Source organism: Uloborus diversus, chromosome 6 (assembly GCF_026930045.1).
Source record: "Uloborus diversus isolate 005 chromosome 6, Udiv.v.3.1, whole genome shotgun sequence".
Taxonomy (NCBI): Eukaryota; Metazoa; Arthropoda; class Arachnida; order Araneae; family Uloboridae; genus Uloborus; species Uloborus diversus.
The window spans coordinates 120,905,207-120,968,207 of NC_072736.1; the positions used below are offsets into that span (position 1 = coordinate 120,905,207).

At 35.0% G+C, this 63,001-nt stretch overlaps 1 protein-coding gene across 1 annotated transcript; it reads left to right on the forward strand.

Annotated features, from left to right (window-relative positions):
- Positions 1–20,640: 20,640 nt before the first annotated feature.
- On the forward strand, positions 20,641–56,309 carry LOC129224947 (uncharacterized). The gene is made up of 6 exons (XM_054859495.1): positions 20,641–20,874; positions 23,973–24,157; positions 35,038–35,221; positions 43,375–43,868; positions 49,744–49,844; positions 56,178–56,309. The coding sequence occupies exons 2-6, from the start codon at positions 23,987–23,989 to the stop codon at positions 56,179–56,181; spliced, it is 954 nt and encodes a 317-aa protein (XP_054715470.1). The 5' UTR covers positions 20,641–20,874; positions 23,973–23,986; the 3' UTR covers positions 56,182–56,309.
- Positions 56,310–63,001: the final 6,692 nt, after the last annotated feature.

Below are 63,001 nucleotides of genomic sequence, written 5' to 3' on the forward strand. Positions count from 1 at the left end.
GGTCCGGGGTCTCTCCCCCGATAATTTTTCTAGATTGTTATTTGAAAAACGCAGTTTTAGACGATCTATGGTGATGTTAAGGGAGGAAGAGACTTAGAGGTTATCCCCCGATATTTTTCCAAAATTCCAAACTCCAAACATACAATTGTGAATTCCTACTGATTTTGACAGGTAAAGGGGGGTCCGGGGGCTCTCCCCCGGGAAAAATTTGAAAATCATAGTTCGAAAAATGCAGTTTTAGACGAACTATGGTGATATTAAGGGAAAGTAAGATGCGGTAGCCATCCCCCCGAAGTTTTTTTAAATTGAAGCCATAAAAACGCGGTTGTAGGCTTTTTTTTTTTGTTAAAATGTGCACCACCAGTTTCTTGAAATTAAAACTCCGAAAACGTAATTTAAGACAACCTTCGTTGAAAGGGGGGAGGGGGTGAGTTTTGAAGGGGCTCGCGCACAGAAGCGTTTCGTAATTGAAACACTAAAAGAAGGGATTTAAGATGTTAATCGATGGTGTTGGCTAGAGAGAGAGGGAGAGAGAGGAGCATTCTCTCCAAAAATTTTCGATCTGTAGAAAACGCAGTTTTAGAAGAGTTTTGCTAATGTTAATGGGTGGAGAGATTCGGAGTCCTCCCCTAGCAAATTTTAAAAATTGAAATTCAGTTAACGAAATCGTGGGCAATTTTCAATATTGTTAGAGGAGTAGAAGGTTTAAGAGATCTCCCCCGAAACATTTTCTGAATTAAAGTCTTAACAATGAAATTTTTGGGGAACTTCGGTAATATTAGGAGGAGGACAGGCTCGGGAGACTTCAGGAAGTTTTTTTTTTTTAATTAGTCAAAAACACGAACTTTATTCCATCTTGAATGATGAATGAGTATTTGAGAGGGCTTTTATCGGGGGTTACGTTGGGAGCACTTTCAATGTTTTTTGATATTGCAGTCCTAAATACTCATGTGTAGTAGGTCATCTTTAATGACGTTAGGCAGGGGTGATGTTTGAGAACGCTCTCGCGGAATTTTTTAAAAACCTAAGTTTAAAAAAACTCACATCCCTTGGACTTTGGGTTTTTTTTTTTTTTTTTTTTTTTTTTTTTTGGCTTTGGGGACGCAAAAAGAAGGGTTTGGAGTTCCCCGCTCTTCCCTCAGTTTGGCTATATCTCTATCTTCACTTTAAATTTTAATTATTGATTTTCCATAGTAAAATTTTCAACTTCCAGCCTAATATTTTTGTTTCCTTGAAATACATGAGTCTGCGACCCCAGAAAAAGAACTTTTAACATTTTGAACGGATGTGGTAATTTTTTGCGATACTTAGGTCTTTATTCCACTTTATTTTATTTTAAATACGTCTCTTGCATCTCTTGATCAAGCTTTGATTTGCTTACGATTTTTACATTCAAGCATTTAGAACTTTTAGTGTTAGTATTGATTGCAATACTTTAAATCTCTCTCTGCATTAACTGTTTTTTTTTTTTTTTTCCTATTTGAAATATATTTCGGCGACCCATGCATTTTTCTCTACTTAACAACGATTTGCAGGACATACTTTTCATCAAAAAAATTACATATTGCAATATTTCGGCGGCCCCAATGAAGCTATCCTATTTATTTATCTTTTTTTCAATGAAAATTGAAAAACCTTGGTTTTATATAACCAGGGCCGCCGAGAGACAAAGCGTGAACCACGTTAGTTTTGTCGCCGGTCCTCCATCTCATTATGCTAATTTTACTCTATGCACTATACTTTAATTTGAGCCGGGCCCATAGTTTCCGATTAGCCAGACATACTCACTCCGCGGCCTAGTGAATAGTGCACTGAATACTTTTTTTTTGACTTAAAAAATGTTCGAAGCGTTCATTTCCGCGGCCCTTACTTAGATAACCTTTTAATAGAAGAGTTTCATGGATATCCCTAAATTGTATTTTAAAATGATATTTTCTATTCAAATTTTCAGAAAAAATGCTGTTTGTCACTATTATTTTAATTGTACAGTTATAATTATTATTATATTTTTTAAACAACAAAGAGTTTCCCTTTTTCTTTGCTTTTTGCATCGCTAAAATGAAATTGGCGGCCCCACTTCTAAAAAACTGGGAGGGTGTAGCACCCCCCCCCCCCTTTGGCGTCGGCCCTGGCGGCAGCCCGATATACCTGAAACCCATATTCCAAAACGGGACGAATGAGCGCAGTATAAGTATTTCGAAGTGTCTGAGCATCCGCTCCCCAGGTCCTGCCAGAGATATATTTTAAAATTTTCAGTCTCTGTTTGCCTCTTAGGACCAAGTTATTTATATGTGCATGACTGAGAATTTCCTGATCAAGGATATAACCCAAATATTTCGGGTGCTTTTCGCATTTCAGCCGTTTTCCCAGCAGAAAAACTTCAGGCTCGTAATTGTAAAAATGTCTATTTGTGGTAAATATACTTGCAACAGACTTAGAAGGATTGAATATAATTTTGTGCTCTATAGCAAACTTCTCGAGTTCAACGAGAGAAGAGTTGATGTCCTCTTGAGCAGTAGTTAGACTTCCGTTGGTGCTCCAGATAATTATATCATCAGCATACAGTCCTGTACATTTCTTAGTATTATCCCCAATCTCGATTCCGGTTATAAATAAGGAGAACAGGGTGGGGCTGAGTACAGATCCTTGTGGTATACCTTGACTTAGTCTGAATTTGCTTGAAATGATGTCTCTAAATTTCACGCGTATATATCTAGTTCTTAGGAAATCAGCCAGCCAAGGCAGCATCTTCCCACTTATATTGAAAATAGTATGAAGTTTGCAAATAAGCTTGTTCTTCCAGACCCTATCAAAGGCCTTGGATAGATCCAGAAAGGCAGCAATTGTATGATTGGTGGAACTCAAGTTACGAGCATCCCTGATATTCTGGCCAAAAAATAAGACCTGATCCATTGTGCAATGACCTTTACGAAACCCGTACTGCTCAGAGGGAATAAAATTACCATGAGCAAGATAATTGGCAAGTCTATGTAAGACAATCCTCTCCATGAGTTTGCAAGAGATACTAGTAAGTGCGACTGGTCTATAACTATTAGGATCATTGGCTGGTTTATATAGTTTTCTTATAGGAATGATGAGAGCATCTTTCCAATCCCGAGGGAGTCGTCCAGAGTTCCAGGAGGTGTTAAAAATATCAAGTAGTAAGTCTTTACCTAGCTGACTTAGGTTGGCCACCATTTGTCCATGGATTCCGTCCATGCCAGGTGATTTGCTAAAATCCATTTCTTGGAAAGAAATTTCAAACTCTTTCATTGTAAAATCCTTGATAGAAACAGTATTACCACTGGGATTACAGCGGCATCTGTGAATAAAAGCTCTAGCAGATTTTGCAATCAATTTGTCTTCTGTGTTAAAAGAGAGTCTACTCTCGCTCTGATAATGTTCTCCTAATAAATTTGCCGCCTCCTTATCGATGCACAAACAACCATCAGGATGCTTGAAAGTAAGTGGGCTAATGTACGAAAGACAAATAAAAGTGGGGGTCCAGGGTTCCCCCCCCCCGGAAAGTTTTCAAATTTATAGTGTTAAAAATGTAACTTAGGTCCATATTTTTAAAAAATTTGCAATTCCACTTTGGATGTCACCCCCCAGATGGGTCACACCCGGGGCGGCCCCCCGTAATGACGCCACTGTACATATATACATGTATGTATCTATAGCAGTGGCGGATCCAGGCGCATAAGGTCTGAACTTACACTAAATAAAATCGAAATTTCAGAGATTTTTAATACTTTTGCGAATTTAAATATGCGTAAAATTTAAATAAATAGTATACACTACTGGCGTATTAAAGGTGGGGGGAGGGCTAGGAGACTGTAGCCCCTTCTTCCATTTGGCTAAAACTTAAAAACAGATTGAATTGTGGTCTGCAATGGAATGGAAAAGCTTAGTGGAAATAATTTCGTTCTGCAATCGGGTTTCTGCTTCTGCAATCAAATGGAAACCGTTAACTTAAATAATGCAAGCTGTAAGGTAATTTATTTTCACGATACAACAAAGTATCATTTGCTACTTAGTCATTAACACTGTAGATCTATATATAGGACAGAATTAAGTACCGGTTTTAGGTGTAAGTTCCGCATAGATGGCCATGATTTTTTTTTTTTTTTTTTTCAAACGCCAGTTTGACAGCTTTTTCACAAGAACAACCTGGAACTAGCCATAAATTTCCTTTTCTTTCATTCCATAAAAACAAAAATAGACTCCATTTACAAAGACATACCAAATTTCATACTAGATTAAAAAAAATTAAAATATGTAAGACTTGGCCATCTCACCCGAATATCAGGGTTAGATGGCGAGACATATAAGGGATAGATGGGCATCAGAGAAAAACTTCAAAATCGAAGATAATATTATTTTTAAAAAAATTTCAACGCTTCAAACATCTTTCATTGAATCTCTTGATGTAAAAATAACTAATAAAGATATTAGTTGTAATTTAATTTTAACATACATGAACAAAATCTCATTTGGAAAAATCATTTTACAATTGAAGGACTCGGGCAGAAATGTGACAAGCAACAAGGAGTAACTTTTCGATCAAAATTTTTGTTTCTCATAATTAAAATTGAAATAAACATGAAAATGGATAATGTCATTTGGAGAAAAACATATCTGGTTTTAGTATTGCAGAACACAGAATGTATAATAATTTTTTTAAATTCTACAAATATTTTTATAAGATGGAAATTGGCCTACTGAAAAATTCACTTCATGTGGCATACCACATTCTTACCCCGAGCCCTTCAATTCTCAAATTTTTTCAGCATTATCAATTCCCAGGAACATACAAGTTTTCAATAGCAAATTATGATCACCACGTCAGTTTAATTTAGAACCAAGCTTAGTTCATAAAAAAGAATGTTTAATTTATAAGTTCGGATTTACCTTCTAAAACTTGCACTACCTCCCTGATGACACACACATCAACATTCAGACTGCGTTCGTAAACAATCCACTGGTTACACCACGCGGTTAGTCAGGTTGCGGTTCTATTTCTATTTCTATTCAAGAGTCACAATTGACTACAACTGTATTTATGTCGAGGTCTGCATACTAGTGCCTTGCCTCCATTATTTTATATACCGATAGATGGCAGCACCATCACCGGATCGAACAGTTAATGAGAATTTAGAACTAGTCCAAGAGCTAATAGCTACCTGGTACTAGCACCCCCAGAGGTATCGTTTCACTTGGAGGACATTGAGACCACGAGCATATTTAACGTCGCCCAGTCCCCTTTAATGACGACGGTGGGTCTTCGACCAGCGGGGATCGAACCCGAGCCCCTCCGGCCCCGAGTCCAATGCCCTACCGATCAGGCTACCACGGCCCCAGGTTGCGGTTATGACGAATTTTTCTGGTGAGTCCGGTAGCACAGCTCTGTTTCCGAGCGCTCATGGTTACTCGTGGTAGTTGGGGCAAACCTAACCTGCAGTATTGTAAAGGCTATGTAGATTCTATAACCACAGTACTACGAAGCTGACAGGCAAGGGCGGATCCAGAAAATTTTCAAGGAAAGGGCGATTTTTATTAATTACCCATTTCTTCGTTTCCTTAGATTCTTCCCCTAACGTCATGGAACAGCTTGCCTGAGCACCTAAAACCGATATACCTTGCAAACGGTAGGTGCGGGGGGAGGGGGGGGGGCTCAGATGAAAAATAACGTTATGGAAGATTGTCTAAAATTACTTTTTTTTAGGTTAATTTCTGAAAATTTCCTAAGGAGTGCTCTAAACCCTCTCCCATACTTCAATATGATCAAAAGTTTAAAAGTTAGACTTCGCTTTCGAAAATATTTTAGAGAGCACCCGAAACTTCTCTAATATCATCTCTAAGATGGCTTGAAATTGAGCTTTTGGAACTTCAGTTTCGTAAAAATCCCTGTAGAAAGCTAAAATCCTTATTCCTAAAGAAATAAGAAATGGGCTAAAATTGCGTTTTCAAGACTGCAATTGCGAAACAATGCCTGGGAGAGCTTTTTCTCCTAACATCATATAAGATCGTCTAAAACTGTTTTTCGAACTTCAATCGAAAATTAGCCGCGGGAGAGTTCCTGTATCTCGGCTCAAGGAGGGACGATCGCCCCCCCCCCCTCTCTTCCCCTTGTATTCGTCTTTGCTGAAAGGTTAGGTTGGCCCCAACTGTAAAACAGCAGCAAGCGACGCTCCAATCAAAGCGTAACTTTCGTGATGGGAGAGTCAAATGGCATACGATCAAAGAGTATAAAACGTGAAACGTGACCGGATTGGCCGAAAAATACCATGTGATCTCGCTCTACATCGAGACGGCGGTGCGAACGGTTGCAACCGGAACGATCGCGGCGTCTTCTCAGCAATTTGGTCGCAGGGGGCCAAACGGCCCAACTAAAGGTTCGTGCGAACCTTGGAATGGCTCAAGCAAAAATACGTAAAGTTAGAGGCACGCCGCGCCGAACATTAATCTACTGTCCATCATGGGCGCCCATATGCAAAATTGTAAGGGGGGGGGGCTCCAACACAGACACACATACACACACGCACACATACACACACGCACACATACACACACGCACACATACACACACGCACACATACACACACGCACACATACACACACGCACACACACACACACACAGACACACGCACGCACACACAGACACACGCACGCACGCGCACACACACGCACGCACGCACGCGCACAAACACTTACATGTACGTACCTACACCTGCACACACACACATGGAAAATTTGCTTGCACCTGTGTACATTGTGCAGTTCCTTGAATTTATTCACAGTATTCCTTTTCTTTGTCTTTGAATTTGCTATCTGTTTTTCATCTTTGTCTGTCGCTGTTAGGACACCTGATTAACGTGTTATTCTCTTTGCATCTTTAGCTGAATGTAATTGATTGTGGATGCATGTGGTATGACTTGTGTCATAGAGCATGCACACACACACACACACACATACTCACACACTCATGCCTGCACACAGACACAAACATACACGTGACTGCGAAAAACATAATTTGAATTCCAGATGTCAAAATTCAAATTACTTTTTAAACTTTTTTATATTTATTTATTTATTTATTTATTTATTTATTATTATTATTATTATTATTTCGAATTACGAATTTTTTTAGTTTTTCAAAAATGCTGACATGTTGAAAAAAAAAAAAAAAAAAAGAGAAAGTAAATTCCAGACAACCTAAGAAACACAACATAGATAGTGTCTTTAAACAGTTTTACTTTCGAAACAAAAATGTATATTTGGAGGATGAGCTATTTAGAATTTTTACATTTTACTTTTTTCACTGCATAGCTTTTTTTTTTTCGAGTAAAAGAAATCTGAGAGTTAATACTGCAATTTTGTAACATTTCCGAGGGAGGTCCCTAGATCCCCCCACTTAACGTTTCCAATTTGCATTACAACTTCAATTTCGAAAACTTTCCGGGAGATGCCCCCCTCTCACCCCATTCTGATGTCACTACGGAAAACTTCAAATTTCGTTTTTAGAAATTTCCACGGGTGAGTTCATCAAAACAATGCATTTTATCAAAAAAAAAAAAAAAAAAACGCTCGTAGGTCTTTTGTTTAGATAAAAATAAAGCACCTAGGATTTTATTTTTCCCCCGTTGCCAAAAATAAATAAATAAATAAATAAAATCTACTTAAGAAATTAAATAAAGGAATGATAAAATGTTCTTTAAATAAATAGTTTGTACTAAAAATAAAACCGTATGCGCAGCTCTTTCTTTCTGTTACAAAATAAAGCACCCCGAATTTTCTTTTACTTCCCGTTGCCAAAAATGAAATTAATTAATTAAAACTTTAAGATGAAAATTAAAACGAATTATCTCAACAATCATTATTTCATAGTAAAAACCGCGGCTTTGGAGTCAGAGTCGTGGACTGATTTTGGGGTAAAGGTTAAAGGAGGAGTCGGAGGGGAGTCGAAGTCTTTAAATGCAAAGAGTCTGAGACGATCATTTTTCCTTCGAGTTTCTGGCATGGCTTCACAGTCAGAGTCGTGGAGCTGGAGTCGGACTGATTTTAGGGTAAAGGAGTCGGAGTCGAAGACCCTTACATTCTAGGAATCAGAGTCGGAGTTAATCATTTTCCCTCCAACTCCGCAACCCTGGTAAAAACATTTGCGCTTTGATATTTTATTTTGGCTCAGTTCTAGTTATCTCTGACTTGCGTCAATTTCAAGTCTACGAGATATGGTATTTCGGTGTTTTTTCATAACTTTTCCCCCACTTTTTGAAATCAAAAATTAAAGGTTTGAAAATCTTCCGTAAGCGTTAATGTCTTTTTTTTTTTTTTTTTTTGAATTGCTCAAAAACTACTCTTAAAATAGCTAAATCAAAAAACTATTTTCTATACATGCTCTTTATCAAGAGCTTTTTTTAGAAAGTTTGTTTTCCGCGTTAAAGCTCAGGATCTATAATTTACCTTCAAATTTCTCCTTGAGCGATAACGTTGAGTTTCTTTGAAATGTTCCCACAAACACGATTAAAAATTACTACCATTCACGAAGCGTAGATGCAAGTTATAAGTTACGGCATTTGTTTGTTTTACCTTTTTCATCCGCCATTAGACAGTGGCTGCAGCGCCCCTATAGTTTATTGGAGTAGCAAATTCGGTATCCTGTACAAATAATAATAATAATAAAATAAAATAATAATAATAATAATACCCTCTTTCCCAACTTTTTACTTTTGTGATACGGTACAAATATCCAGAGTTCGCTCAAGCCAAAGTGATTCCGAGGTCCTGGTAAAGTTTGGTGCTCCCCTGCCCCCCTAGTGCGAAAATCTACACAGTTTCAAAATAATTTTCCCCCTGAAAAAGATTGGGAGGTTCTCCCCTAAAAAAATTGGGAGTAATTTGTCCTGTTTTGGTGCCCAGGTCCACAAACCAGCAGGACGGGTGTTAATCAGGCTCTGCAAATTTTCATGACAAATTGGGTCTGAGTAAGAGAGACAGAACAACTCAAAAACTCAAACGAATACTCTCGCCATTTTGATTTTTACTTTGTTTTCGCATAAAGTCTTCAACAACGATTAATATCAAGAGGGCGTTTCACTTCGCTTCTTCTTCGGCAAACAACTTAAAAAATGATGTAGCTGTAACTTCCGTTCGTATCTCCATTGGCGATGGAATTGGCGAAGCTTTTTAATCGTCGAACTGTTTTCACGGCAACCCTACGGCGAAGCAAAGCATGTGAATAGATGAGTGAAAACTTTCCTTCCGTTGCAAGAATTTGGGGAAACTTTTTTTCTTTGTGGTCTGCTAACAGGGAACGACTCATTTGTAAGTGAGCATCATTTCTCGGAAAGATATGTCGAGTCATGCCTGATGCTTTGTTAGGGGTGGTGACGTTTCGGTTTCTACAAAGCCATCGATTATGTTGTGCAATGGATAACGAAACTATGAGTCAATCGAAATCATTCTTTTTCTTGAGATTTGAATACAGTTTCGTTTTTCATCTAGTTCTCTTTCTCTTCCGCAGTCGAATGCTAGAATGCGATTTCCAATTGCTGAAAATAAATAAAATACATAAACATATGCTTGCTTAGTTTGGCTTTGAAATTAATTGGTGAAATTTATTAATACAGAAAACCCCTCCTAACGGACACCCCTCTTATTCGGACAATTTTTAATTCCCCGATTCTAATGCAACTTGCCAACTAACATTATTAAACCCCTGTCCTGCGGACACCCCTCTATTGCGGACAAAAAATTTTGTCATGTTAGTGTCCGCATTAGAAAGGTTTTACTGTAATTAATTTATGCATTGTTTTTGGCAATAATTAAAAACCGAAAGCAAAACCCTGGGATTATGACGGAGAAAATAAACTGATAAATAGTCTTCAATGTACAAATGCATAAAAAATATATAATTAATAGAAATTCAAAGTATTTTTTATTATTATTATTATTATTCAACTTGAACTGGTTTTGGTTTGTCTTAACATTAACATGCCAAGAAACATATTTTCTATTCAGGATCGGATTTAGGGAAGGGCAGGCGGGGCTACTGCCCCGGGGCCTCCACAACAAAGGGGCCCCACAAGAAAATTTTTACAAAATATCCTAACTTTCACGCGTCGAAAATATCGGATATATACATACATATCAAAATATTCGGATATACATCAAAGAATCGGATATTTTCGAAATTATGATCTTTTCGAACCTTGATTAGGGGCCTCCACCAGGGCCGCGCCGTCCTTATGTGCAAGGTCGTGCGACGCACGACGGCGCCAGAGTCAAAAAGGCGCCAAGCTCTACGAATGAAAAATGTTCCAAATGGGAGGAAAAAGTTTCCAAACCAAAAACTAAATAAATAAATAAAATTGAACTTTTCATTATATCTATAAAAGTAGCGATGAAATTATACTGCTCATTAAAACAAGCAATCCTCCTTGCTGCCTAACTATAAGGGAAAATTATTGCTTTTTTCCGTCTAAATATGCTATTCAAAATAGTAATATTTTACACTGACAACACATGATGCTAATTAATTCATACATTCGCATTTTTCTTCATATGTGGAGCCATGAATGCTATTTCGGTATTTCTATATAATTTCACAAGGTTGAGCATACGAAGTAGCGCAAGAAATTTGCTATTCCCTATTTTGGTTCTTGCGGTGAATATGCTATATTATAATTCGTGGAATATGCCTTTTTGTGATTTTTAACTATTGTTCGTGGTAATTTTAACGTTATTATACATTAAAAACTACGGTAAGCACATTTACACTTTATTTACTTGTGCGTAATATGCAAATATTGTAGACAATAATTCAGATTAAGTTTTTAGTTCCGAAAAGTAACGACTTGACATTAACTACTCAATTCCTCCACCCCCTTTTTCTTCAGCTGTTTGTGTACTAGTGGTACCCGCACGGGTTTGCCCGTATTAGAAAATTAAAAGGTCATTTGGTTCGCCTGTATATTTATAAGTAATGGATGATGAATTTCTCGCCTATTTGCTATATTCATTTGCTTGCCCCTGTTACGGTTCCACGTTATGATAATTTCGTAATTTATTCGTCCACGTGGTGATAATTTTCTCGGTAAAATGTTCTTAAAATTGGAAGAGAAAAAAAAAACAAAATCGAATTTTCAAAAAATCACTTCGAGGTGCACCCTCATGCCACAAACTAATTTTGTACCAAATTTCATGAAAATCGGCCGAACGGTCTAGGCGCTATGCGCCTCACAGAGATCCTGACAGAGAGAGATCCAGACATCCTGATAAAATTGAAGAAATAGCTTTGGACAATGTGTTTGTTTTAGATGTTTATGGAAGTTCAATTTCGAAAAATTGAAGAGGAGAAAAGGAAAATTGATTTCTATTTATTAAAAAAAAAAGATCGGGTAGAATCCCCGGGTTCCATCCCTCATTCTAACGTCAATAAATATGGCCTATAATCACATTTTAAGGCTTCAACTTCTATAAGTTCCCGCGGAGCCTCTTGTACCATTTTTTCCAATAACACCATCAAAGACCGTCTAAAATTGCGTTTTTCGAACTAAAAGTTTCAAATATTTTCCGGGGAGAACCCCCGGACCCCTCTTATTAAAAGAGATTTTTTTTCCTCAAATTGTGCCCATTAAAACTATTTTCTAGTTGCGCCACTGCTACTGTCGTCATGCATTTGCTACTGTCGTCATGCATTAAAATTAAAAACACTAAATGTTTTAAAACTCTCCATTTTTGTTATACAGCATCATAAAATTTCTTATTTCAGTAAGAGTAACTTTCTTAACAATAAATCCAGCTCCCTGACGCTCCCCTTCTCCCCTTCCCCCTACCGCCATTGAACTGATAAAATTTATACTATTTTGCAGGCTCGACGAGATTCCATGTCAGCCTAGTCGGAAGCTATAGGGGCCTGGAGGGGGGGGGGGGAGACATTGACGCAAAAAAAAGGAAGAAAGAAAAAGAGAGAGGGACTCCGAATAAGCGAAAACGTAAAGATAAAATAGAATTTACTCTTTTGGTATATTCATATTCACTGTTGTAACACTTATAACAGAATTACTCACAGGTATTTTCTAGTAAGCAGTTTTATTTCTTTTTTCTCCCTTTTTCTTCATCAGTTCTTCTTTTTTTTAAAGCCCCCCCCCCCTTTTGTCGCCGGTCCCCCACACGGCGATAAAACTGACAAGGAGCCCGCCTTGACTCTCAGCGGCCCTGCTACTCTGGTTCAGAGCCGGGCCTCACAAAGGACCGGAGCCTTAGTTTCCAATAAAGCTGATAGGGCCTCTCGTCGGCCCTATTCTTGATTGCAAAAAAACACAATTTAAGTTCAAAACTTTTTACACATGGGCTTTGAAATTCTTATCGGCTAACTTTTGTGTGACCGAAAAGACGTAGGTGTTTTTTGTGACGAAAAGTCGCACATGCACTCTTCTCGCTTTCTTTCTTCCTCGTTGTCTGCGGATGCTTAAACTGCTGTTGGATATCAACAAAGCATCCATTGAAACACGTGTGTCTCGTTGTTTATACTATTTTGTTAGGTATGCCTGAAACGTCTTGGTCGGTGCCCTGACGGCTCTGACGTCCGTAGAGTTGGGCGTCGCATTGCATTGGTCTCTACGAGATGAGCCCGCTCTCTCTATTGGATGAGAGACTGACATGTGCCTTTTTCGCGTTCTGCAAAGTATGAATGCTTCTCCCTTTTCGGAAAACGTTACTCTGTCCGCTTTACGTGGCGAACGTGATGTGCGGCCGCTGTTTGAATGTTGCATCAGACCTCCGTCTTCCGTCGATTGAGCCACTTTTCACTCCAGAGTCCCCCGTACCTACCACTGTTCCTGGATTAACCAGTTGGATGGGACACTGAAGACAGCTCTGAATTTTTGAACCAGACCAGAAACCGAGCAATCCCTGGTCCAGCACCCCCAAAGGTATCTTTTTACTTGGAGGACTTTGTGACTACGAGCATATTTAACGTCCCCCACTCACCATTAATGAAGACGGTGGATCTTCGATCCAGCGGGGATCAAATCCAGAACCCTCCGGTTACAAATCCGATGCCTTACCGATCAGGCCACCACGGCCCCGATTGAGCCACTGTGATTTTCGTACACTTACTGTGCGCCAATATTAGTAAGTGTATGAAAACGATCATTTACCTTCTTAAGAACGGAGAAGGTGATGACACATGTATAATTTTATGCAAATAAATGAATGATAAACATAATCTATGCTATTCAAAAGTGATGGAAAAATAAAATTTTTCCCTGTGGGGTGCGACACACGAACTGTTTTTTTTTTTTTTTTTTTGTTTTTTTTTTTTTCATTATTTTATGCTTTTTACAAGGATGCGTAAAAAAACTTACCACAGAGTTCTAAAAGGGTTCCGTGAGTCGACAAAATGTGAAGAGCACTTGCACAGTATATATATATATATATACTGTCTGGCTCAACAACAATACCGATATCAAAAAATTTTCCCATTGACTGCAGACGGCAACCGCAAGTTCTCTAAATTAGTTATCCGAAATCCGAGCTAAAAGGAAAAAGCCTCCCATGTTGCGCTTATCGGCTTAACGTCAACAACTTCTAAACTAGATGTCAATATTGATAAATTTAACTCAAGCTGAAGCCAGTGGGAAAATTCTTGTTTGGTTTTGTGTTTAGAAGCGTTGAGTTTCGAAAAGGGATGTTGAAATATGTGGCAAGGTGATGCCTAGACAGGATTGCGATTTGTTTTCTTTTAATTATGTGTGTACGTGTGACAAGGGAAAGAGGGAGGGTTGATAATTATTTATATATATATATATATATATATATATATATATATATATATATATATATATATATAAGTTTTATTTAGTTTACAGTTTTCAGTTTACAACATTACTTTCTCATTCACAATTCAAATAAACTATAGGAAGCGCTGCAATCTCTGGCTAATGGCGGCTGAAAGAAGTAAAACCCAAGACCCAACCACTTATTATCTGACCTAGCCAATAACACATCTGCCTTGACCGCGTAAAATTGAAGTGTTTTACGTCTGTGGCTAATTTCGTGAATCTTCGCAAGATAGCGTATTCAACTCTGTTCAATAGTGTGAGGCAAACGAGTTTCTGGGATATCTCCCCCGGAAACTTTTCGAAATTCAAGCTCTTAAAACGAAATTGAAGGCGATCTTTTATGCAGTTAGTGAGAAGCAAGGGGATTTTTTTTTTTTTTTATTAAATACGTCATCCTTTTGTACACATTCAACAATGTTAAATTTCACATAATTTGTGAAATTTAACATTGTTGAATGTGTACAAAAGGATGACGTATTTAATAATAAAAAAAAAAAATTTATCTGGCGATTCGGAAAAATTATCATCATTGGGCAAAATTTGGAATTCCTCTCTGTAAAATTATCATCATTCGGCCTAATTTGTAGTTGAATTTGGAAAATTGAGAATTACCGCAATCCCAAACATTTAAGCTTGGGGCGCCACTGAATTTAAGTCCTTACGTATTTGTAGGCTGTCTTTGATTGCGATAGGAGAAGGATGAGATTTATGAGCTCTTCCCCTTAAATCTTCCAAAATCAAAGTTTTAAAATGCACTTTTATGATACTTTTGGTGGCGTAAAATGAAGGGGTATAACCAAGGGCGCCCATATGCAAAATTGTAAGGGGGGGGGGCGCTCAGATTTTTTCCCCATTGTTTAGCAGGATATTTCCCCATGGAAACTGATTCCAGTGCAGATTACAGTTATTAAAAGTTGACATTTTTAATAACTTATTCATTAACGGCTGAAGAGGAAACGTTTTTACATTTTTGCAAAGAAAAAAGTACTAAAAGCAAGGAAGTTCTAAATTCTAAGGGGGAGACTTGCCCCCCCCCTTGCCCCCCACATGGGCGCCCGTGGGTATAATTGGAGGACTTCCCTCCCTTCCTCATTCTTGGTTTTTTGGCCAAATCTCCATCTTCTTCTCTTTCATTACATTATTGACAAAATTTTTGTGTTACATGAAACCCTCCTTTTCTTTTCTAAAACCATTCTAGTTCTTTAGTTTTTCTATAGCAAAATTTTCAATTTCCTGCCTGATATTTTTATTTATTAGAAGGACAGACAAGCGTTTGGGCCCCATTAAAAAAAGTTTCAACATTTTGGACTAATGTGGTACTTTTCCACCACTGTCGCATCTGGAGGGGGGGGGGGGAGAGCAAGCCAGGGACCATACCAAAAGCAACATTTTTTTTTTTTTTTTTTTTGAAGCGGTAAGTTCAACCTACTTCTGTTTTTTTTTTTTTTTTTTTTTTTTTTTTTTTGAACTCGATATAAAAATTGAAGGAATATGGGTAAGGACAGCAGTTTCAAGTTTTTGCCCTGGCTCGAAAAAAATTGAAGATTCGCCACTGCATTTTTCAGTGACAGCTTAGGTCTTTTGCTTCCACTTGATTGAATTTTAAATATCATGCGTCCTGAATCTCTTGCGAAAGTTTTGGTTTCTTTTCGTTTTTACTTACTTGGAAAAGGGTGCTTTTTGTTCCAACTAGAACTCGTAGCATGTTTTTAATCTGATTCTTTCTGAATGACGGTTTAAATCTTTGCGAATCAAATAAGATTGCGAAGTAATCTTATTTGAACCGCAAGCTTTATGTAAAATTCAAAAAAATAAAATAAAATAAAATAAAATAATAATAATTAATTTTAATTTCGACATCTTGAATTCAAATTATGTTTTTCGCAATCACGAGTGTGTGTGTGTGTGTGTATGTAGGCGTGTGTGTGTGAGAGTGTGTGATTATGTGTGTGCGTGTGTGTTTATGTGTGTAGGCGTGCTTGTTTGTGTCTGTGTGCAGGCTTGAGTGTGGATATTTGTGTGTGTATGTGTATATGTAGGTGTGTGTATGTAGGTGTGTGTATGTAGGTGTGTGTATGTATGCGTGTGTGTGTAGGATTGGACGGAACCTGGAGACGGTGTTCGCTGGAGGAGCAGCATCGGGAGGGGCCGCTGGTGCTGCAGAGAGAGGCGGGGGGGGGGGGGGGAAATAAAATCATAAGACATCAAAATCGTCAACAATATACAATGTGATTGCTCAAAAAACAGAAGTAGGGTCATTTTACCGCCCTCCAAAAAATGTCGCCTGTGGCATGGGCCCCGGCTTGCTCTCCTCCTACCTCAAGATGCGGCACTGGAAATGTACCGCATCAGTCCAAATTATTGAAACATTTTTTAATGGGGTCCAAACGTTTGTATTTCAAACAAATAAAAATATCAAGCCGGAAATCGAACATTTTACTATGGAAAACGCAAAGAACTAGAATGATTTTAGGAAAGAAAACTGGAGGGGGGGGGGGGGGGTTACTAGGGCTCGACCGATGGCATTTTTTGGCCGATGGGCCGACGCCGATTGTTGGCCGATTGTTCAAAGATGGCCGATGGCCGATGGCCGATAGTTTTCCTCCAAATGGCCGATTGCCGATGCCTTTGGCCGATGGCAAAAAAAATAAATAAATAAATAAATAAAACAGAAATAAATTGATAAAATTATCAGGGATTTAAAGGATATTTGATTCATTTCACTTTACTTCCTTTCTACGAATAAGGAATTGTGATCACAAAAAGAAAAAAAAATCAGATTTTGACCTAAATTTCTATTTTACGATCACCCAATTTAAACTTCACAAGATTTTTCGGCACATTTGTACATGCATATGTACCTAAGAACATATAGATGATCGAAATATCCATTTTGAACGTCTCCTCAGTTAATTATCGCAAATTCTCTTGTGATCTCTTCATGCGCGTAAACTTGCGTCACTCAAAAACGTTATGAAATAGTAAGTTGAAAACTCATACGTACGTAGTATGATCTAAAAGTTCGAGCACAAGTTGTATAAAACCTTACCCTGAATAGTTCACATTACCGAAGCACATCTATCTACAAAATAGTCAGCTCGAACGACTATGCACTTCTGCCAACGTTTGTATAGCTTTTAGAAGCACTCCTGAAAGACATTTTTCGCAACCTCCTGTAAGGCCTCTTGTCCTGCTGCTTTAACTTCATCGTGGGGAAGAAGGCAACTTTCATGTTGAGGATGCACGGTTCGATTGGTCAATACTCTGATATGACAAACAAATAACATAACGTTTCGTCGGACTTAGCTCCGTGTGACTTTTACCTGTTCCCAGCAAAAAAAAAAAAAAAAAAACATTTTCATGGACGCCGCTTTCTTCCGTCAGAAGAAGATAAAGCTGCATTATAGAATGCTCATAGAAAAATGGCTTCCAGGAGTGTTTCCAAAAGTTATATGAACACTGGCAGAAGTACATAGTCCCTCAAGGTAACCCTTTGAAGGTGGATGTGCTTTGGTAATGTGAACTATTCTGGGTAAGGTTTTATGCAGCTTGTCCCCGAGCTTTTGGATCGTACTACGTACAATTTTTATAGGGTGTAGCTATGCTTCTCCTTTTTTTGACTGCTGTATGATGAAAGAGAAAGAACAACAGCCAAAAAAAAGAAAAGAAAGGAAGGAAGAAAAACAAAGAGATTATTTAATAACCAATTGATTTGTTTGCTTGTTTTTTAATTGAACATTTACTAAGATTTCAGTAATATCGTACTAATGTATGGATTTAGATACATTAAACATAGTTAAAAAACATTAAATTATGTTGATTAATCATGAAAAAAAAATAAGAATAAGACTATGAAACCGTCAACAAATTACGCAATTAAAGTGGAAAGATGGCAAGTAGACATTTTTTACTCATCAAATTAAACAAAAAATGTAACAGATAAATTACAATATTAAATCATAATGGGAATATTTTTATACTTATTTAAAATTTATGAATAGAAAAGTTTGCATTTTTCATAAAAGCTATAACAGTGACATAAATTTTGCTGAAAAAAATAGCCATGAAGAGAGCGATGTTTTTAAAACGCAGCTACAATAAACAAACTCAATATTTACACCAAGTTAATAGCTGAATACATATACTACTTAATCTGATGTTTGCACACATAATATTGAACAATTTGATTGTTTAAACTTTTACGAAGCTTTACAAATAAGTTCAAATTAAACTTTTCAATTTAACAATAATTTTCTGAAATTTAAAAAATTGCATAATAGAAAATCCTTGAAACTTTTCTATAAAAAACGAAAATAACTTATTCATTGATTTTATATAAATACAGAAAAATAGTTACTGACAACAAAAAAAAATCGATCGCTATTAATGATGAAAAGATGGCGCATTACGAAATATAGGTGAAACAAGTATGAGAAATATGCAATATGACATTTCTTGATTAAAATAAATAATTGCTAAATATTTAAGAAATACTTGAAACCTCGAGAGAGAGTTGGGGGGGGGGGGGGTCACTTTCTGATTTTGGAGTAATTCACACTTCGGCCCCAACCTCGACTTAAATTTTTTAGTAAAGTAAGTGCGCTAAAACCAACGTCTCGGAAGAGTTTCTGAATCTATTTCAGCACTTCCGAAGAAAAAATTCAAAAGTCCCTTCGATTTCCGAATTATGTCACCATTCAAAACGTCTTTAATCAATTTCTTACATTAATGCTCTAAATTCTTTCTAAACAATAGATAAAGTCTGAAAGAAAAATCTCTAATTTTATGAATGGTGTTACTTTTAAACGACTCAGAAGTACAACTAGAGATTAATTTCAGAAATTGAGGGAGTAGGAGGAGGAGCACGCAAGTGTTCTCGGAAATTCAAAAAATAGTCGTAAAAAATAGAGTTTAAAATAATCATAAACATTGAGCGGAAAAACCCTTTCAAAACTTGCACCCGAGTTTGTTTTGACGTGCAGTGGCGGATTTAAAATGTAGCAAATGTTGCAATTGCGCGAGAGGCCCCATAACCATAGGGGCACCGTAGGAGTTACAAAACTGCTTATGATAAATGTTTTACAACTTGTGTGATAGATAAATAGGCCCCCATAATGTATTTCGACGGGCCTCAAACTTATAACTCCGCCGAAGCGATACAGAAAAGACTGCATTACTCTGATTTATATTACAAATATCGAAAAATTAAAAATTACCGTCGGCTCAACGGGAATCTAAAAAAATGACACAAAAACCGGTTTCGCCATCTCATATTTGTTTCCATAGTCTCCAATTCCGCAATATACCACCAAATGATCGTCAGTCTGAGACGCTATATTAGTTTAGCCACAAAAAATGAGTAAAGAGGCTTTTCAGAATACCCGATCGAAAACAAAAAGGAAAGTGCACAACTGGAACGTACGCACAACCCACAAGCGAAAATTTATTCTTCTACAGCTTAGCATTTGTGAGTTATGACTTATGAGAGATACATACGTACATCCAGCTTCAAGAAACAAAGCAATAATTAACTTGATTGGTACCTGAATGCAGTATTAAAAACTCTTTCAAACGGGACTAAAATAGAAATTCATACTGAAATTTAAGTAACCAATTTTATATGAAAAAAATAACTCCCTTTACTTCGTAATAAAAAGTAAAACATCAAAGGTCCTTTTTTTCCGAAAACATCGGCCAATTCCATCGGCTTTTCGATGTTTTTTAAGGCCGATGGCCGATGTTTCCTGCAAGTTAGCATCGGCCGCCGATGCCGATGCCGATGGCTAAATTGTTGAACCATCGGCGCCGATGCATCGGTCGAGTCCTAGGGGTTACACCACTACATTTTCGTCAATAATGTAATGAAAGAAAAGAAGGGATTGTTGAGCGGCAACGAGCTGTGGGCGCAGCCTCTCGTCTTTTAAAATTTTCCAGAATAAATCTTTTTGTTACTTTTATTCTGTTGATCAGTTATTATTATTGTAAAACTGCGAATGTTTGCTTTCTTTCTTTCTTTTTAATGTTAGCCAAGGGAGGGGGGAGGGGGGTCCGAACCCCCTCCGAAATAAAACATGCATATATATATTTCTCTTGTACAATATATAACGTACGAAATTTTTTTTGAAGGGAAAGTTGATAAAGTAAAATGAGTGGGGGATAAAAGGAGTAGGCGCAGTAAGGCATAGAGTTTTATTGCAATGATTCTAAAATTTTCCCTAGTGTGCGAAAATATATCTCTCTGCATTCTCCAAAACATTGATTTCTCTTGTATCATTGAAGTAGAAGCAAATTCTGAGAATATACCTGTTTAGAATCTAACAAAAGGCACTTCTCCTTTTTCTAGTTACCTCCAAAACTCTTGGAATTTTATCCCTGCGTGGGCTTCCTGGAGAAAAAGGGGAATCTATTTTGCATTAAATTTTGCTGCTTGTTTTAAATTCAAGTGCATTCAAATTATTACTTGTTAATAATAACAGTTTTATAAAAATTTCATTTCTAAAATATATGTTGCTTATTTATAAGAAGATCTCCATATCAAATTTCCTTACCCCTCCCCCCCCCCCCGAAATAACTTCCTAGCTACGCCACTGATTAGATCCCCTCCGAAATAAAATCCCGGCTACGCCACTGCCTACTTTGTACAAGTATTGCTTTTGTTCCTTTGTTTCAGAAATCGAAAATTTTAAATGAAGCGCCAGAAGGAAGCAGTGCTAACTCGCCAACTCTGGCAACGAATTTCGAAAAATGTTGACATTGCGGCGTAGTAGTTTCTGTTCCGTTATCGGTCTTCAATGTAGGATGTAGCTGACATGGGGCGGGAGAAAGCACATTACTGTCACGTGACGTAGCCGAAAGAACGTTGTTTGTGAAAGGGAGAGAGAGAATGGGAAACTGGAAGCTTCGAAGGTCAACGCTGGGATAAAGTACGCACTCTTATAACTTATCGCTGATATTTCTAAGTTGCTCATCTTTTCTTTAGACTTATTACCGACGACATAAAAAGCCAACTAATTTTAAACTTTTTAGGTAAGTGGAAATCTTTTCATTTTGTTGTATTTTCAGTAAATGTGTCGGATGCCGGCAAGCAGACAGACACAATGAGCTTAGTTTTCGGAATCGCGCGCTTTTTCTAGACAAAAACAACTGCGATCAATAATCAACGTTCACGCCCTTTCACCACGTGGTGTTCACATGTTCATGTTTGTGATGGGCAAAAACATGAAATAGATTTTTATAGAGCCTTATTTGTATACATTTTCTCCTATTCAAAAATGTCCGCTCCGCATGTTGCAAATTTCCCGCTAAAGTGTTGGTCCACTCACAAGAAATTGTTTGCCATTTTTAACTCGTAGAGGCGGTTTCTACGCGCCGTTTTGAAATGGCTTTTTGTAATTTCTGAAATTATTCAATTACGTAACTTACGCACAAATGAGAACTCGCTGTGGATTTCATTTTTGATTATTTTTAAAGAGATAATGTCAGAACTTTTCCCATTTGTTTGGCTTGGGAAGATAAGATTATTACAATATCTTTTAAAGTAATTCTTTCTCTTTGTTTCGAACTGTATTGCTATTCTTAGCTACTGGTAGGTTTCTTTGTGCTGTTCAATATGCTTTTCTAAGGTGGTTTTAAAACTTTCAAGCATGCTTATTTTTTAAATTCTATATTTTATTTCTTCTTTGCTAAGCCTATATCAGAAACATATTTTGGTGTTACCAGAATAATTGATTTTTTTCCATGTTTTTTTGCTGCAAAATTGCAGTTGTGTAAGATTGATTTATCAAAATTGTTGGATATGTGATAGGTTTTTTTTCGTGTTGTGTGTTTTGGGGTTAATAATATAAAGAAATGTTTACTCTTTTGCAACAAAATTTACCTCTTCTACTTAGAATTCGAAACATTTTTTAATCATTAAATGGATCTTTTAGACAACATGCATATTGTTTTTTCAAAGAAAATGTTGATTTTTCAAAAAAAAAAAAAAAAAGGTGAAAAATACGATTTTGTAACTTTTTCCATTTAAATTAATTGTGAGTATACTTTTTAAATTTGGTTCCAAAACATATTGAAAAATACTTAAAAAATGAACCTATTGGAGACCTGAAGATATCCTGTAATGGGAATCTAGAGGCTCTTATTTACAAACAGACAGAGAGGAGATTCAGCAAATTAATTCTGGCAATTTGAATAATTACTGAAAACTGGTGAAATCTCACAATGGAATCAAAGGGAACTTAATTATTATATTTCAACTAAATTTTAATGTATATTATGCATTGCATTCAAACTCTTAATAAGCCTCAGATTAGAACAAAATCTGCTAACATAACTTGATTTGAGAAACTTGATCCAAAAACATACCCACATTGCATCCATATCTGACAGTAGTACCTTAATCGAATCGTAATGTTTTACTAAACATGTATTTTACTGTAATTTTGTAGGATGTAATATAACCATCAATGTTTATAAAACTTAAAATAACCAATATATCTTGATGCATGGAATGACAATCATTTCATATAAATATTTCACCTGTTAAAATCTGCCTGCCTAGCCTCATGTTGAGAACCGTCAAAAGTCGACACAGGAATAAAAAAACTGAAAATTTTTTCGGGGAATGTGGTTCACCTGATCTAGTCTTGTCTTTGTATGGCCTTAAAGAGTACAACTGAGAAAAAGATATAGTATAGATTAAAGCCTCAATCCCAAGGTCATTCGTAGTGATTTTTCTTGAATGATCAAAATTTCCTCATTTTTGAGGTCAATATCCTGGTGGTGGAAAGTCTGCATTAGGGGACCACCATTATGGTTGCTCGAGCATCATGATCAATAAATGAGAATTGAATAATGCAAAAAGTAATTTCTTTTGACTCATTTTTCCACCTTGAATTTAAAATAAAAAAAATTAAAAAAAAAAAAAAAAGTTCTCAACCCCCCTAAAATTTCTGTTTCTTTTTTTTCTTGCCATTCTTATCTCTATATTTGACTAATAGGGCTTTTTACATTCTTCAACATTGTATGAGTTGGCATTGTGTTTTTTCTACAATTAAAGTGCTAGGAGGAAGACGTGCAAAGTCCATTCTTTGGCCTAACACTAGTTACCATGGTAACTGGTAGATTATTATGTACCGTATTTAACTGTAATATCATTCATGCACAAAAAACATTCTGAAAACTATTGCCCAACAAACTACAGTGGTACAGTCTAACCTCATTAACGTAAAACTCAGGGGACTATGATCATTATTTCATCTTAATAATTTATTGATTGTTAACTCACAGAGACAAACAAGCAGGATCATACAGGGAATTTTGGGTCCCTCTTTTTTCTGAGCAAATAAATAATGGTCAGCAAGTTTTTAATGTTTAAAAATATTTTTACAAAAAACTAAACTATGCTAAGTCATTCAACTTATGTGCTTAGGTATTTGAAATACAAGATTTGCATTTTTTGTCTCAAAGCCGTGATTATATTTTCTGTTCATTTCTTTTCATTAAATTCGACAATTCAACTTTAAAAAATGCATAAAGCAGGGATACATGAAATTGAGGGCAGGTTAAAAATCTAAGCATTTTTTAATTTCACTTTTCCAATGGACTAGTGGAAAAAATGTGTTATCTCTGAACTTTTTTTTTGTTAACATATTGGTTGATAGTATGTTCTATACTTAAGCAACTTTTTGCAATTTTGCTTGTTAATTTGCATTTGTAAATAAAAATTGCTTAAGTTTTTTTTTTTTTTTTGCTTTGACAAAGATAATAAGATGGAAGGTTAAGAATTTCAAAACAGCTCCAAACATTTGAAAAACAAGTTTAAATAAAAAAAAAACAAAAAAAGGTTTGTCCAGTATAGAGAGAATGGTTTTAGTCTGTTAATAAAATAACGTAAAAAGCGTATTTTCCGAAAAATAATGCAAAAATGAAATATTTTGACATTTGACAGCATAGCGATTTTCACAGACCAATAGAAAATGACTTTGGAAGCGGGGTAACTATGAAACGACCAAAAGGCTTCCACTGTACAAGCAAATTCTCAAAAAATTTTAAATACTAGTGTGTTTCTTTTATTTATATGTTTTATATAATATTTTCTCTGTTTGTTTTATATATTTATTTTGCAGATTTAAAAGAAGTAATGACTAGAATAGGAAGGAGGCTCATTGAAGATTTCCTTCTTCCAGCTCTAAACGAACAGAAATATGGAGATCTACTGAAATGGGTCGACAAAGATAAATGTTACTTCAGCATACGATGGAGTCATAAAAATGCTGCTAAATGGACTTTAGCAGACACTGCTGTCTTTCAGGTGCAATTTTAAACTTAAAATTTAGCAATTTGAAATTTTTTTGCCATATTTATTACTTCCCTGTGATTGGACAGTCCTAGAGTTACATTGTTAAATTGAAGAGCTCTCGTCCAGACTCTACGAATGGTTTATTATAGTATAAGCAGGGAGCGTACAAAGGGGGGGGGGGGGGATACCTGTTGGCCTGAGTTTGAAGTCTGGCCTGAGTCTTCCTAATATTTTTAAAGCTAGAGGTGAAATATAGGGGTAAACAATATGGAAGGGTCCCGGAAAAGTCATTTGTGACGGGCCCCAAAATTTCTGTGCACACCCATGAGTATAAGTTCATCTGATGTGCAGGAATAGGGATACTGCTTTACATGGGATTTGAAGCAGGGATTTTCAGGCTCTGCACCTCCCTGTGAACACTGGTGTTATGTCATGCACCGCCCCCACCCCCCAGTACTACTATATGTAGTCGACACAAGTAGTAGTACAATTGTAAATTGAAACTGAAGCTGGTTGGTATAGCCAATAGCTGAAACATTCATAAGTTCGGGCATAAAATTTGATATTACTACACGTAACTTTATTTTTAATGTGTAATTTTAAAACTTGTAAAACCAAAGAACTCAAGACAAATTAAAATTAAAGGCAATCTAGGATACAATGACATGTAGATGAAAACTGTATTTGAAGTCTGAACAAAGTTGTTCATCTAAAAAATAATTATTTGATGACCACAAAATTGTGTAAATTATACAATAGTGTAACTCTTTCAATTATTTTTTAAAACATGTTTGCCCCCCTTAAAAAGTTTCTAAAGCAATGGGACATAAAAAGAGTAAACAGTAGAACCTCTTTAATATGAACTTCAATCCAAATTCGATTTAATAGCCAAAAAACAACTAGCACATTGCACAGTAATAGTACAATACTGTACTGCATTGTATGTCTATTGATATTTTTTATAGAAATACTGTTGATACTGTATGTTTCTATATTTAGTTGAATCCAGTGGCGTACTGGGCCGCCGGGATACCGGGAAAATTCCCGGTGCGCCGGTGCCTTAGTGCGCCGGCGCCTCAGTCTTTTTTTTTTTAAATGAATTTTGTACCGGATATTGCGGCGCCCGGTACCATAAGGATTTATCGTACGAGATGAACAAATAAGACAACATCATAAAACTACGTATCATCCCTTTTTAAAATCAAAGTTACCTCCATCCATCGGTTTAATCAGAATCGTTAATATAAAACGCTTTTTTCATTCCCATCCAAATTTACCTCCCTTCACCCAAGGAATAAAATGGAATTAAAAAAAAGTAACATCAGAGGATTTTTTTTTTTTTTAATTTGAAGTATCAATTCGCGAATCTAACAACAAGCAACCATTCAGCGCCGACCTGAACTCAGTTAAAACTAAAAAACTTTCACCTAAAAGTTTTGAACAATGCCGTTGTTTCCAGATTTTTTTGAACCAAGGCGCCTATTTCGGACATCTAACTTTCGTACGGCGTCTATCTCTCTATAACTCGGTGACAAAGCCAGGGTTTTTAGTCCTGGAGGGAGGGGGGCTAAGGTCAAAATTTTTTATGTTGTCTTGATGACGCTTCCAACGAAGCCAAAGAAAGTCAAAAACTTCGGTTTCACTAAGCGTGGACGGGGAGTGAGGCTGCAGCCTCATACACATATAGCTCCTTTCCTAGATTCGTCACTGATATAACTAATCATAACTAACAGAGAAAAATTAATAAAACTGGTATGCCTTCATTGCACAGCCCTTTATTTTTATTCATGATTCAGAAGCGCTTCGAAATTTTTCAACAGTTCATAATTCTCTAATAGTGAAGATAAAAATTTCGTGGCACCAGCGCCCCCATGAAGACTTTAAGGCACTCTAATTTACTCCTCCCCCCCCCCCCCAGCAGATTGGGAAACAAAATTAGAGGTAGGAACCATTCATTTTCAATAAGAGATTTTTTTCGTTAAAAATATTTTCTTTTAAATCATTATTAAATGTAGCGCATGATTACACAAAATTTTTGTACGCGTGTATTATACTTCTTATTTTCAAATTATCACATTTAATAGCGTTAAATTTGAGCTTTTTCATAGGATCAGATTGTCCTTTTAGTCATTTCATTTGATACTTTTCACACTTCCACATACCTTTTCCCTTTCAGGTGCTACTTTTTTTTTTAAAGGTGGCAAATATCACTATTGCTCAATAAATTTTATTTTAAATTCAAAACATGATCAGGGGCGTAACTAAGAGAAGCAGAGGGACACCAACCCCCCTCCCTCCGAGCGCGAAATTGAAGATATGACTTAAAATATTTTTCCAACTTTAAATGAAAAAGAAAAGAAAAATCAATCGAAAATTAATTTTGTCGACTAAAATCAGCGGCAACAACCGTTGGGGTACGAGAGATAACTCGCCGCCTTACCCCAGCATTATTAAAAATCGCCAAAATTTCCATTTAAAGTACTTCAATTTCGAAAACTTTCAGGGGATAGCACCTAGACGACCCACATCATAAAAGATCGTTTAAAATTTAGCATATTGGACTTCAATTTCGGTAACTTACTAGAGGAGTCACCCTAACTTCAGCGAAATTATGATTCCCGAAATTATAATAAATTGTCTATACAATTTCGTTTTAGCTCTTCAATTTCGAAAACTTTCCAGAAGAGAGTCCCCGAACACCACCCCGTCCTCTAAAATTATCTAAGACAGAATACAGTTATGCCATTTAAGACTTCAAATGCGAAAAATTTCCACAGAAAAGTTTTGAAACGCATGCCTTTCTCTAAGAGTCGGCAAAAATGGCCTACAAATATGATATTTGAACTTCAAATTTCAAAAGCTTCCGGGAACGAACCACCGTATTCACTTTATTAAAGTTGATCTAATGTTTTGTAAAGATCTCAATTTCGAAACTTTTTCGAAGAAGCGCTCAGGGCCGTCGCCAACATCCACCAGTTTTTCAGAAATGGAGCCGCCAATTTCTGAAAGTGATTAAAAACAGAAAAAGAAAAAAGAAGAAAACCTTCGCAATCTTTAAGAATTGAAACAGTAATAATCAATGAACTAAAGGAATAAAAGTGACAAAAAGTATTTTTTCTGCCAAATTTAAAAAGAAAATGAAATCTTCGCATATTATTGAGAAACATCCAAGATCCTGCATTATAATTTACCTAACTGAACTCCGCCGAAATGTACGTTTCAAACATTTTTGATCGAAAAAAAATAGCGTATCGTTACAAACCTATTACGAGATTTATTTCAGTAAAAAATGAATAGATTAATAACATAATAGCATTATGTAGGCCGCTGTAATATGTTTTAAAAAGAAAACAAGTTAAAATAAAATAAAAAAGTAGGGAACGAGATTTAAATAATGTAATGAATTAATAATAAGTTCTCAGTGTTTGAATGTTTTAAAGTGAAGGTAAACCAAAACTTTATCCCGAGATATAGGAGGCATGATGTTTAAATTAAAATAAAGTGGGGGAAAAAAAAGACTCTAGGGACATCAATCCAAAATGTGAAAAGTTTTCTCTTTGGAGCCGCAAACTCTTGTATTTCAAATAAATAAAAATATCAGGCTGGAAATTTAAAATTTCATTTTCGAAAAACTAAAGCACTTAAATAGGTTTAGAAAAGAAAACTGGAGGAGCGTTTTCCACTACATTTTTACCAATAATAAAAACAAATACGTAAAAAGAGAGAAGAAAGTGGAAGAGTGGGAAGTCCCTGAACCTTATATCTCTTCTTTATGATCGCCAAAGGTAGTCGAGAAGCGTGTTTTTTAAATTTTGATTTTGAAAGAATTCCAAGGAAGAGTTCCCTAACCACATCGCCTACCAGTCTCCAAAGATGGTCTTCAACTTCAAAAAGCTTCCAGTAGAGCATTCCATTTAAATATTCGAGAACCGCAACCACCCCATCATCAAAAATCGTTTAAAATTTCGGTTTTAGGACTTAAAATTCTAAAAATTCCAGAAGTCCCTGAACCTCCCTTCCCCCTATTATCACCAAAAATAGTCGTCTTTAGGGCTTAAATTTCTAAAAATTCCAGAGGTTCCTGAACCTCCCTTCCCTTCTAATATCATCAAAGACGGTCTAAAAATATGGTCGTTTTTAGGGCTTCAATTCTGAAAAAGTTTCCGAGAGGAGCTCCCAAACTGCCTAATACATCGTCAAAGATAGACTGCAATTTTTTTTTCTGGAATTTCAATTTTAGAAAATTTCTGACGGAAAGCCTCCGAACCTCTCTGCCCAGTAATATTACCAATGATCGTCCAAAAACTGTGTTTTAGGAGATAATCTCGAAACCTTTCTTGGGGAACGATCCTATCACTCGCTCTAAATCGTCTTAAATTTTGTTTAAGGGTTTGAGTTTCGAAAGGGTTCGGAGGAGAGCTTCCGGGAACTCCTCTCCCTTACATCATCATTGAAAGTCAACTGAAATAAAGTTTTTAGCACTTCAAATTCGGAAAAAATTCCCGTCCTCTTAACATTACCAAAGATGGCTTACAATCGTGCTTTTAAGATTTCACTTGTGGAAAATTGCTGGTCCTTTTAACGTTACTAAAGATAGCCTGTAGTAGCGTTTTTACGACGAAAAACGCGTTACGTTCGAAAAATTCCCGAGAGCGGACTCTCGAAACTATCCTCCCCTAATATCACCGCAAATAGTCTAATTGCCTTTTTACCGCTTCAATTTCGGGGAAGAGCCAACCACCCTTTCTAAAATAATTGGATATAATCCACAATTGCGTTTTTAAAGTTTCAATTTCGAAAAAGGTCTGGGAGCATCATCGAACCTCTTCAGCCCCTAACATTACCAAAGATAATTTAGAGATAATCTTTAGATATCGCAGTTTTAGAATAATCTTTAGAGATCATCTAAAACTGCGTTTTAGGGGTTACAATCTCAAAAAATTTAGCGGGGAGGGCCCCGGACCCCCCTTCCCCCTCTTTATTAAGATGGTTGTAGATAACAATTGAACTTTAACTTTTCGATCCCAAAAAAATGGACGAAGGAGCACTCTCTATCCTCTTCTCCTTCAAACTCCTCTTTTTACTCGTTTCTTATTCATAAAAAACTCGTGCAAAGTTTAATTTTTAGAAGTTCTAACTTCGAAACCTCTCCCCCCCCTAAAACACCCCTCTTTCTAACATTACGGAAGGAAGTAAAAAACTTTCTCTCATTTCGACAAAAGGGGGGGGGGCGCAAAAGTTTTAGTTGTCTTGGGGCGTTGAAGATTATCTACTCCTCGGATAGGAAGTTCATCAAGTTTAATTTTTTAGTTCAACTTGGTGAATGGGAGGGGGGGGGGGGGGTAGCGAAAATAGAACAAGGCGCCGGTCAAGTGTTTTTCCCGGTACAAATTTTTGACCCAGTACGCCACTGGTTGAATCTATTATTTTTCTCCTTTCTGATTCACTTATGATCCATTCTAATTGTGATGTACAGGACAATAGAAAATCATAATATTTTCCGAACAATTTGATAGTCCAAACTCCCTCGGTCCCAAATTAGTTTAGATTAAAGTGTAGCAGAAGCTGGCTGAAGGCAGGAGACCAGACAAGTCGCTCTTTCTAAGCATATCAATGAAATTATCTGCGAAAATTGGCATATATATTTGGAATTTGGTTACAAGAACTAGAATACAAGAGCCACAATTAGTATGTTTTACTAAGGTTCACTTACTGGTCATTTATCTTCTCAGTGAAAATTGGAATTATCCTTATCGAATGACCTTCCTGAAATGAAACTACCTTATAAAAGGTTTACCATTATCCCAAGCTTTCTTGCATTAAAGAATATACAATTTTATTTTATTACCTTCACTTTTGTCTAGTGTATTTTAGTTTTCTTCTGAGTTGTTTAATTTAAACCAAGTGGTTTTTTTTTTTTTTTCGAAATTGTTTTTTTTTTTTTGAAAAACTTCGTTTTTCTCCAAATGATTTTTTCAAATTTTACATATTATTGCTAAGAGTAAAATCTATTTGATGCAAAGTAACTAGCAAAATTTTATAGATAAATTACAGGTTTAATAAATTTTTCTTTTTTTCCCTTTGATACAAATTTGTACTCCTAAATGCATTAAACCAGGAGAAATAATGTCTACAATGGAAAACATAATTTTCCTAAAACCTACTCGTCCTGTTTCTATAATTGTTGTCACTAATACATTAGGTCAATAAATTACATGATTTATAACTTTTTTAAAAATCTTCAAACAAAATATGTATTGACCTTTAGATTTTTAAAGTTCTGCAATGTACATCTGACTTCATTTGTAGATACTGCAAAAGACTTTCCACGTTTTAGAATGCCTGATTTTAATTTTACTTTTATTTATTGTAGATTGGCAGATAGCTATGATTATGAGGAGTTTAATTTCCAAGAATTTATTCTTGGTTATTTTATTAATGTCTGAACTATCACAGTAAATTATTTCTTTGATTATTTATACCACGGCCCATTTACGTATTGTATTTTTTATAATGAAGATTTTCAATCTTTAAATAATTCTATAGGAAAGCAGTATTTTCCTATAGAAATTTCCACCTGTGAGGAAATGAAATTACAAGGTTTTGCTCTTAATTATTTAATAATTATGAAGAAATTAAGTACAAATATGAATATTGAACATTCCTTAACAATTCATTAATAAAATCTTCATGATTTTTCTAAAATGAAATTTTTTCTTACAAATACAGTAAACTCCCAATTATCCGCAGAATTGGGTGGCACTTTGTGCCACCCAAATCGCAGACAAGGTGAATAAAAGGTTTAAATGAGGAACAAATAAGATAAAAATTGTCCATCTGCCGAGACTTGGCTATATTGATGCATAAAACTTTTTCAAACAGTGAAAATATATAGAATATATTAAGAATGTTTTGTATTTTTTCACAATGTAACTTAACATCAGAACAAATGTATGTAGGATGAAGAAAGCACAATAAGTAAATAAATAAGTGAAACATCTGAGTTTAAATTTACAATTTGACAAAAAAAAAAAAAAAAAAAAACAACCATTGGTATTTTTTTTTTTTGTTTTTTTTTTTGCGAAAATAAATGTTCCTGATTGTTGATTGACTTGCGGCCAGGGTTCAGAATCATCTGATATTTTTATATATATCGGATATTTTGATATATATCCGATATTTTCAATTAGCACAAACTAAAGTCGTCAAAATAGTAAATGCATCCTCAAATCACTGTTAAATTTCTTATATTACAATTAAAAATTGTAGAATTAAAATTAAGGTTTCTTTCGTTATTTATATCTAATGTTTCAGCTTACATTTTATCAATTTTAATAGAGTTAATTTAGCATTAGCTGCTTTACTCATTTTTCTTTTGTTAGCTACTTTTAGTTATGATTCAGAAATAAATAATATGCATTATTCATATTTTCTTTTTTTTTCTGAGCAATGTTTAAAATTTAATTAGGCACTTTTAGTGTGAATTAAAATTGTTAAATTACTAATAATTTTATGCATATGTTTCTTTAACTATAAGATTTTGATCTTCTATGTGTATTAATAAGTGATGTGCCGGATATCTGAGAAAAAAAATAACTGTTTTATGTTTGGCAGATCTTAAACTAATCTTTTAGTCTTGAATTTTATTACACGTTTGAAATTCTATTTTTGAGTAATTATAATATACTATCAAGTTTTATTAGGATTAGTTTTTACCTTAATATATAAAAATCTTCTGTGGGTACGTTTGTCACCATAAGGCTTTTAAACCGCTGGACTGATTTGATCAAATTTTTTGTGTGCAATTAAGTTGTGGCAAGCATGGTTTCGAAGCGTAATGGATCCAATCAGAAACGTTTTTGTTAATTAATAAATTAAAATTTGGATGGTTATATCTCCCAAATGGTTAATATTTATTTTAACCAATTGTTGAGCGAGAACTGAAATAAATATTTAACCCGTTTCCACAGGACAATAAGAAAGCCAGCTTTGCTTTTCATAATGAAATTTCCTACTGTGATAATGAGAAGAGAGTGAAGCCTTCATTTCTTGAAAGCAACGATTTTAAGTCCAGTGATATATTTTAAAGTAAAGTACTGGAAGAAATGCGGTTTCTTTCACTAGGTTCACTCAAAACACGTCGTAGCTCGACCATGTTACCGGATGGTGCTTTAGGTTTTCCTAACCAAATGATCGGAAAGTACCGTACATAACAACATTTGTTTCTCGGTTCAAATTCATCTGAGTTTTGGCACCAATAGCAAGAATACTTTAAGGATTATCAAACTAATCAGTACATTATTAAAGGAAAAGATGGTGGAACTTGAAACGAAACAAATTTTCTTTCCGTCCAGATAAATTACAACAGGGTAGTCCTGTACACACAAGATCAGTGCAGTGGGGGATTTTGACCTTTGGTGGAAAGAACAAATTAGGCAAATATATGAAGTTTTCGTTCAAAAGATGAGATCACTAATCGGTCGGAGTTCGCTTCGCTCCCTGATCGGCTGGAACGTGGTGGCTTGGCGACATTGGCCATAACAATAGAGTTGCGTGATTATTTGTTTACTACTGTTAATGTAATTTATTGTATTTTTTGTTCATTTGGTAAAATATTTTAAATTGCAAAGAATTTTTTTTTTTTTTTTGTTTTTAAAGAGTGTTTAGTCATTTTAGTTGGAGAACGTGTTTATTTTACATCTTAAGGGGGGAGGGGTGATTTTCGCTTAGTCAGGGAACTGTTTTTACACTTATCATTTTTTTAAACCATATCCATTGGATTGTTTTATTTTTTTTTTCTTATGGGGGACGTTTCAGCGGGATTACCCTTTTTTTCTAGATGGGTAGTTAGTTTTTTATACTTAATATCTGAGGATTATTTATATTCTTTGAGTATGTCTGAAGGAACAAACCATACAATTTATAAAGATCTTTCAAGTACGAGAGAAAAAATAGTTGATAAAACAACTGATCAGTGGGCACTAAATAAATCAAGCTGTAATAAATATACGCATTCTGCCACCAAGCAGCTTAAAAAATTTTCTACTTATTTTTTTCAAAAAAAAAAAAAAAAAAAACAAATCCTTGATAGTTTATTGAAATTTTTCAACTTTTCAAGTTACAAAGTTTGAACAGAACAACGTCTGTCGGGTCCTCTAGTTTCTTACAAAAATTATAAGGTACTAGCTGCATTGCTCGGTCTAAGGCAAAGAAAAAGGAGTAAAGTTTCCTGTTAGTATGTACAGGGTTCGTACGCTCCTTCAAAACTCCTCCAATACTCCTTCATTTAGGATTTTTTTTTTTGAAGGGCCCTTCAAACTCCTTCATTTTGGTTTGAACTCCTTCAAAACTTCTTCTTTCTTAGTTAAAGACTACATAGTCTTCCTCTATGACAGTAACTTGAAATACTTCGATCGACAACTTAACTTCATCTCAAGGGCAAAGGTATGAGGGCGATTTTAATGTAGTAGCTTCGTATATTTATTTTTTCATAAAGATGATATTTACAAATTTATCATAGAAGTTATAAAACTTGAAGGTGAAAATATTATTAGTTGACTAAAACATTTCATAAATGCAGTAAACTATGCTTAAATGGTGCTTGGCTATTTTTCAAAGTATTATGATTATTGCTTTTCCATCCACCACACTCTCGGCTTCAAAAGTCAGTTTGTCTAATTATTATTTAAATATTTAAAAATACATAAGCAGATGTACTATAAGTGATTGTGTTAAAAACAATTGTTTAGCAAATCGCAGTTATGATATGTAAAATGAGTCATCCACAAGTAATGTCATGCCTTGAGGGGGCATGGGGCATCATACAGTTTTTATAACAATATGTCTATAAAAATATGACATGTGACAAGAGGAGTAGTAAGATGAAGTGTTGCACTTTGTGACAAAGGGGAAGGGATCAAACATGATGAAAAAAAAGTGCGACATCATTTTAGGACAGCCCGTTAGTATTCCTTCAAAATCTCGTATTACTCCTTCAAAACTCCTTCATTTTATTTTTGAAATTGAGTACGAACCCTGATGTAGAAAAGAACCATTTTCTGACTAAAAATTTAAATTAAGACCTCTCTGGGATTTTTTCAAATCCCAAAACTTTAGTCATCTTTTAACTAGCATCATGCGTGAGTTTCCCATGTTGACCTGGCCGTTAGAATGATGATTGTTAGTCAGAAGAATTCGCATGTATTAATGAATTATATTCTGGAAATTTTAGAAAAATGTTTTAAGTACTCAGATTAAAAGTGATTTCAAAACTAATGTACATATCAACTTAACATAATTTTGCCAAGTTCTTGTGTTCCACAAAAGCTATTGAAACTGGCAGACTGTGCACTAAATCCATTATTCTTTTTAAAAATATACAATCATTTTTCCACAAATAACTATGATTACAAAACAGATATTTCATTAAGAAGGGTAGCTCTTTTAATTGAAAAAAATTCTTTATGCTTTATTATCTTCATAAAAATATGTCTGCTTTGAGTCAGAAATCTAAATTAATTTAATATTAATTCCATGACCAGAAACCAGACAATACTTTAAAAATGAAGATAAGCCTCATGCTTGAATATGACATCAACTTAAAATGAAGAATTAAGGGATGTTCTAGTTGTAAAATCAAATTGTGAATGTGTTTGGGTAAAAATCATTAATAGGGGTTTATAAAACTTCATATTCAGCATAATGAAATAGGTTTTTTGCACTGTATTCGGCCAAGGCCGAATATTTGTTATAACACTAATCCATATCTGTCGACTGATCTCAACACGAATGATCCATTTGTGGATCTACATTATTAATAATGCAGCACATCACTAGTGTTAATATTATACCCTTCAATCACTTCTATATGCAACAAATGTTTATATTTTTAGGATTGGGATAAGTTGAAAGGTCACTATCATCCTGAAATAAAAGGTTATTACATGCAAGCAAAGCAGAGATTTCGTGCTGCACTGTATAAATTAAATACAGTTATAAAGTTACCTTGTGAAGACAAGCATGTAAAAAAGTATCAACTAATTTTGGATCCATGCAAAAGAAAAAGCGACATTTTAGGTAAAGTAGTTTTATGTTTTGTTTATAATACTTTTTACATTTAAATACAGTCAACTCGAAGACCTATGGGTCTGGGCTAAACCTTCGGGTTATGGGAAAGGGGAAGCAGACCAAGATAATATAGATGAACTCGCAGTAGGCCGTTCGTAGAAAATTTCTAAAGTTTTGATATTTTTAAAAACAAATTTCTATAATACAGTGAAGCAATACGTTTTTGAAGGGATTGTATAAAAAAAGCGTACAAATGAAAAAACGTATAATAGGTATATGTTAATGTGTATTAAACTCTGCAGGGACCAATTTTAAAAAGGTATAATTGATAGAAACGTATAAACGGTACTTCAATATATATATATATATATATATATATATATATATATATATATATATATATATATATATATATATATATATATATATATATATAAATATATATTGTAACGGATTCGGTGCGACTTCCACTTTCTTGAAATGAAGACACAGTTCTTGATAAAAACACAGGAAATTTATTTACACTATGTACAGGAGAAACCGTTAACAACTGCTAAATTATTCATCAGCAATTATCACACAACACCGTAAACTCAACGTTTACACACGTATTTACTTCCAAATACGAAAACAACACAGCGAAATGCCTCGCTATAAACAGAGCAAAATGCTATCAGTTCGAAATATCAATCGAAACTCACTGTTTATCCATCGCTAACGGCTTAAATACACCGAAAAGAATTTTCTCAAATATTCCACACGCTTCTCGAAATGCGTTGACCGTTATCAACGAAAAGAAAGAAAATAGGGGTCGTATACTTTAGCCGAATGAAAAAAAAGGGGTTGTATATTCATTACGGGAAACTATTTACAGGTTACGTTCCTACAATAATTACTATTTACAGAATTTGTAACATTGCCCCCTCCCTAAGGACTGCACGTCCCGGGCAGTACAATCCCCAGAAAGGGTGCCAAACTTCTATCACAAGTTTACAAATATACACATTAATTAATAACTAACAGATACAGAAAACACAATAATAACAAGAAATATTACTAAACATTAAAAGCAAAAATTATCTACAACTTTTATGTTATCAACCATGGTTGTTTACGTAATACTCATGAACTATGGCCATAGTATGGGGCTAACCGATCATAATGTACAACCCTAGGTTTTGCATTAGGTGATTTTTGGATCCTCACTACGACGTCATTCAGTCGGTTAACGACTTTGTAGGGTCCATCCCAATGCGACTGCAATTTGGGTGAAAGACCTTTCCGTCAGATGGGATTCCATAACCAAACCTTGTCGCCCTCGCTGAATTCATGTCCAGTAGACCTTGTGTCGTATCGGGTCTTCATCTTCTCCGCCACGATGTTGATTCGCTCTCGTGCGAAGTTATGAACGTCTTCCAACCGGGCCTGGAGATCCTGGATGTACTCCTCAGGCGATGAAGGCGCATCCGGAGGACGACCGAAGACGAGATCACAAGGTAGCCGAAGCTCTCGTCCGAAGAGCATCTGAGATGGGGCATATCCGGTAGTCTCGTGGACAGCACTGCGGTAGGCCAGCAGGAACAAAGGTAGCTTCTTGTCCCAATCCTGTTGATTTCTGGAGACCATAAGTGAGAGATTATTTAGGATTGTGCGGTTAAATCTCTCCACCATGCCATCAGATTGTGGGTGTAGTGGTGTTGTCCTAGTTTTCTCAATTCCGAAAATTTGACATAGGCCCTTAAACACAGCAGAGATGAAATTCCTCCCTTGATCGGAATGAATCTGCAAAGGTGTTCCATATCTCGAGATCCAATGTTGGACTAGAGTCTCTGCTACGGTGGTAGCTTCTTGATCTGGAATGGGATACGCTTCGGGCCATTTGGTGAAATAGTCGATGGAAACAAGAATGTATTTGTTCCCATCAGCAGTTCTTGGTAGAGGACCCAGGATGTCGATCCCAATTCGTTCGAAAGGAGCTCCAACGTTGTACAGATGTAGCTTCCCTCTGCTTCTTTTCTTCGGTCCTTTACGAGCAGCACAGGCGTCACAAGAATGGCACCACTTCTCCACGTCATCCTTCGCCTTGCTCCAGAAGAAGCGCTCCCGAACTTTATTCAGGGTTTTCAAGACACCAAAATGTCCTCCAGTCGCACTACTATGTATTTCTTTCAAAACATCTGAAATCCTTGATCGGGGAAGTAGTAACTGCCACCTAGATGTTTTACCGTCGTCAGATTCCCATTTTCGGTGTAGCACGCCGTTCCGTAAATGGAGCGAGTTCCATAAAGCCCAGTATCTTTTTGTTGCAGGACTGAAGATGGAAACGTCCTGCCAGCTAGGTCGCCGACTGTCACTCTCCATGAACTCCAAAATTGGTTTTATGTCAGGGTCTTCAAGTTGATCTTTTCGAACTTGGTCGTCACTCCATGGATCAGGTTCTGATGATGTTGGGGTCACTGTCACCTGATAGGCAGTTGGGCTAGTCGTTCCATACTGTTTCTCGATTCGGGAACAATAATTACAGTCCTCAGGACAAGGTCTCCTTGATAAAGCGTCTGCATTACCGTGAGACAGCCCTTTTCGGTGCTTGATCTCCATGTCATATTCCTGGAGCCGCTGTATCCACCTGGCTATCTGGCCTTCTGGATTCTTGAAGTTCAAAAGCCAAGTTAACGAGGCATGATCTGTCCGAAGCAGAAATTTTCGGCCGTAGAGGTAATGATGGAAGTGTTCTACAGTTTTCACTATGGCCAGTAACTCCTTTCTGGTGACGCAGTAATTTCGCTCCGACTTTGATAAGCATTTGCTCCAGTAAGCGATGACATGTTCATTTCCGTCAATTTCTTGGGATAAAACAGCTCCGATGCCCTCGTTGCTCGCATCAGTGTCCAGGATGAAGGATTTTTCAGGCTGAGGATAGGGGAGGATAGGCGTTGATGTTAAAGCCTCCTTCAGTCGTAGAAATGCATCTTCGCATTCCTTGGACCATTCAAACTTTTGCTTGCTTTCCGTCAGCTTATGCAAAGGTCGTGCAATGTTGGAAAAACCCTTTACAAACTTCCTGTAGTACGTGCAGAGCCCCAGGAAACTTCGCAGCTGATGGATGTTTTCGGGACGACTCCAACTCTTGACCGCAGATACCTTCTCTGGATCGGTTTGTACACCTTCAGAAGAGATGATGTGACCAAGGTAGTTCACTTCCCGGCGGAACAAATTACATTTGGACGGGCTTAACTTCAGATTGGCTTCCTTAAGCTTTTGCAGCACCTTCCTAAGATTTGCCAGATGTTCTTCGAAACTGCGTCCCACGATGATGATATCGTCTAAATAAACCAGACAGGATTCGTAGGAAAGTCCTCTTAACACTGTCTCCATAAGACGCTCGAACGTAGCTGGTGCATTGCAGAGGCCGAAGGGCATCACTTTAAACTGCCATAAGCCTTGTCCAGTTGTAAACGCTGTCTTCTCTCGGTCATCAGGGTGTATTTCAACCTGCCAGTAGCCGCTCTTCAAGTCCAGGGTCGAAAACCACTTGTGTCCGGAAAGAGTGTCCAAGGTGTCGTCTATCCGTGGAAGAGGGTAACTGTCTTTCTTGGTGATTTCATTCAGTCGTCGGTAATCGACACAAAATCTGGTGGAGCCATCTTTCTTTCGGACCAAGACGATGGGAGAGGCCCAAGGACTGGATGAAGGTTCGATTACATCATTCTCCTTCATCTCTTTCAGGAGGGTCTCAACCTCTTCCTTCTTGGCGAACGGTAGTCGTCTTGGATGCTGTTTAATAGGGGGGTGTTCTCCAGTGTAGATCCTATGCTGCGTTAAATTCGTACGGCCAACATCCTCCGATGTAGATGAAAACAGATGCTTGAAGTCATCCACCAATTGTTCCGCAGCAGTTCTTTGGTCTTTCGTTAATGGTGCACTCCCAATTAACTTCGATGTCAAGGACTCAGAAGACACAGTCTCGGGGGGAATTGATTCTTCTAATGATGCAGTTTACTGGAGTACAAGTTGCTAACACTTCACCTTTCCGGATATTCCTTGGCCTTTCACTCACGTTGGCGACTCTCACAGGAATTACATCCTTAGAAAGGTCAACAAGCGTAGATGCTACCAGCACTCCTTTTGGGTTATTGCTTAAGTTGGGGTATTCAATGAGTCCAAATCTAAAACTATTGCTTTCTTCAATGGAGCCGGGTATTAATGATTCTGACCTTGAGGGAATTGATAAATCTGTTTGGGCAATTATTTGATGAGCGGATTTTACATCACTTTCTGCGGGGAAAACGGCTATGTCTTCTCTCATCGAGTGCAGCTCATTAGTCTTGAAGTCGAGAGTGAAGTCATATTTCTTCAAAAAGTCCAATCCGAGAATGAAAGGGTCCGTGATATTAGCGACGAATGCCATATGATGGTAGGTGGCATTCCCAAACACTATTTCCAAGTCCACTTTACCGTCAATCTCAATTTTGTCACCTGTCACAGTCTGGAGACTTACGCGTGGCGATGTCCACAGCAGTTTCAATCCAAATTCACGAGCCACATCTGTCCTAATGATTGTCACATTGGCTCCAGTGTCAACAATCAGTCTGCAGGGGTTCCCATTTACATGTGCGTAAATGAAAAGTCCATCACTGCCACTACTAGAAGAGGAAATCTGCAGAGCTTTAGTGGTGGTGATTTCCTTCCCTCGCGTAGCTTGGCGAGCCGGACAACTCCTTCGCAGGTGTCCTTCACTACCGCATTTCCAGCACTTCTGCTCTTGTTTCTTTTGGGCTGTTATGCTGCTCAGATGTCTTGTCAAGTCACCGAGTTGTCTCTCAAGTTCAGCGAGGTGGGACGACCTGGAATCAGACTCATCGGCTTCCTGAGTCCGGATTAGATGGCGATCCACACGGGTTGCTTCTTGGGCGGCCTCGTATCTCATCGCATACATCAAAGCGGATTCGTTTACATTCGCCATCCGGAGGGCTTTCTGGATCTCAGGATTCCGAACTCCGTCGATGAAGTAGTTGAGTGCCAGGTTGTCCCGAACATCCGCAGGACAGTCGCAAAAAGCAAGATGAGACAGTCTCTCGACGTCCGCCGCTAGCTCTTGCAGGGTTTCCCCGGTTTTCTGGAAACGGGACTTCAACTGGAGTCGGCTGAACTCTTTCTGGCATTTCTCACCAAAGCGAAGCTCCAACGCAGATGTGAGGGCGGCGGAATCCAGGCGCTGGCTGTCCGGAAGGGTCTGAAGAATGTCCGCTGCGTCACCTCTCAGGGATGCTGCAAGATGGCAGGCCTTGGTAGCAGAGTCCCATCCGTTCGCTTCCGCCACTATCATGAACTGAGTTTTGTAAACCTGCCACGAAGTTTTCCCATCAAATGTGGCAAGTTTAATGGACGGTCGAGCAACCGATGTGGGAGCGCCAAACTGTACAGAGCTGCTTTCCGCCGCCAATCTCCTTTCCAGGTCTTTAAAGATGTCTTCTTTAAGTTGATGAAATTTTCTATCTTCTTCTTCCAGTTTATTTTCTACAGCATTGCATCGGCCTTCCACGGAACTTAATTTTTCTTCAAATTTCTCTTCGATAGCATCAACTCGATGCTCTATCTCATTAAATTTATTTTCCATCACAGTCTTTACCGAAGTAAGATCGTTTTTAATTTCCTCTTGGTTAGAAACTAGGTCATTTTTTAGCACCGTTAAATCACTTTTCAATTGGTTTTGATTAGCCGCCATATCATTTTTTAATTGTTCTTGATTAGCTGCCATATCATTTTTTAATTGTTCTTGATTAGCTGCCATATCATTTTTTAATTGTTCTTGATTAACTGCCATATCATTTTTTAATTGTTCTTGATTAGCTGTAAAACTTGCAGTCAAGTCACTTTTTAATTGTTCTTGATTGGCTGTAAAACTTGCAGTCAAGTCACTTTTTAATTGTTCTTGATTAGCCGCCATATCACTCTTCACAGAGGTGATTGCGTTAAGAAGTTGTTTTAATTGTTCATCCATTGCGCGAGTAATCACCATAAAAATAAAGTCCTAATTCAAAAAAAGTCTTTATGAAAAAATGTCCAAAGTCACACTTACTCCAAGAAAGTCCAGAAGAAGCCCCACGTTGGGCGCCAATTGTAACGGATTCGGTGCGACTTCCACTTTCTTGAAATGAAGACACAGTTCTTGATAAAAACACAGGAAATTTATTTACACTATGTACAGGAGAAACCGTTAACAACTGCTAAATTATTCATCAGCAATTATCACACAACACCGTAAACTCAACGTTTACACACGTATTTACTTCCAAATACGAAAACAACACAGCGAAATGCCTCGCTATAAACAGAGCAAAATGCTATCAGTTCGAAATATCAATCGAAACTCACTGTTTATCCATCGCTAACGGCTTAAATACACCGAAAAGAATTTTCTCAAATATTCCACACGCTTCTCGAAATGTGCTTCTCGAAATGTGTTGACCGTTATCAACGAAAAGAAAGAAAATAGGGGTCGTATACTTTAGCCGAATGGAAAAAAAAGGGGTTGTATATTCATTACGGGAAACTATTTACAGGTTACGTTCCTACAATAATTACTATTTACAGAATTTGTAACAATATATATAATTTCTTTTTCATGAGCAACTAATGTTTATATCTAATTTTGAAGTACCCTAATTAATAATATTATAAAAGCAGGAAATGCGATTGAAAAAACATTCTGGTTGCATAGTAGTATTCTGCTCACCTTCAACTTAACATATTTTCTGTAGGCCACAATATAAGACTCGGGAGAAAAGCATTTTTTGGCAGAAAATTTTTAAGCATTCATTTGAGTTCACAGACAGTTTTAAATTTTATCTAGGTCTGATGGGAAGTTCTCACAACCTTCTCAAGTGTTTTGAACCCCATGAAAACTTTGGGATAAAAAAATACTTTTATGCAACTGGGAAAATAACGTAGGTAACTTCAAGCGCCCAGCTAGATCCCGTACTAATTTAGTTATGCTTCAAACGGAAGTTTAATTATGGGCAATTTCACATGGATCTGATTCATCGATAGTCGAAGTTTGTAGGAGTGACCCATTAGGCAAATACACTGAAAACAATAGAAACAAATCATGAATATTATTTGTTAATAAAGCATAACGAATAAATAAGTGGAGCTTCATCCTTACTGTTGTCCTAGACGTAAATTGAGCAAACACACGCTCCTGTTGAAAGCAGGGTTTAAGCTGAGTTGAAAAATTCTTCAGCAAAAAAGCTAGAATTGAAGAAAAGTCTTTCGCAAAATGCTAAATTTCAGCCTTGATATCTTTGAAGAAATAAATGCACAATAGGTAATATTTCTTTAAAAATTTGAAGTCGGATACTGGGAATTGTTCTTTGTATTGAGGGAGTAAACTTTTTTTTTAAAAAACATCAATAATGCATTTATTGGGGGGATATAATGCCCATTAAGACAAAATATTGTTGAACTTAATAGGAGTTTATACAATGTTAGCAGGGATTTATAAATAAGAAGTAAGTTCAATATTGCCATGCTTGCTTCCTCTCTTGGATTGTGCACCTTTTTCCCCCTTCTTTTTCTTATTATATTGGAGTGAAAATGCCTTGTCCCATTTTTGCAATTCAAATAGTATTTTCACATTTTACGAAAAATGCGATCTTAGCAGAAACCCTGGTTTAAAGATTGGAGTAATCACTTAACTTCAAGCCAAAAACTTACCCAGAAACCATTTCACTCTGGCATGTACCCGAGATTTAATATTGGGCCACCGCTAGATTGAGACATAGGTCTCCTGTCAGTTTTGTCAAGTGTAGGAATAGTTATACAAAAATAAATTTTAATTGCATTTTTTCGTCTGAAGCCCTTCTTGGCTAGGCCTTACTGCTGTAGCACCCCTAACCCTTCCATGTAGGAACCGTGATTGTTCGTCCACCAAATCAACAATGTAATAAATCAATACACTAAACTAATGATCACAAATCCAAGCCTAAATACATATCAATCTTCCATTATCTAGTATAGCTCTAAAAATGTTCATTGAAATTTTTTTTTTAAATATAGTTTCTAAAAATTTTATTGAATCATTTTTAAAGTAATTCTTTTGCATTTTTTATTGCATATTTGTTGCAAAGCTAAAATAAATTTCGATTTTTCCTCCACCCCAGCTAGGAAACAAGTTCGTATGGCCAAAAAAGAAGGCCAAAAATCCATTCCAACACCAGTCATCTGTAAAAACACATCCTATGTCGAGAAGCCAAAAGTTGAAGAGTTCATGGAAGAAATTTATCCTCCAGCATCAGCACCTCCATCTCCAGCAAGCTCCACCAAATCCTCAGACTCCAGTTATTCCGCTGAATATCAAAAGTGCATTCAGGAGTATCACATGGCGAAAGAGCAACAGAAACAAATGCTGGAACAGTTTCATCAGTTCATAAAAAAAGAACCTTCCGATGATGAGGAATGCATCTCGCCACTAAGGGACAGCAATTCATACAATTATCGCAAAACACCTCACGTGCCTATACAGCCTTTACCTGTTTATAATAGCAAATGTTCTTTAAAAGCAGCTATTGACAATAATCAGCGCAGATATGAAAGTCCACATGTGCTCCTAGTCCAAACATACAATGACCTAAGTGACGATGGAGATCAAATGGAGGTAATTTAAATATACTGTTTATATTTGTAGTTTTGCCGACCGTCTTGTCTAGTGGTCAGAAAAATCTGACTGGATGGGAAGGTTCCGGGTTCGAATCCCGGCTTGGGCATGGATGTACACGGTTCGTACGGGTCATGGAAATTTTGGAAAGTCATGGGAAAAAAAATAACAGAATATCAGACCTGGAAAAGTCATGGAAAATTGAAATTTTCATTGAAAGTCATGGAAATTTATTTCAAGTTATGGAAAAATGTCCTGGACAAAGAGAAAGGAACAGTAGCTAAAGGAGCATTAGAAATCTTGAGTGATTTAACAGTATAGCACATAAAAGCTATTAAAAGTGGAAAATTTAACGATCCAAAAATCAAATCTGAATTTTTAAATCTCATTGCATCCTCTTCTGTCGCAGCCGCTTGCCATTTTTTGCGATGTGATTTTACTGCCTGGACATCATTTATATTTTAAATTTTCTGTTATTTTCAACACTTCTTATGTTTCATATTCTGTCGTAGCAAAATTTCACATTCTTAGTTTTGCCATGCCCACTCAAAAAAAAAAGCAATTCAGTTGCATGAGAGTTCGATTCCATCACTCGTAAGGACTTTATTATTAAATTTATCAGAGTTTATCTTAATTTGTTGAATGTTTTAGAAAATAAAGATCTTAAGTCAGGCGATAGAACACAGAAAAAGAGGAATTCTGATGCTCTAAAACAGTAGTGCCCAACATATGGAACGCAAAACTAATCCATGCGACCCACTGCTACATTCAATGTCGAGAATTAAACGTGTTCTGGAATTTCTGAACCTATTAATTTATATACATTTGAAAATATGCAAATTGGTAAACAAAACAAATATATTTTTGAATCAGAAGATTGATTCATTACTGAATGGTTTTTTCAAAAAAGATCTGGTTTAGAAACATAAAGAACTAAATTATGTGGCTTTACTTTAAAGAACCAAAATACTGTCGAGTTACGTGAATGATTAAAGGCCAGGGGTCTGGCCAGAGGATATTTGGGTCCGTTAACGGACCCTTCACAAAAATCCGATCAACCAAAACGGACCTTTCACAAAATCCTGATCAAACAAAACGGACCCTTCACAAAATTCTGATAAACAAGATCGGATCTGTCACAAATTGTTCATTGAAAGAGCAAATCTGAAAGCAAAATATTTCTGTGTATTAAACCGATAATTTTTGGAACCTTTTTTTAAGTCAAATTAGAGGGATCAGCTTATACAAAATCGGCTAATTTTGAAAAAAAAAAAAAATCGGCACTCTTGCGATGTTCCTGCAAGCGATAAATAATTGCTACTGCCAAATAAATATAATGGTTGTTTGTTTTATCACAGCTAATTAGCAGCGGTGTTGTTGTAAACTGTTCTGAAAAGGCATTGGTAAGCACTTTTCTCCGCTCATGATTTAATAAACAATACTAATATATATCTGCGAAATGAACTTAAAACTGCAAAGGGATACTAAGGGTGAGGAAAAAATATGATCGCTTCAGATAGGGTTACCAACTTCAAAACTTTCACCACTTAGCGTCTGGCGTTGAACCTTTATAATGACTTGATTAGAAAATATTCTCATCATTTTGTCGGCTTGTCAATATTTGCGTTTTTACGGTGCGGTGCGAAGCGATGTTTAATTGTTATTTTGGGAGAAAATTATATGGGTTTTGATTTTTCGATGCTAACAAGGATGATTAACTTTAAATAAACTCTTTTAATTACCGTTTTTTTTTCTTTAGATGTCTACATTTTGAAAAATGCAATCTTTTAACATCCGATATGAGAATCATATTTTGTTCTTTTTTCAAGCTAACTTCGCTTTATTAGGATTCAAATAAATGAAAAGTCTCTTTATTTCAGTTAGAACTCTCATTTCAAGTTTTTAAAGCAAAATTCCATTTTCTGTTATGAGTCAAAAATTAAAATGCTGAAGAGATGGTTTATTTTATTTTATTTTTTTGGGGGGGGGGCGGGTCAACTGTGTTCATAGATATTGATGATATGTTATCATAGGATGCTAAAATGCAATTTTAAAATAATTTTATCAAAAATATTTCTTTTACAAGCCGTTTTTATACTTTTGATGCCTTCACTTTAAGAATTGCGATCTCTCTGCATCCGCTATGGGAATCCGATTTTTCGAATTTTTGATGATTATTACGCTTTGTTAAGAGGTAAACAATTGAAATACCTTTTTATTTTTGTTAAAATCACGGAATTTATAAGTTTTAAACCAAATTCTGTGCTTTTTAAGAGTGTCTTGGGTCAAAAAGTTGAATGCTGAACCCTATTCTGAATTTTGTTTTATTTATTTATATTTTTGTTACAATTATTTTAAATACTGTACAGAAATATATCTAGTATAATTTAACATAATTCAGAATGGTAGATAAATATTGATACTTGAAAGAACGATGCCCCCCCCCCCCCCCCCCCCCCCCCCGCCAAATATCAGAAAAAAAATCCAGAATGATTTTCTCGTCATAGAAGAGGAAAACACTCAACTTAAAGTTTAATTGATGCAGTTTGTGCCATCTCTAAATTCTAAAATTTCGTTTTAACCAAAAAAAAAAAAAAAAAAACAAATTTTTTTTTTTTTGCGAAATTCTTTGATTTTTCACTAAATTAATTCATTTTTCACAAAATTATTTGATTTTTCACAAAAAACGGACCCTGTGAAAAATCCTGGACAGACCCCTGAAGGCACTGTTGACACTAAAAGGTAACTTTTGAAGCAAATTTATTGAAAATTAGTGATGTCTCATTCAACCTTTGAACCATTCAATATCATTCTGCCTGTTTAAAAAAAAAAAAAAAAAAAAAAAAAAAAAAAAAAAAAAAAACAGACATTTAAGCATCATCATATTCGCTTCACTGCATTTTTACTGTACTTAAATTTATATGATGAAGACAAATATAATAATAGTTTAGTTTTTTAAGTGTGCACTTATATTTTTTCCATTACGAGTAAGTGCTTCAATGAGGCTGTGGCATTCATATAGACGTTTTGCTAATGCTCATTTGCAAATGTTACCAAGTTTGAGATTAAATAGTGCTATTCTCTTCGTGTAACGAGGTCATGAAAATTTTCATTGAAGTCTTGGAAAAGTCATGGAATTTATTTACCCAAATAGAATATGAACCCTGGATGTACAATTTCTCGCCTGTCCTTGTCCTTTTTCTGTGTGAATGTGCTGTCTGCTGTGAATGGTTGCATACCCTATAAACAGGTTCTTACGGCATATGGTGTGCTGTGAAAGTCTGACTTCACACTAAATTGTGGTACAGTTAGAAAACAGCGTACTCCAAATTTCCAGCTTAGCTGGCACAAAACAATGACATCAACATTTTGTAATTTGCCCTTTAATCCACTTTTGTATTGACAGGATTGCTCTAATGTTTTACCATTGAATCAAATTATCACTTAAGATGTTACTTATGTTTAAAATGTTAAATCTTAAAAAAAAAATGTAAAATCTGTTCTAAATGTAAATCCTATGAGGCGTTAACTACAACATAGAAATTTTTTGCAATGTTGTACTTTAAAGGCTTCAATTCTCTTTTTGAAGGCGCGCCATCACTTGGGGGGGGGGGGGGGGGCATCTAAAGTATCTGCATATTAAGATCAAAGATCAGCAGCATTCTGTGATAGAGAACAGCTATCGGTCAACTGGAACAATCAATAATCCAGGGACCATATATTGCCTATTACCATTGCAAAGACAAAAACATTCTTAATCACAAAACTGAAACAGGGTTTTAAAGAATATGATAGTTATAAAGTTTTTTAAAAAGTATGAAAAAATTAAAACAAATCCTAGTCTGAAAAACATAATCTTTGATCAAAAGTTTACTTAAAATTATTCTAAATCCAAAAAAAAAAAAAAAAAGCCAAGAAGACTAATTTTTTTTAAGTCAGCTAATTTTTTTTAAAAAGCCAAATTTCTCGAACTTGGCTCAAAAAAAAGCCCTTCTGGCAACCCTGCTTCCCTATGCATAGAACTGCTTGCTTGGTTTCAAACTGAAGAAATGCCAGCAACAACCTCTTATTGGATAGGAGTGACATGACACTGTCTTGTCTTGTCAAAGTGTCATTGTCTTGTCTTGTCAAAGTGTGAAAGAAAATTTTAAGAATTTTCCGTCTTAAAAACATCACCAAACTTGCACCCATGATGAGCATACAAATAAGAAATGAAAATTTATTTTTGGAGTGCCCAAGCTCTGCTTTATTTGCTTGGGCGGATTGCACGTCACTGGTAAATTTAATCCTGATGATTTGCAAGGAGCTTTTTCTTCTGAAAATAGTGAACAAAAAGAAAACTTAAAATTTTTTTCTTAAATAATCATCATTCAACAATAAAATTTTATTTAATTAACAATGCTTTCAAAAATATTTCTAACAAAGTAAAAGCACTTGAAAACAGGTTATGAATCATACAACTGTGGAAAACTTTCCATTGTAACCAGGGTTCGCCGATATATATCACAATATATATTCAATATGTATTTTGAAAATATCACGATATTTTCGATATCTATATTTCAACCTGCAAGATTTTCAATCAAAAATATTATATGTATTATTAATATCAATATTATTCCTTTATTATTGAAAATAACTAAAAATAATGCATTTATATGAGATATTAAGGAATCATCAATATAGTGTAATATAATATTCCTTTTCTATTTTATATTCATAAAAATATTAGTAATGTAGCATTATTAACATAGATTAACAATGTCTCGTGTAAAATTAATGGTCGGTTAGAAAAAAGGAATATGGGTTTGGGTGTAATGGCTATTCACTGACATGCATATTTTTTAATTTCTGAAATTTATAATTTTGTAATAGTAGCTAACAAAAGAAAATTGAGTACAACAGCTAATGATCAAATAACTTGAATAGAATTTTAAAATAAAATATTAATCCTTAAATACATATAAACATTACATATTACAGTAATCAATAAAACTATACTAATATAACATATGGTTTTAAATTACTTTATCATGTGTTAAATTTAAATAAAATTTTATGTTTGTGTATATAATACTGTGATGTTTTCTATGATTTTTTACAGGGCTTGTATTTGTAATCAGTTTCATAGAGTATATGAATATAATAGTCTATAACAAATGTAATAGATAATATCAACTTTAGTCATGTTATATTAATTAGCACGCCTTTATTAGCTTCACCTGTATGTATCTTGTAATGGAATCTTGCAACTCAAATTTTGCCCACTTCCTGCGATTGGATTCTTTTGAAATTTGGCATGCTGCCTCAGTCCTGATGACAATGCAATATTATGTAATCAAATTAACTATTAATTGTTAGAACTTCCGATTTTAATCAATATTTTGACATAAATCCAACAATGTGAAGATAAAAAAATATATTAAAAAATGCTCGCAAAAATTATTTAAAAATATCTATAAAAACGTTGATTTTTCTGCATCGGACAAAATTTGTTCCAAGGTAATTAGAACATGAGTTATAATTTCTTTTAATTTCACGCCAAAATTTAGGTAAGCATTCAATTGACAATTCATTGTTGATCAGGCCATTGTTGAACAATACGTCTCGTTAAAAGGAGCTCAAATTTTCAAAGTAATATAAATATGATTTCTGCACACATACATTGATGACTGAGAAGGATTAGCTGGATTAGACAATTACTCGTCAGGCAATTTATTGCTGGAGTGGGCTGTAACACCACAAATAAATGCTCCAAGTGGTGCTACGAACCCACTATATGTATCCCTTAGATTTTCGTCTACTCCTAGGTGTTGAAAGCCTTACAGTATGATTTTTTTAAGTATGTATCCTTCAGTTGGCCTTTCTTTTATAGGAAGAGATTTCTGAAAGAGCTGAAAATTCCTGTACCAGTGCATACAGTTCAGAAGTATTAAATTTGTCTACGAAGATCGAGGAATGTGAAGTACAACCTAGGTAAAACTTGTTTTGAATTGCTGTCATAGTTTAGTTAATGCATTTTTTGTAAGTGAAGTAAGTATGTATTTGTGTGCATATACAGAGCACAATTTTGGAAGCATAAGATTCCAATACTTTGTCGAACAATAAAAATAGAAGTAGAGTAAACCCTTGTTTATCACAGTTAATTTGTTCCAGAAACTACTGCACGCGATAAGTGAATGGAAAATATTAGATTAAGAAATAAAGGATTCCACAAAGTAGAATCCTTTATTTCTTAATCTAATATTTTCCTAGCTAGAACTTAAACTTATTTAGGATCCTTTTTAATCAATAGTTTTATATACAGTCAATTCGCGATAGCTCGAATATTACTATAACTCGAAGTTTTCATCAAGTCCTGATCCCTTTGTCTTTAATTCTATGCAAATTTTGCTCAATATCTTGAAAGTTAACTTCCTACAACTCAAAAGTTTTTTCAAAGATGACTTGAAATTTATTTCGAAGGAACGAAAAGAAAGAAAGAAAAAGTACTCTGAGAGAAAAACTCTTTCATTTTCAATTCCTGCACAATAGGTCTCTAAAGCAAAGAGAACACATGTTGAGCCAATGTGCGATAAAGGAGTTACACGTGCGGAAACGAGTATAGCTTGTTTCCTTTTGTTGTACTGTGCTGTTTACAGTTGTTGCTGGATTACAAATCTGCTTTTAAGCTGTCAAGTCAACTGATTGTTCAAAGGCTAACCTATGTTAAGATGCGTTCCCCTTCATTTTTTAGTCTTATCATTTGTTGATAAGTTCCCGAGTGAGAGAGTGTTCTTTACTATAAAATATGTCTAAGCGAAAGCTAAAAATCTTGGATTTAGAAAGTAAATCTTATGACTTCAAAAGGAATCCAACAATGAAAAAGAAAGATATTGCACTGTGTCAACGATATTAAAAGAGAAACTTGAAAATACAGTCAGTATCAAATGTAAGACCATGTCATTCCTATAAGCAGATGTTTGCTGTGTGAGAAAGCAATGAATTTTGCTATATTACTGAACATAGAAAATTTCCAAGTCAGTGCTGCATGGCTCGAAAAGTTCGAGACCAGACCAGTGATGTGGATCGGGTAAATACCCAGCAGGTAGGTAAATATTTTTTGGGTATTTACCCAAGGCCTGGGTAAATACCCAAAAACTGGGTATTTTACAAAAAAAAATGCAAAAAGTAAATCTGATTTAAAAAAAAAAATCTAAATATGAAATAATTGGTAAAACCAATACATACATATGTATAACACAGTTTATAATAATGTTTATTGAAAGATTTGATGAAATTATGAAAGAAACCTATCGTGAACCAAAGAATCTTTCTTTTCAATGTCATAATTGGAGAAGTATAAGTAATTCAATGATGAACTTCAGGATTTCAAAATCACAATCTAGGTTAGTCATATCCAAAAGGAAAAAAAAAAAAGGAAGCATGAGGGATGTTTGGAAGAATAAACTGAGAAGTTATTATGACTATGCTGTTATTTATTTATTTTATTGCTGTTTGAGTGATAACCTGGCAAATATAGAAACAGTTTTAATGCATTAATAAGCAAAAAAAAAAAAAAAATCAATATTGTTTTCTGTTGCCTTGCTCATTTGCATTTGCTCCTTGGTTCTTCATGATGAAAATTTATTCAAACTATTTTTAATACACGCAAATAGTAATGTAGGGTGGGAAGATTAATATTTTTTGGGTATTTATCCAAAGGCAGGGTAAATTCCCTAGTAACTGGGCATTTTGCAAAAAAAAAAAAATTAGGTGATAGCAAAAGGTGATGATTTTCTTTTTAAAAAACATGAACCATAAAACATCTTCAAACACATTTTACTGAAAAAGGAACAATCAAGTATTTTTATGCTAACATTTATGTTGTACTGCATTTATTTTTAGTATTTAATTATTTTGCTCTTTAAATTAAAGCATATCAGCTGTAATGTCTCTATTTTTTCTCACACTCAATACATATGCTTGAAATACAATATGAAGTGTAAGTCAAAATATCCAAATGAATTAAGCGAACTAAGGACTGATACGTTATCTGCAGAATACACCTAAACACTTGAACTAGGTTTGGAGGAAATTTCTGCATATAGGATATAGGTAAATAAATATTAATAAAAAATTGAGCGGCACTTCGTTACATTTTGATGTCATGCAGGGACGTATTACTGGGTTATAAAAGACTAGGACCTTAAAAAATTGATGTTTGCTTTTTTTTAACCAGTTAAGCTTTTTACTTTTTGTAGAATGGCTTTTTATATCTGAAATTTGGCTATCAACATTGATTAGGCATATCCAACACATTTAATGCGAATATAATATTAGATTGCCAAGTTGTTTCACACAATAATTCTTTGAATATATGATCAAAATGCAATTTTTGGGCAAAAATTTATTGTTTTGTATATGGTTGGTTATATATATACATAGTGGAATACATACAGAAAAGTATTTTAGTTGAATATAAATTTTTGAAATAAATACCAGGGTATATACCCAAGTTGGGTATTTACCCGGGTATATAAACTGGGTATTTACCCCTAAAAATAAATACCCAAGTATTTTACATCACTAGACCAGACACAACTTCGTCTTCAGAACTCTTCATGGAGAAACTGCAAATTTTGCTTATAAGCTTTTAAGTTCTGCGATTTTGTCTGTTATATGTACATATTAAATTAAATATTTGATGGCTTTTAATATTAAAATGTCAAAAACTGAAACTAGCAAGAAGTCGAACTTCCGATAAGTTGAAAGTTTTTCGTTGGTCCCTTCAAATTCGAGTTATCGCGAATTGACTAATTAGAGCCCTGGAAAAATGGAATAACATCTTTGTGTCCCCACACTCATATTATCCACTGACAATTAAACAAAATATAAGAAAATGAGATGTCATAAGTATAATGTTATTTTTGTGCATTAAACTAAACATATAGCTCTTACCCACTAGTACACAACTTGTTTGTTGAGGAAATAAGAGGAAATGAGTAATAATCGGCGGCTGCGATTCAGGGGGCGGGGGGGGGGAGGCCTTCCTATGGAGTTTCCAATAAAAAAAAACAAAACTAGAAGTTATGAAAAAAAGCAGTAAGGTCAAAATTTGCAGAACATATTTATTTCTTTTACTTTGTATATCTGTTTACTAAACATTATTTATCCCAAGCAAGAACTTTTAATGTATTCATTGTTTAAATATTAGTTAATTGTTTTACTTAAACAAACCATACTTTAGTCCGGTCAATTTAGACAATGGAAATAACAAAAATTCCGGGAAAGCTAAATTTTTGCAGAGACCTTGGATTTAGCATTACAAATAAAATGCCAGAAGTCCCCGTCGATCCCATGTGCACTAAAAAAGTTATTCGGGGTCAAAGGTCAAAATTTTAGGATTTTTGGATTTTTCTCAAAAACGGTAAGTTTTATCGAAAAGTACCTCAGACCAAAGTTGTAGATCTCAAAATTCTCTATAAAAACGGTCCTTATGATTTTTATCTCCAAGACCAAACCATTTCCCAGATATTGCGTACTCTCAAAAGACAGCCATTCACTTACAGAATTCCCTCTACTCGCATGGCCTTGAATAACATCTGGCTATTCTAGTCCGTGTGGCCTCGTTCACTACCCAGGGGTGCCCAACCCACTCAGGGCATGGGCGCACCCCTCAATATCACGGAGCCCCCCCCCCCCCTCAAAAGCAAGAGCATCAACGCTCCAAAAACTGAGAAAAATACCCCTCAAAACAATCTCCCTAAAAATTTCAATGGCGCAGTCTGGGCCATGACCCCTTCTAGGTGGGCTGACGTGCATTCTTCTTTTAGAGTTAAACGTGCAATTCGAGTGAATAAACGTATTTATTAAAAGCGTCTACTGTTTGTGCTGATCAATATTTAAGAAAAATGTCACAATTTTGCTTTATTGGCAACAAATTTTTGACTGAAGGTGAAACTTGTGCTGGGCATTCGTAGAATGTCAACTTTAATCGATGCAAGTGTCGGGAGAAGTTATAAGAATGCTGATTATTTAAGAAGTCAAAAGTCCGTTACAATTCGCGTGGATTGCATAAAATCATACACCCGGAAGAGTTCAATCTCTGCAGCAACGTGAGGATTTAATTCCAAGGCCAAATACTTCAAAAGTAAGTCCTCCTCGTACTGTAGCGCGATTAAGTAAATTTGAATGCAGCTTTTGTTTTCAAAAACACTGCTTATTTTGTGACTATGAAGCGGATGAAGAGACTGAGAAGAAGAAAGCGCAGAATTATCGCAGAAATATTCATAAAGCAGCGACTAAATCATACTCAACATTAAAACGTGCAAGGGCAGCTAGCTCTTGGTACACCTCCGAACGATCTTTAGCTAATTTTAAAAGGGATTCTTTGAATGCAAGTGTAGAAAATTTAAGAATTTTTCTGCGATAATTCTGCGTTTTGTTCTTCTCATCCTCTTCATTCGCTTCCTCGCCACAAAATAAGCAGTGTTTTTTACAACAAAAGCTGGATTCATATTCACTTAATACCGCTCTAGTATGAGGTGGACTTACTTTTGAAGTACTGGATATGTTAATTTAGGGTGGATTGAAAAAAATCAAAATCTGATAAACGCTAAGTAATAACCCGGAAAAGTGTCCTTTTGTAGAGATATTTGGTTATGCAAAAGGATTTCGACCGCAAAAAATGTCTTGAGGTTGTCAGGAGTCAAGATAATAATGCGACTCGCCAGCCAAACTATGTTTTATTGAATGAAATGTGGCTACAGTTTGAGAGCTCAAAAAACATTTAAACGGGGGGGGGGGGGGGGTTGTTTAGAGGGGTATTTTTCTCAGTTTTTGGAGAAGGCTTTTGTTTTTGAAAGGGGGGGGGGGCTCCACGATATAGAGGGGTGCGCCCATGCCCTTAGTGGGTTGGGCACCTCCGGGTACGTGAACGATGCCACACGGATTAGAATAGCCAGATGTTATTCAAGGCCATGCGAGTAGAGGGGATTCTATAAGTGACTGGCTGTCTTTTGAGAGTACGCAATATCTGGGAAATGGTTTGGTCTTGGAGATAAAAATCCTAAGGACCATTTTTATAGAGAATTTTGAGATCTACAACTTTGGTCTGAAGTACTTTTTGATAAAACTTACCGTTTTTGAGAAAAATCCAAAAAACCTAAAATTTTGAATTTTAACCCCGAATAACTTTTGTAGCGCACATGGGATCGACGGGGACTTTTGGCACTTTATTTGTAATGCTAAACCCAAGGTCTCTACAAAAATTTAGCTTTCCCGGATTTTTTTTTATTTGATCATTATTTTTATGTCTAAATTGACCGGGCTACTTGTTTGATAAAATTATTGCCAAGTGTTTGTGACACCTCAAAATACTTCGCTGTAAGTCTTAAGTGTTTCTTAGGAGAAAGTTGTGTACAAAATTCAACAAAACCTTAAGCAAAACATAGAAAACATGAGTTAACATTAATTTCCACTTTCTGCTTCAATATTCTCGAAACCAACCCTAACAAAATTTTGCACTTTTTCATTTTTTACTGCCACTAAAAGTCCTATGGCTTTTAGTTGTCTTCCCCCCTCCCCCCCCATTAATGAGCCCCAATCGCTGCCACTGAAAATAGTACCTCCCTCTCCCCCGCCTCTGCTTTCTTTCCATTGATTCAAAGTAATTTTTACTATTTGAAAAACAAGTAGTTAACACCATTTACAAATGCATTTATCCCTTTTGCAATTATACAGGGTGGGGCAGCATAACTTCCTTTTCTCAAAACTTAATAAAGCCCATTGTATGAATCAGAAAATATTCATTTGTTTTTTATAACGTAGGTGCTCATCTAAAGTTTTTTTAAACGTAGTTTTGAAGATCAAATTCTGGAGGTGACGTCCCCCATTACCCATACACTGAGCAAACCAATTTCTGGGATTTGTCATGACTCGCTAGCACAGCAGGCGTTACGTTGGCAATTTCTTCTTGGATGTTGGGTTTCAAATCTTATAGGGTCTAATGTTTATGTGAACCGTTCAAGGACCTGAAAATAAGAACCTGGATTGACCTCTGCCGTACTTATAAGGGAGATATTTGTCTTTTAAGTCATGTTTCCTAAACTTAATGAATCTGAAACTGTAAATAGGGAACTTAGTCTGTGGTTATATCATTTCGTAAAATCTGATTATTTAACTTTTTGTACCTGCTTTGTAAGAGACCTTATGATCATATCATTTAAATTAGGATCTGTAACAAAATTTGTACGGTAGTTAGTTTCGCAATAAATGTATTGCCTTCAATTTATTTAAAAAAATAAGTTCTTTTTTTTCTTCTTCCAGGTGACCTTCATATTGCTGTTTGATTGTTTTTAATGAGAAACATGTTATAATGACTGAAAACACAATCACACTTTTGCCAAATGAAAAAACTAGTTCACTTGAGCAACGAAATCAGGTATATTGAACTGTGAGATTGTAAGTGTTTAACTGTAAAGTGTAACCTATATGCTAGACATGGAAGTTCAGAGTTTTTATAGAAGACATCTATTTTTAAACCAAAATTTCTACTAGTAGTTTAGATATTTTCTAAAGTGTCTCAGGAATTATATTTCTAGAAGCGTTTTGTTTGGAGAAAAGAAAATCTAATTTTATGCATTTTAAAGTTTGTATTGTTGAACTGAGCATCTGTATGTCTCATAAAATTATTCAGTTTTATATTGTTTTGAATAAATTAAATTTTGATAGCTTTCATGTTCACCCGAAAATTGTATTTCTCACCCCTCTTTTGGAAAAGGAAATTTCTTCAAAGTTAGCTCATTGAGGTTTAATTGGATGGCTGGAAATAATTTTTTCATTAAATGATAATGTATTAGAACAAATTTAAATGACAACAAAATTCATCCAACTTTCATTTTAAATCATGCATTTTTTTTAGCGAACTAAATCAATAAACATTAATGTCTGTTGATTACCAATGTGGGATTGTACCGTAATAAATAAATAGATATTGTAAGCATATGGGCGTTAAATTTTTTAAATAAATTGTACAATAAAGGTTAATTGTTTGCTACTGTTGGTTGATTTACTTGCGTAATTGTTAAAGTAAAAAGCCGATATACTCAGATATGTACATTAGTTTTTTACTTGAAAATGAAGAAAATATCTTATAGTGGATGCCGGATAATTGAATCAGTGGTTAATTGAATCAATTGCTTTAATTAATCAAATTAAAAAAACAGAACAGAATCCAGCTTTATTGATTTATCCACTTAATTGAATCGGCCGCTTTATGGAATCAAAACTGTTTAGAACAAACATGATTCATATAAGCGGCAGCCACTGTATATCAAATAGATGAATTTATTAAAAAGAAATAAAAATATTGTAAAAAATATATTGTGGGGAATAAGACTATTTGTTGTGTTGAGATTTTGTCAGAGCAGTTATTTTTTATAAAGTAAATACTTATGCAGTTTGGGCATTAATCTTGAACAGTGATAAAATGTCTGGAATGTGATTTAAAACATAACTACGTATTTCATAAGTTTGAATTGAAATGATTTGCAAGGGTGCAGAATATATCTGAATGCCTAAACTTGGTTCAAAAAAAAATGTTTTCTGAATCATTTTTAAAAAATAAACTTTAAATGTGGAATGAAGAAAAATGCAAGAGTGGGTTTTTTCCCCCTTTTGATTTTTATGTGGCTCAAGTTAAATTTTTAAATAATTGAATGCAAATACAAGTTGGGAAAATCATGGATGCAAATTTCGCATTCTGAAGAAATTTAGGGCTTGGAGAATTTTCTGCACCCCTGATGAATTGTAGCCTTAAGTTGTAATCTGAATTCAATTTCCAACATTGTATAAATAAAAATTTTCTTTTCTCTCTCTCTTACAAACATCTATGCTCAGATTCATCAGTACAGTATACATTAGAAACTGTCTGGAGCTACAAGAGTATAATTTCAAGTTGCATGCTACGGTATTCCCTTGAATGGAGCATGAGATTCTTAACCATAAACCATGTGTTTGTGAAAAACCGTATGTACCTAGATGTTTAAGGTGTGATATGAATTAGTACCAAAGCTGTCACAGGCAAATGATATATGAGTGGATATGTCTCCAGAAAAAGGCTTTTTTACTGCAGTAGGGAATAATTTTCCACATATTAATCAACCAAGATATTGGTTAGCCAAAGACATACCAATAGAAAAAAATTTCTAATGTAGATGATCCACTAGTCTCTCTAGCAAATGAAATTTTAACATTTTTTTTTATCTAAACTGCAGGGTGACTTGAACTTGTCAAACTAGACTAGTCAATTTTATGTTATTTGTAAAATGTGACACAAATGTCTGTATCAAAAGAAATCATCTAAAACTATTTTCAGTCGTACGGTTCTTGAATTATTTTGATCAAGTTCAATCTAATAAGCCTGTCAAAATTTTCATTAACTAATTTAGTTTTAGTTGATGCTTCATGCTTGTTTTTCTGTCCCTTGTTTGTATGTGGCTTCTCAACCCCAAGGAGTTTTGCTAACTTAAATTAAAGTACAAACTTTCACTGAAAGGAGCTGTATAAATTTTCAGTTCTAGTTTTATTTTACTCTATAATCTGAATTAGTTTATTCTGAAAGCTCATTATTGCACTCCCATTGGCTATAGAATATTTCTTTGCCAAATCACTAAGATAAAATTGCCTGTGATAGCAACTTGTTGAAAAATAAGTGAAAAGTTTTGTATGATGAATTTTTTATAAAATTAGTGTTTAGCATTTCTAAATCATGTTTTGTATGTATGTTTCACTTTAATTTTAATGTTTGTATTGTCAGGCTATAGTTTTAGTCTTGTTATTTGTAATAAATCTGGTATACTTCTCTTTTCACCCAGTTTGATTCAATTCACTCAGTGACTAATCTGTTCCAAATCTTCCAAGTGAACGAAAAATACCTTGTTTGCTACCAAGCGAACTAAGGTGCTATTCACATCGAGTGAAGTGAATAAGGCTGGATGAGGCTAGATCAGGTCCCAATTCAGTATGTGGGAAAAATCTAAATCATTCACTGATCAAAAATTATGATTTTTCATGTTTGATAATTTATTTCTCTCTGTAAGCTATAATTGTGAGATTTTTTTATCTGAAATAATGCTGTTGATGTGTTGTTAATAATAAATTAATAAATGGAACCGTTCAATTTTATCTGTGTTATAATTTAGCTCAAAAATGATTTAGTCATTCTGAATAAAACTAAAATATGTTGGTTTTTCTGTCTAAAATTTGAGATTCTAGAATTATCATCATTTGTTAAACAGCTTAAAGTATGTTTCAGTTACTAGACTTTATTAATGTATGTTTATTTGTTAAGCTTTATGTTCAGCGATTATACATAATTTTGTAAACCATATTTTTCACTTGGTTTATTTTAATTGTTTTACCTCTGAAATATCAGTTTGCTTATTCCGTTTTTGTTGACGATACATGAAATATGCACTTTGTACTTGCATACTGGAGCTTGCTGTTGTATGTCTTGTAAATGGTGCAGCAATTAACTAGTCATCATCTTTTCATAAACAGGATCATTTCGTCTTTAGCATACCTAGTCAATAAAGTAGTTATTTAGTGTTACTCATGACATTATACTTTAAATAGTGGTCGACATTGTATATAAAGGAATTTCAATCTTAACAAGGGGATAGTGTGAAGTTGTTTTCCAGAAAAATAAAATTTGAAACATGGTTCTCGTTTTTAATGAAGGTGGTGAATCCAATCAAGCGGGTTTCATTTCTTTCATCTTTCCAAATGAAATACAACATATAATGGTATATTTCAATAGCATAAGTCTTGTTGTGTAGGGCAGGATCCTTTTTTTTTAGAACTAAATCAGGACTACTTCATACTTGGACACAGAATTTAATATAGGAATTGAAAATTAATACCCTTTTTAAGAGAATGACCAGCGACTGTAGGAAAGTCATAAGCACTTCAGAGTTTAATTACAGCGACTTTACGCCATTGAAAGACTACATGCTTTAATTCAGTGGCCTATATCTTGAACACAGGAAAGTTTTTGGATTCAGAACCTTTGAAATATGAGACATTCAGAGCTAAAGCGGATCATTTCCATTTTGGTTTAATCCACCTAACATAACATTTCGTTGCTGATATCTACTACCTTCGGAGCTAAAGTGAATCAACAGCTCTGAATGCCTCATATATGAGCCATATTTTTTTTTCTTTTTTCTTTCCTCTTCCTTTTTGTTGAAAAACAAGCTCATACCATCCCATTGTTAGTAATAAAGCCAATGCTTAATTAAAACAATTTTCTAACTATAATTCTCCCCACAAAAGTGTGCCTGCTCTAACGTGCTCCTGATTAAAAGGAGGCAATTTAAATGCTTGATGCTCATGTACTCTACATTTCATAGTGCCTGTAAGCAGAATATATTTTGCGGCTGTAGTGAGTAATTTTGTTAAAGAAATCGTACATGAAAGATTTGTGTAATGTAGGCGTCTCGAAATGAGCACAGTAGTGCCCCTAGTGAACTTAAAACATTGTGCCCCACCCCAGGTTTGTACCAATGGGAGGTCACTGTGACCTCCCCAAAAAATTATTGGAGGAAACATTTGACTAATTTGATTTGACAAATTAGGAGACAGTGTTGCAACTTTAATATTCTTATTTTCTATTTTTAATGATGCACAATTTTCCTTCGCAGTAGATGTTATGTTTGTATTTGTGTACATGCTCAAATTTTATCAATCAGTAACATTGGGATTTCAATCAGCATATTCAGAGTTCTCCCCTTCCCAAAAATTTTAGTTCTCCCCCCACCATTTCAAATAAATTTAATAAAACCAATAATATTTGCATTTGTGAATAAATATAAATAATGTATGTTCTTGAACCAAATGAGAATAAATTTTTCAGTTCCGTTTATAGCAATGTAATTTTTTATTTTTTTTAAACGGCTTCAACTTTTAATAGAATTTGTTTCAAACCACTAGGAGAATGTACAATAAACATAATTTACCCACTTACTAAAAGAAAGAAAGATCTTAAATTTTTTTTAAATAAAAGTCAAAGCATTTAAAAAGTTCTATTATAATTAGGAAAGCAAAGCAAATACAAAAAAACATTGCTAATATGATATTGACTAAAAAACACAACCTTTTACGTGCAGGCAAAATAAAAGTAAGATGTATTCACTAATTAAAGCCTCCCAGTATTTTGTTAGAATAAGAATTTTTATGCTTATATTATTTATTATAATGAGAATAAAAACTTAGCCTGAGAAAAACTACTTTTCCTAGTGTAGACCACAAAATGTCGTTTCCTCCCCAAGAAAATTTTTTATCTGGCATAGAGCGCCCTCCACCAGCTCTCCCTGGTATGCAAAATGTGTATATAAGTCTTAATCTAACTGAATCAGAATACTCGCCCCCCACTCCCCCCCCCCTTTTTTGATAATGTAGCTATTGTTTTATTTTCCCCTCTAGCTCTTTTTCTTAGGGAGACTTTTTTTTATTATTTATAAAAGCATTTTTCTACTTATATGATCAATTGTTTAAAAATAATAATAAAATATAAATATATATATACCTGAAATGCCGCCCCCTAGCTGCTGCACCCCTGGCGAGTGCCATTCCTGCCATCCCCATGGTGCACTACTGAATAAGTTTATTTTGTAGGTTCAGTGTTGGCCAATGGTGATTATTTTAAATGTGTTTAAATTTAATATTTTCGAGAAGTTAACTGTAGTATTTGCTTGATGTATTTTTTATTTGTACAAAGATTCCTATGCTTAGACCAACATTGGTGAGACGTATATATTTGTACACATTCGCTTTAAAGTTGCAATGACTTTGTAAATGCAGGAAAAAAGAACTATGCAAATAAAAAAAAAAAGTGTGGAACTTCCCATTTTTCTCATGCTCATGTTTCATTTTTTTACAATGGCCAATTCCAAAAATGCTATTTGTGTGAAATTTCCTTGGCAAATTTGTTTCTAAATTATATTGAAGTTGAAGTTCACACAAGGAGCTAGCAACCATTTAAAACGATATGCCTTATAAGAAAATATATTAATTCTTTTTAATTAATTTAAATATTCTGCATTTAATGTCAAAATATTTTAAATTATACAATTTTTGCCAAAAATTATGCCAGTAGAACTATTTTTAATAAATAGTTTTGAAAAATTGTGTTGTAATGTTGCAGACCTAAAATGTTCAATTGTTTTTTCATTTACCTAGTCTCTTTTATTCAGCAAAAGAGCATTTGTATTTTTTCCAGACAGTGGACCAAAATAAAAAATTCTTCTCCATTTTTGATAATTCAGTGCTTAAAACTTTTGCATTTCCTCTTTTTAGTGTCATGGCATTTTTATAATTGATAGTTGCATAAAAATTGATGCATTTTTATTCTGATCCTTACATCAATTTGTATTTTCAAGCACGAAATTTAGGTTTTAAAATTGAATTAATTTCACCCTGTTAAAAATGGACTGTGAACTGTATTTGTAAATGAATTTTTTAACTTTGTCTTTCCATGCCTAAGTGAATAAAAAGTGCCTTTGTTTGCAGAATTTTGTATGTTCTCTGCAAGCCATCTTCACTTGTGTTCGTCTTTTGTTTTACTTTGAATAAAAAAAAATTCAAACATCCATGTATTGAAATTTATTGTGTCACTAGAGAATTTCTTTTGATTATTTAGTGAACTTTAAGTTCATTTAATAATTTTTTAAAATTTCTGTTTATTATCTGAGGTATCGTAAGAGGTTAAGTGTGATTGACCCAAACATTGAAAATGTAGAGGTAAATAGTGCAACTGATAGGAGAAACAATTTAATTTCCTCAAAATCTTTATACTTGGAGAATTTATAATAATGTTGCAGGAGCTAAAATTTAAGACCAATTACTAACGTGTTGTTTATTGTAAAAGTTACTCCATAATTTTAAAGCATGTGTTATCTTGCTATCCAGACATGCCAACTCTCCTGTTTTTAGAGTTTCATCTCTAGCCTCCTGCCACTGTCGAAGTTTTTCCTGCTTTTTAGGGAAATTAAAAAGTCTCTGAACTTACTACAAAACGGCACAACCTTGAGGGTCACAAATTTGGACGAAATTCTGGATTTAGGTTAGTTCGCACTAGATATAAACCCAGG

Bases quoted from the DNA above. Each gene is read 5' to 3' on its own strand.
- LOC129224947 (XM_054859495.1), top strand. From the start codon at position 23,987: ATGACTAGAATAGGAAGGAGGCTCATTGAAGATTTCCTTCTTCCAGCT. The intron at 24,158-35,037 runs GTGCAATTTTAA...TTATATTTTTAG, and splicing joins CAGACACTGCTGTCTTTCAG to GATTGGGATAAGTTGAAAGG. The intron at 35,222-43,374 runs GTAAAGTAGTTT...CCTCCACCCCAG, and splicing joins AAGAAAAAGCGACATTTTAG to CTAGGAAACAAGTTCGTATG.